The 72,089-nt window shown below is 35.2% G+C and overlaps 1 gene segment (V, D, J or C); it reads left to right on the top strand.

Annotated features, from left to right (window-relative positions):
• The first annotated feature begins 28,345 nt into the window (after nt 1-28,345).
• On the top strand, nt 28,346-63,586 carry LOC127546684 (immunoglobulin heavy variable 3-23-like). The segment is given in 5 exon segments: nt 28,346-28,464; nt 28,549-28,755; nt 51,551-51,664; nt 62,173-62,313; nt 63,390-63,586. Coding segments are annotated over 5 exon segments (705 nt in total).
• The last annotated feature ends 8,503 nt before the right edge of the window (nt 63,587-72,089 follow it).

Genomic DNA, 72,089 nt, shown 5'->3' with positions numbered 1-72,089 from the left:
GAGCCCCAAGTGAAGGAAACAAGAGATTCATTCCATCTCTGCACTGGTTGGAGGCAGAAGAAAGCAGAGGCAGAGGCTGAAGGACCAGACCTTTGGATTTGGTGACATTCGGAGGGAGCTCTTGGAACCAAGCAGAGAGATAGACCTCTAAACTAACTGGGCTATATTGGAGATAATAAAAGATCTGAACTTTTATCCCCTGGCTGAGTTTTGAGAAGAAAAAGCTCACCACATTTTGGCGCCCGAACAGGGACCCCACATTTGAACTCCCACATTTTGGCGCCCAACGTGGGGCCAAAGCTACGATCCTGATTCCAGTGGAAAAGCCTCTGATCCTGATCCAGTGGAAAAGTCTTCTTGACCCAGAAATTAGAGTGAGTACAACAAAGAAATTTTGTTAAAAGAGTTAAAGTAGAATTTCAGCTAAGATGGGACAGATATTTAGAAAACAGCCTGTTTCTCTTCAAGGAAAATGTTTAGGGAGCATTGTCAAAATTATGGAAAGCCAAAGTTTAATTATAAGTTTACAGCAAATCACTGAACTTTTACAAACTGTAAAGGACATATGTCCTTGTTTCTCTCTTGAAAAGGAATTAGATCTAAATGAATGGAAATTGGTTGGAGAGGATCTTTGTCAATTCTATAATAAAAATGGGCCTAACTTAATAATTAATACATATAATGTAATACAATTGGCTATAAGAAGTTATTTAAGTGATAGAATGATGAAAAGGAAAGTACAGGAGGAAGAAGTGCCAACTTTACTAGGTGAAAAGGAGGGCGAATCAGATGAGAATGGAGTTAATTATAATTCTGAGTGTGATACTTCACAGCAGGAGGAATTAGGTGATTCCACATCTCATGACCCTCCCCCCTCAATTAACCCTTCATGGATGGAACAAGGGGGAGGGAGAGAGACAGAAACACAGTCAGCTTCTCATGTAAAGCAGAATTTGACAAGATTAGAAAAAGCATTAATTAAAGCAAAAAATGAAGGAGAAGATATATCTGATTTTATAAACGCATATCCTGTGATTGAAAAGATCGACTCTTCAGGTCAAAAAGAGAGAAGATACACTCCTTTTAATTTGGAAAAAATTAAAGATTTGAAAAAGGGTTGCACTCTTTATGGGGCTACATCATCTTATGTGAAGATGTTACTGGATAATTTGTCTTATGAAATCCTAACCCTGAATGACTGGAAATCCATAGTGAAAACATGTCTAGAACCGGGACAAAATTTATTGTGGCTTTCAGAGTTTCATGAATTATGTAGGTTTGAAGCCCAATACAATAGGCAAACAGGAGCTATTGGACAAATCACTTTTGACCAACTAGCTGGTCAAGGTCAGTATGCAGAGAGTTCAGAACAGATTTATTATCCCATAACAGTGTATGAGCAAATTTCTAAGGCTGCAATAAAAGCTTGGAATTCTCTCCCTGGACAGAAAGATGGAAATAATGCTTTCACAAAAATAGAGCAAGGTCCCAATGAACCTTTTGCAGATTTTGTGGGACGTTTACAAACAGCTGTAATAAGAACCATTGGAGACAATGCAGCAACAGAAATAATGACCAGACATTTGGCTAAGGAAAATGCCAATGAGATTTGCAAAAGAATTATATGGGGACTGGACAAAGATGCTCCTTTGGAGGAGATCATAAGACGCTGTGCCACAGTGGGCACAAATGCTTATTATGCCCAAACTATGATGAACATGGAAAGACAAGGTCCTTCTTGGCAAAGGAATTCTAGAGAAACTCGTCGATGTTTTCATTGTGGAAAAGCTGGACATCTAAGAGCTCAATGTAGATACAGAGATACAATGAGAAGACAGAGAGAAAACCCATAATCCCCCTCTCTCGTATCCAACATATACCTCTTGGTATATATATGTTTACTATTGATATTGCTTCATTGTCTATGCTACCCTTTAGCAAGATATAGTCTCCTTCCTTATCTCTTTTAATTAGATCAAGTTTTGCTTTTGCTTGATCTGAGATCAGGATGGCTACTCTGCTCTTTTTACTTCACCTGAAGCATAATAGATTCTGCTCCAGCCTTTTATCTTTACTCTGTATGTTTCACCCTGCTTTAAATGTGTTTCCTGTTAACAACACATCATAGGATTCTGGCTTTTAATCCAGTCTACTATCCACTTCCACTTTATTGTCTGCCATTCACATTTATGGTTAAAACTACTAATTCTGTATTTCCTGCCATCTTATTATCCTCAGATTATACTTTTCTTTTTCCTATCCCCCTTATCTCCCTCTCTACTATTTAATTTGTGGGCACCACTTGCCTCAAGCAGCCCTCCTGTTTTGGAGTCCCTCCTCCTTTGTTATACCTTTCTCCTACTAGTTCTGTTCCCTTTTATTTAGCCTACCCCTTCCTCTTTCACTTTTCCCCTCCCACTTTTCAAGAGGTGAGAGAAATTTCTCTCTAAACCATATATGTCTAATATTTTATCTTTGAGCCAAATCTGATGAGAGTAAGATCCACAGAATGTTCATCCCTCTATCTTCTTTCCTTCCTTCAGATACAATAAGTTTTTTTTCCCTCTTCATGAAATGTAATTTCTCTCTTTTTACCTTCACTTTTCCCTTTTTCTGGTACAATCTCCTTTTCATCTCTATTTCCTTTTTAATATTATAACAGTAAAATCAAATTATAATACACTCTCGATGTATATCCATAACAGAAATACAGTTCTCAAGAGTTCTTTTTACCTTTTTATGTTTTTCTTGACTCCTATATTTAAAAATCAAATTTTTTGTTTAGCTCTGTTTTTTTTTTTTATTGGAATAAATGGTATTCACTTGTTTCAATGAATGTCCATTTTCTTCCCTGGAATAAAATGCTTAGTTTAGTTGGGCAGTTTATTCTTAGCTGCATTCCAAATTCCTTTGCCTTATGGAATATCAGATTTCAGGCCCTTTGATCCTTTAATGTGGAAGTTGTTAGATCCTGAGTGGCTCCTCTGTATTTGAATTATTTTTTTCTGGCTGCTTGTAATATTTTTTCCTTGGTCTGATAGTTCTGAAATTTAGCCACAATGTTCCTTGGAAGTTTAATTTTGGGGTCTCTTTCAGGAGGTAGATGAATTCTTTCAATGGCTATTTTACCTTCTGATTCTATTACATCTGGGCAGTTCTCTTTAATGTTTTCCTGAAAAATAATGTCTAGGCTCTTTTTTTCATCATGATTTTCAGGGAGTCCAATAATCCTTAGATTATCTCTCCTAGATCTATTTTCCAGTACGTTATTTTCTTATGTAGGTATTTAACTTTTTTTTTTTTTCATTTTTTTTGGTTTTGCTTGACTGATTCTTAATGTCTCATTGAATCATTCACTTCCATTTGTACAGTTCTGATTTTTAATCAATTATTTTATTCATTAACTTTTTAATTTATTTTTGCATTTGTCCAATTAAGGTTTTTATTTTTTTATTTTATTTTTTTATTACAACTTTTTATTGACAGTATATATGCATGGGTAATTTTTTTACAACATTATCCCTTGAACTCACATCTGTTCTGATTTTTGCCTTCCTTCCCTCTAACCCCTCCCCTAGATGGCAGGCAGTCTTATACATATTAAATAAGTTATAGTATATCCTAGATACAATATAGGTGTATAGAACTGAACAGTTCTCTTATTGCACAGGAAGAATTGGATTCATAAGGTAAAAATAACCTGGGAAGAAAAACAAAAATGTGAACAGTTTGCACTCATTTTCCAATATTCCTTCTTTGGGTATAGCTGATTCTGTCCATCATTGATCACCAATTGAGTTTTTAAATGAGTTGTTTTGTTCTAATGGAATTTTTTTTTCATTTCAAAAAAATTTTAATGAGTTATTTTCTTTTTCCAATTCACAAATTTTGTTTGTCTGGGTGTTCTTTACCTTTTCTATTTCACATTTCAGAGAGTTGTTTTCTTTTTCTATTTTATCACATCTTTCTTTTAATGAGTTATGTGCCTTTTCCAAACTCTCTTGCAGAGTTTTCCTTTTCTTTCCTGATTCTTCTTGTAGCACTCTTTTTTAAAATAGTTTTTTTATTTACAAGTTGTATGCATGGGTAATTTTATAGCATTGACAATTACCAAACCTATTGTTCCAATTTTTCCCCTCCTTCCCCCCATCCCCTCCCCTAGATGGCAGGATGACCAATACATGTTAAATATGCTAAAGTACAAATTAAATACAAAAAAATAGTATACATGTCCAAACCGTTATTTTGCGGTACAAAGAGAATCAGACTCTGAAATACTGTACAATTAGCCTGTCAAGGAAATTAACAATGCAGGCGGACAAAACTATAGGGATTGGGAATTCTATGTAAGGGTTCTTAATCATCTCCCAGCGTTCTTTCACTGGGCGTAGCTGGTTCAGTTCATTACTGCTCCACTGGAACTGATTTGGTTCATCTCATTGCTGAAAATAGCCAGGTCCATCAGATTTGATCATCATATAGTATTGTTGTTGAAGTATATAATTGTGGTGATCTTGTTCTTTTAAAATTAGTAGAATAGTTCTCTCTGGGGGAGAGGTGCAGATTTCTTGAGGGAGGTTTTCTAGAAGGTAGCTTTAGTATCAGTTGAAAATAATAATCACCTCAAAACACAGCCAGGTGATAAAAGTTCAGATCTTTTATTATCTCCAATATAGCCCGGTTAGCTTAGAGATCTATCTCTCTGCTTGGTTCCAAGAGCTCTTGCAGTTTTGTCCTTTGCTTCTGCCTCTGCTTTCTTCAGCCTTCAATACAGCTCCAAGTTGAATCTGCCTTGCCTCTGAGAGAGGGCTTCTGGCTCTCAATCTCCCAAAGTGCTCTGTGTCTGAACCAGAGTGCTCCTCTCCAATCCAGCGGAACTCTCTTCTGCCACCAGCCAGCCAAGTGGAAAATATTCTGGAATGAATCATTATTCACTGGCTTATATCTGACTCTTCTGAGAGAGAGGAAGTATGGGTTTCTTCCCAGCGTGCTCTCTGGCCCTAAGAGCTTTAAGGGAGGTGTGAATTCACAAAGTTACAAAGTTTACTTTGTGAAGCTGGCATACTTGTGAACTCCGATGAGTAAAGGTGTAAACACAAGCATTGTACTAATTAGTTCTACTTAGTAACTTGTTTCAGGTTCTGGCCCAAAACATCTTCTTGTAAGATCAGATCAACTCTAATTAGTTAGCAGTTTGTAAAGATTCCAACATCTCCCCCTTTCTTTTGTTTTAGAACATAGGGTGGTCATGACCTCCCTGACTTCTCAAGGAGGTGAGAACCCTTCAAAAAAGGTGATCATGCCTTCCCTGACACCTCAGGAAGGGAGATAAAAACACCAAAGGAAATAGGAAGTCAAATCAGATTAGGGGGTTTCTTAAGGGGCTCACTAGAAACAGGTACACATAAATCCATCAATATGGGCCAGAACTTTGAAAAACATATACATGGTATACGTAAATCCATCAATATGGAATGCATTATACATAATTTACAATAGCACATAGCAATATAACACAGGCTAGTAGTAATGTAACAAATAACAAGAATCAACATGAAAATTTAAGTACTGCAATAGTCTCATCAACAATATTTCATCTCAAGAAATCCAATGATTCTTGCAATTACATAAAATACATAAGCACATAGCAATATAACACAGACTAGTATTAATGTAACAAATAACATGAATCAACTTGAAAATTTACACATGTCCATAAGTCCTAGAAATAGTCCATAAGGAATCCATTGTCCATTAGTTCAGGTGCCAGGAATCTAATAATTCCTGTAAGCTCTGAAGTACTGCAAAAAGTCTCATCAACAATTTTTCATCTTAAGGAATCCAATGATTCTTGCTGGTTTTTTTTTTCCCCAAGAACTAAAACAGTCTCATCTTGTGTTAGGAAATCCAATGATTCCTAAAGTTTTTAAAAGTCCTTTTAATAGTCTCATTGTCAACCATGCTCTTTGTTTTGAAGTTTTTCTCTTTCTGTTTCATCTCAGGGAATCCAATGATTGTTGCTGGTTTTTCAGAAACTGACAGCTGAAGATTTTAAAGTTCTTTTGACAGTCTCATTGTCAGCCATCTGATTCCTTCTCCACCTGTGGAAATATAAACAGATCCTCTTCCCCAAGCAGTTAACCTATCTAATTCCCTTCTATTTGTCACTTTTGGGATTTCTCCTCATCATCTGGTAATTATATTGGAGCTGTTTGTATTGGATATTGTCTTGTTGTCTTAAAAGGCCTGTATCTGTAATTCATGTTCCTTTGCCTTTCAGAATATCAGGTTCCAGTCTGTTTGATCTTTTAAGATGGAAGCTACTATGTCCTGGGTAATTCTAACTGTGGCACCTCATTATTTAAATTGTTTCTTTCTGGTTGCTTGCAATATTTTTTCCTTGGTGAGATAGTTCTGAAATTTAGCACAATGTTTCTTGGGATTTCATTTTTGGGGTTTCTTTCAGGAGGTGATTGGTGAATTCTTTCAATGGCTATTTACTTTCTGATTTTCAATTATCAAGGCAGTTTTCTTTTATGATTTTCTGTAAGATAATATCTAGGTCTTTTTTTTTTCATCATTGCTTACAGGAAGTACAATAATCTTTAGATTGTCTCTCCTAGATCTATTTTCTGGGTTAGTTGTTGTACCAAGTAGATATTTCATATTTTCTTCTATTTATTCATTTTTTTGTTTTTGTTTGATTCTTGAAGTCTTATTAAGTCATTCACTTACATTTGTTCAATTCTTATTTTTAGTGTTTTATTTTCTTCAGTTATCTTTTTTAGCTCCTTTTGTAATTAGCCAATTGAATTTTTTTTGTTCATTGCCTTCTTTATCCATTTCAAAAATTTTGTTTTTCAGTGAATTGGTATCTTTTTCTTATCTTTTTTGTAGGACATTATATGCTTTTTCCATTCCTTCTTGCAATGACCTCATTTCATTTCCCCAGTTTTCTTTAACTCTCTTTTAATATTCTTTATGCAATCTTGCAAGAAAACTTGTGAAATGGGGACCAGCTCATGTCTCCCTTTGGGGCTTCATCTGGAGTTGCTTTGCTTTTAGGGACCTCATGAGTTGAGATCTGTTCTACTCTCTCTCCATAAAAGCTTTCTATGATGAGAGTCTTTTAATTCATTTCTTTTTAAGGCTGTTCAATGCAAAGGAGCTTTAATTTGCCCTGGAGGCAGTTCTACTGATTGATTTTCAGTGCTGGGTAATGGTGGCTAGGTTTGGCATTTCAGTGCTTTACAATTTGCCAAATTTGGCAAATCTGCCAAACCACCTGCTTGCAACTGGGACAGAGTAGCCTAAAAGGCTCACAGAAGAATTCCAGGTGAGTGGAAGATTCAGTGCTCTGACTCCCCACCCTAGCTCCTTGCCCCATCTCTCTGTGCTGTAGTCTGAGCTCAGCAGACTGTCCCTCTACCCATTTGAGACAGATCTGTTCTGATGCTCTTCCAAATTATCTTCTTCTGGGAATGTATTATACTCCAAATATTTGTGGATTCTTTGACTCCAAGACCAGTTTAGAGGCTTAATCTGTTGTTTTGTGAGAAGGTCAGAGGAGGTCACAGAAAGTCATGTCTGTTTTCTGCCATCTTGACTCTGCCCCCCAGTTCACTATTTTTTAAAAATAACTTTTTATTGATAGAACCCATGCCAGGGTAATTTTTTACAGCATTATCTCTTGCATTTACTTCTGTTCCAATTTTCCCCCTCCTTTCCTCCACCCCCTCCCCCAGATGGCAAGCAGTCCTTTACATGTTGAATAGGTTACAGTATATCTTAGATACAATATATGTGTGCAGAACCGAACAGTTTTCTTGTTGCACAGGGAGAATTGGATTCAGAAGGTATAAATAACCCGGGAAGAAAACCAAAAATGTAAGCAGTTTATATTCATTTCCCAGTGTTCTTTCTTTGGGTGTAGTTGCTTCTGTCCATCTTTGATCAATTAAAGCTCTCTTTATCAAAGAGATCCATTTCCATCAGAATACATCCTCAAACAGTATCATTGTTGAGGTATATAATGATCTCCTGGTTCTGCTCATTTCACTTAGCATTAATTCATGTAAGTCTCACCAGTCTTCTCTGTATTCATCCTGCTGGTCATTCCTTACAGAACAACAATATTCCATAACATTCATATACCACAATTTACTCAACCATTCTCCAATTGATGGGCATCCTTTCATTTTCCAGCTTCTAGCCACTACAAACAGGGCTGCCACAATCATTTTGGCACATATAGGTCCCTTTCCTTTCTTTAGTATCTCTTTGGGGTATAAGCCCCCAGCTCACTATTTCTTATAGCACTATATAGTGTGCCAATCTTGGTCTCCACCAAGATAGCAAAGTAAAGGCAGGAACTCACGCAACCTCTCCCCCAACACTCAAAAATACAGAATAAAACTCTTCCCATCTGAAGCCAACTTAGAAAGTCAGCAGAAAAGGTCTGTGACACAAAGCAATTTATTATGCAGTCCTGGCATAGGCCATGCCAGCACAACCCCAGACCCAGTCCCAGTTCCAAAACTGGCCCAGACCCCAGCCCTAGTTTAGGGCCCAGCATCATTGTGCTCTGAATCAGCAGCAGTTCTGGAGGCTTCTGGACTTTTTGACTTGCGGCAATGGGGTGGGAGCTCAGTATGTATTCTCAGTGAAGGATGTGCCAGTGCAGCCCTAACCCCAGAGTCCCCACCCTGGAAACAGAGCTCTACTTTAACAAAGAATTAAAAGGCAAGTAATGTATTACAAAAATGACAGATAACAAACATTTTTCTGATCATTGAAAATTATTATGGTGACAAGTAAGATTAAAATATCCACTCTCAGAAGATGATAGCAAAGTCAAAGCTCTTACATCCAAAACTTCCAAGAAAAATAATTGGGTTCAGGCCAAGGAAAAGCTCAAAAGGGATTTAAAAAGTCAAATAAGAGAGATAGAGGAAAAATTAGGAAAAGAATTGAGAGTGGTGCAAAAGGAAATAAAAAAAGCTAATGAGTAGAAGAATGCTTTCAAAGGAAAATTGGCCAAGTGGAAAGGAAAGTACAAAAGTTCACTGAGAAAAGCAATTCCTTAAAAATGAGAATTGAGGAAATGGAAGCAAATGACTTCATGAAAAGTCAAGATTCAATAAAGCAAATCCCCCAAAAATGAAAAAATAGGAAAAAAATCTGTCATTGGAAAAATTACTAACCTGGAATATAGATCCAAGAAAGATAATCTAAAAATTGTTGTTTTACCTGAGTCATCAGAAAAAAAAAAAAGCAGACAAACCTACACAATATTCTCCAAGCAATTTTCAAGGAAAATTGTCCTGAAATTCTAGCACCAGAGACTAAAACAGAAATTGAAAGAATCCACTGATCACCTCCTGAAAGAGATCCCCAAATGAAAACTTCCAGGAATATTATAGCCAAATTCTGGAATTCTCAGGTCAATGAGAAAATATTGTAAGCATATAGAAAGAAATGATTGAAATATATTGGTGCTACAGTCAGGATAACATAAGATTTAGCAGCTTCCACATTAAAGGACTTGGCGGGGGCGGGGGGAGAGGGGTTGAAAATAATGTCCCAGAGAACAAGAGAGCTGGGATTTCATCCAAGAATTATCTACCAAGCAATACTTAGTATAATCCTTTAGCAAAAAGCTGGCTATTTAATGAAATAGAGGATTTTTAAATCTTTGTGATAAGAAGACCAAAGATGAATGGAAAATTTTATTTTCAAATACAGGATTCTGGAAAAGCTTGAGGAAGTAATCAGAAAAGTGATATCCTAAGAGACTTAATAATAATGTTTATATTTCTACATGGGAGGATAATACTTGTAACTTGTAGAGTTTTTCCATTAGTATGGCAGTTAAAAGGAATATACATAGACAGAGGACACAAGTGTCAATTGAATATGAAGGATCAATATCTTTTTTTAAAAAAATCATGAAATTAAGGGTGAGAGAGGAGTGTCCTGGGAGAAAGGAAAAGGGAGACGAGAAAAGGTGCAAATTATCTACCGTAGGCAAGAAAAAGCTTTTACAATGGAGAAGTAAAGGAGGGGGAGAGTGTGAGTGAGTAAATCTTACTCTCATCAGAACTACTCAAAGAGGAAGTAAAATCCACACTCAATAGGGATAGAGAAATCTATTCCATCCTGCAGGAAAATAGGAGGGGGGTAGAATTTGGGAAAAGTGGGGAGAGGGTGGTAAAAAAAGAGGGCATATTGGAGGAGGGAGTGGTCAATACTAAAACACTTTTTGAAGAGGGACAGGGTGAAAAGAAAGAGAGAAAGAATGGGAGAAATATAGTTAGCAATAGTAATTGCAAAAAGAATTTCAAAGAAAGTTTCTCTGAATAAGGCCTCATTTTTCAAACATAGAGGGAACTAAGTCAGATTTATTAAAAAAAAAAAGATTAAGAGCCATTGATAAATGATCAAAACATATGATCTTTGCCTAAAAGGCCATAAATTCATGAATATTCTTTAAGCTAACAATACCATTACTAGGCATGAATACTAAAAGAGGTTTGAGGGGAAATAAAGAAAATGACCTGTATGTAAAAAAAAAAAATCCATAGCAGCTTTCTTATCGGGGCAAAAAAATTGGAAACTGAGGGATGTCCATCAACTGGGGAATGGCTTATTAATTTGTGATATATATTTGTGATGGAATTTATGGTTCTATGACAAATATACTATCCCTCAGAGCAAGCCCATAATCTGCCGACGAACCTTAATCCCTCTGACTGGCTATTCGTTGCTAGTTCAGGCCCATTTGTTCCTATTTCAGCTCAACCATGCTTTTCGTGGAGGCATTTGTGATGGTAACAGTGCGGTTTGGCCTCATGCACGCAGGACAAAAACTTAGAAGTTTCTCTATGAACTCAAGCAATGTTAAATGTATTGATTACAAGGTAATAGCAATGTTCTGGAATAACCAGCTATAAATATCTTTGCTATTCTCAGCAGTACAATGCAACAATCCATGACTACTTGGAAGGATTTAAAATGAAAAATTCTATCCATACCCAGAGAAGGAACTGATATTGTCTGAATACAGACTGAAGTATTCCCATTTTCTCTTACTATTTCTCTGTCTCTTTTTTAACTTTTTATTTTTTTTTTTTGAGGTTGTCATTTTCCTTAGGGTAGAAAATCTATGTTTTCTTTTACAACTTGACTTTTATGGAAATGTTTTGCATAACTTCACATATGGTTTCTTAACTGTGGATAGAGGTTAGGGAGAGAACATAAAACTCAAAAGTTTAAAAAAAAATAGTGTTATAGGCCAGAACTTGAAACAAGGTGCTACGTCACTGGAATTGATAGAGACAGTGCTTATATACTTAGTTCATACCTTTAGAGTTCACACCTTTAGAGAGCATATATAAGCTAGCAACCTCAACTAGGATGGACTTCCAGAGATACACAATCAGAAGCCCACAAGCCCACACTCTCAGAGGAAGAGGATTAATTCCAACTTCCATCTTTGTGCTGGCTGGAGGCTTTGGATTCAGAGGGAGTTAGAGGCTGAATCTGAAAGAGACAAAGGACTAGCAGCAAGAGCTCTCAGAACCAAGGCGAGAGATAGGCCTCTAGGAAAACTAACCGGGCTATTTTGAAGGAGACAATCAAGGATCTGGACTTTAAGAGCTGGCTGCATTTGAGGTGATTATTACTCTGAACTGAAAGGAAGGCTGCCTCCAGAAACCCCCCAAGAAACCTGCTCCCAGAGAATGATTATATTTTAGAGAAGAGAACATTACTAACAGTATGCCACTATAATTATTTACCACAACTTGTGCAGCCATTCCTCAATTAATGCACATCCCCTCAATTTCCAGTTTTGCCTCCAGAAAGTGAACAGTTATAAGTATTTCAGAACATACAGGTTTTTCTCTTTATTCCCCAATTATCTTTGGAAATAGACCCAGTGATATTGCTCAGTAAAAGGGTATATATGCAGCCTACTAACACTTTGAGCATAATTCCAGATTGCTCTCCCAAATAATTGGATTAGTTCACAATTCTACAACAGTGAATTAATGTTTCACTTTTTTAACACCCTCTTCCCCACCTCCTTTCCCTTCAATTATTTTAACCAATCTAGAAGGTGTAAAATATTATCACAATGATTTTACATCTACTAGGTTGGCTAAAATGATGTTTTAACTTACATTTTGCTAAACAGTAATGATTTAGAGCATTTTTATATGACTGCATATAGTTTTGATTTTTTCATTGGAAACCTATCTGTTCCTGTCTTTGACCATTTATCAATTAGGAAATGCCTAATGTTCTTACAGTTTATTTAATTTTCTGAGAAAACATCTATAAATTTTCTGCTTTTCTTCTGATTGTGGGCACATTTATTTTGTTTGTGCAAAACATTTTAAATTTAGTGTACTTGAAATTTCCCATTTTATAGCTCACTCTGTTCTGTTTTTTTTCTTTATTCATAAATTGTTGAACACTCCATAATTTTGATAGTAATATTTTACTTTTCCTGTAATGTGTCTTTAGATCTAGATATTATATTGATTTTGACCTTAATTTGGCACATGATTTAAGATATTGGTCTATAGGCAATTTCTGCTATACAGCTTTTTGCTTTTCCTTAATGAAATAATTCTTATGCACATATCTTAAGCATTTACATCTGCCAGATACTATGTGACTGTCTTTATTTGCTTCTATAAATTATATATCTACTCTCTTCCATTTATTAACTTTTCTATGTCTTAGGAAGTACCAAATAGTGTTGATTATTACTGCCTCATTCTTTAAGATCTAGTAATGTTCTCTCTACTTTTTTTTTACTCCATTAGTTATTTTACTATGCTTGACTTTTTGTTTTTCCAAATAAATTTTTAAATTATATATTTTTTCTAATACAGTAACTTAAATGGATTGGCCATCAACTATATAAATTAGTTGAGGTAAAAGTGTAACTGTCCACCTGCCTATCCATGAACAATTACTATTTTTTCAATTAATGAAATCTGATTTTATTTGTATAAAGTTTTTAAAAAAATAATTTTGCTTTTTTGGTCAATGTTTTGTTTTGCCAGCACACTCCCAGAAATTTAATACTGCCTCTTACTCTCACTTCTTGCAGGGTTTACCTGTGATATATATAGGAATAATGAAGATTTATGTGGATTTATTTTAGTTTTTAGGATTTTCCAAGTATATTATCTTATCATCTACAAAAATTGATGTTCTTATTACACCATTCTCTACACCTTGTATTACTTTCCCTTTTCTTACTACTTTTACTAAATTGTCCAATACAATACTGAATAGTATAGGTGATAATAAGCATCCTTATTTCACACTTGATCTTGCTGGGAAGGCTTCTAATTTAATTCCATTACAAAGAATGCTTGTTTTTGACCAATTTAAGGAAATTTTTAGATATATTTAGATAAAAGAAAGATTTTAGAAGAATGCTTGTTATCAATTTAAAGAAAATTCCACATGGACTTGTAATGTATGGACTAGCTCCCTGGAGAGCCTCAGGATCAGTCAGAGTCAGGATTATTCAAAGTTCTTGGTCTTTAAGGGGAAAAGTGAAAGAGGCAGGCAAGCTGCCATGTGGCTTGCCCAAGATGTATCCTCAATTCTGAAGTCTGGAGTTTCCAGTTCCTCTCCTCCTCATCCTGCAGCCAAGTGACTCTGACTTTTCTCTCCCAGCCTTCCATTCCTTGCCTAGGATTATCTCATCTCCAAAACATTCAGCAAGCACTTATGGTAAGGAGAGCCATCACATCACCATCTCATCTAAATATGTATATAGAGCCATTATCTCCCATTGAATAGGAAATTAGCCTTAAGTGTTCTGCTGTCTGATTCAAGCATACCTGCATTACTTGTATCATAAAGTTGCTTGGTTTTATTTATCCACTTGCTCATAAAGTTTAATCTGTGTGATATATTGTGCTCTTTTGTCTAACATTTTTATATAGGGTTTTTGAATCTGTATTAATTAATGGAATTGTTCTATTCTTTTCTTTCTCTCTTTTTTATTGTTCCTTGTTTGGATATCAGTATCTCTTTTTGTTAGAGTTCAAATGTTGGAGTTTGTTCTTCTCAAAGCACATCCAGTTTAGAGGCTTGGAGCCCTTTGGATGTCTCCAAATCCAAAGGTTCTGTCCTTCAGCCTCTGCCTCTGCTTTCTTCTGCCTCCAACCAAGACAGAGATGGAAGGTCTCTCTTATCTCCTTCTGGGGAGCCCAGCCACCAACTTGCCGCGGAGAGAGGGCTTCTGGCGTAGCTCCACTGAAATCCGTCAAAAGTGTTCTCTGCACCAGAGTCGTTCCTCTCGAGTCCAGCGCGATCAGCCAGCCAAGAGGAAAAAATGTATTCTGCCATAGATCCCTCATCACTGGCCTTTTATCTGCCTCTTCTGAGAGAATGGGATTATGGGTTTTCTCACATAGTGCTCTCTGGCCCAATGAGCTTTAAGGGAGGTGTAGAAAGTGTACTTTGTGAAGCTAGCATACTTGTGGAGTCCAGTGAGTAAAGGTGTGAACACAAGCCTTGTCTTAATTAGTTCTACTTAGTACCTTGTTTCAGGTTCTGGCCAAAACAACTTCTTGTAAGATTAGATCTACTCTAATTACTTAGCAGTTAGTAAGGATTCCAACATCTTTTTTTTTTTTTTTTTTTTCCACAGAAGGGTTTTGGTAGGATCCCTTCTTTTTCTATAATTTTACATAATCTCTTCAATATTGGAATTAAGTGTTCTTTTAATGCTTAATAAACTTTACTTGTAAATCTACCTGGTCTTGGTAGGTTTTTTTTTTTCTTAGGAAGCTCATTTATGGCCTGGTCAATGTTTTTCATACTATTCCAGACAATTTATGTTTTTTTCAAATATACATAAATTTCTTTTAAATTACTAAATGTATTTACATATAACTGGGGCAAAATAACTTTATAATGGTTTTAATTTCATTTTTATTTTTGTTATAGTCAACCTTTTCATTTTTAATAGTAATAATTTAGTTTCCTTCTCTTCTTTTTAAAAATCAAATTATCCAGTTGTTTATCTACTTTACAAAAAATATAAAACCCACTCTCACTTTATTTTTAACACTTATTTTATAAATCTCATCTTTAATTTTTAGGATTTCCAAGTTAGTATTTAATTGGGAATTATTCAGTGGTTCTTTTCCTAGTTTTTTTTTTTTAAATTACATAATTAATTTTTAATCAACTCATTAGTATGATCTTTGTATAAATTGTTATTGTAAGTATTTAGAGATATCAGTTTTCCTCTGATCACTGCTTTTATTGTATAGCATAGGTTTTGATATGTTTTCTTATTATTGTCATTTTTTCACTGAAATTTTTTATTGTTTCTATTTGTTCTTTAATCCACTAATTCTTTAAGATTAAGTTGTTTGATCTCCAATTTTTAATCGATATTTCTGTAGTCCGTTGCTAAATATAATTTTTCATTTTATTGTGATTTGAGGACATTTTTAATACTTCTGCTTTTCAGTGTAAATTTTTTACATAATAATATATGTTCAATTTTTATGAATGTATCATGAACCTCTGAGGAAAAGGTGCATGCCTCTCTATTTCCATTCACTTCTCTCTAGATCTTTATCATATATAGGTAATCTAAAATTCTGTTCACTTTCCAGACCTCTTTCTTATTTATTTTTTGGTTAGATATCTACTTCTGTCTTGGGGTAAGATTAAAGTACCTCATTAGAATAATACTACTATCTCCACCTATAATTCATTGAATTATATGCACTTTAGATGTGTATAGATTAAATATTGATACTGCTTCAATGTCTATGATACCTTTTATTAAAATGTAGTTATGTAATGTTTGGGCTAGCTTTCTGGAAGTCCTCTGAAAGGCCTTGGTTTCAGCAGGATAGACACCATGAGAATGGACAAAAATAGAGTCCTAAGTCATTATTATCTGTTACACAGTCTATGACTGTCATAGTGTGACCCAGTCTCAGTCTGACCCAGTCTCATCCAGCAGTCTGACAGTCTGCCAGTCTCAACCAGTCCCCCTCTCCCACTGAGTCTGACTTTGTCCCCAGTTTAAATAACCTATTACAATTATATCATTAGAGTATACTGAGTATGTGTGAACTAAAGAATCATTACATCACCATGCTAAGTGATAACTATATGTATACTAGAGAACCATTATCTCATCAATTCCACTGAGTTAACACCTTGTTTCAAGTATACTTCTCCAGAGTTCAGGCTCTCTACATAATTACCCTGTTTTCTCTTTTAATTAAGCCTACTTTACCATAACTTTGTCTAAAATCATATTTCTAGCCTCACCTTTTTTGTATCAGCTGAAGCATAATAAATTTCACTTCAATATTCCATTTGTACTTTATATCTGTCATTTCTAAATGTTTTTTTTCTTGTAAGCAAGAATTGATTCTGATTTTTCTGCTATCAGATTCTGTTTTGGGGTGAATTCATTCCATTCCCATTTAAAATTGTAATTATTATTTGTGATTTTTGCTCATTTTACTTTTTTACTGTTGTTCTTCTCAGTCTCTCTTTATTTTATCCCTATTACCGTATCTTCTTTTAGCTTCTATTCCCTACTCTATTCATCTCTCTGAGTCCCTTTCTTCTTCTCTCTCTCCCTAGCCTCCTAAACTTTACTCTGCATATCCTTATAAAAGCTTCTTCCATACCCTGTCCTGAAGTTCTCTCATCTCTTTAAAAGTTTAGAAGATTTCCCTCCAGATGTACACATTGTTTCCTCTTCAACCCAGATCTGATGAAAGCAAGATTCCAACATTGCCATCCACCCCCCCAACTCCTTCCTCTCTGTCAGCTTTTTATTTCATGAAGTGTACATGTAGTAGATATCTTAAACCCAAAATGTTCAAAATGAAAATTATTAAACCATTTCTCCTTATGCCTATTTTTCTTGTCCATCCTTCTTATTACTGTAGAGGGCACACTCTTATCACTCTAGTGGAGGCCCTCATCTTATGCTTAGGCAATGATAGGTGTGTTTATCTGGCTCAAATATCTTTTCTCACTCCAGTTCAATCTCTATTCAGCCAAAAACTTCCAAAAATACACATTTGACCTTAACACCTCCTCTCTACTCAAAAATCTTCTGTAGTTTCAGAATGAGCAGAACCAATGTCATGAACTATACAATGGCTACAATACTGTAAAGACAAACAATTTTGAAAGACTTAGAAACTGATCAAATTGATGACTAACCCATAATTCCAGAGAGTTTATGACAGCTATAGAATCCACCTGAAATATTATGAAATATTATAGCTGCAGAATATATCTGTTTAGACATAGCTCATGAAGGAATTTGTTTTGCTTAACTATACAAATGTATTATAAGGTTTGTTACAAGACATATTGTCATTAATTGAAAAAATATAATATAGGAAAAAAATGGGTCAAATACAATCTCTCCTGTTTGTCATTTAAAGCTTTTCATAGCATGGTCCATTTCTAACATTCCTGGCTTCTTACATATTACTCAGCTCTATAACCTCTATAGTAAACATACTGCCCTACTTGCTATTTCATACACAAAAAAACTAACTCCTGACGGCCTGTGCATTTCTTATTCCCCATGCCTGGAATGCGTTGTCTCCTAACATTCATTTCTTGTAATTCCTTTAAGAGAAAGTTTCCTTTAAGAAAAAGTTAAAATATTAATTTCTACATAAAGCTTTTCTTAAACTCCCTTGGTACTAGTGCCCACACTCCTCAAAATACTACATACATATACACTCATGGCATATATACACATACATGGTGTCTACCTCATTAAAATGTAACACAAAATCCTTGAAGGTTGAAATTATTTCATTTTTTTCTGTATCTCTACTGCTTTAAAAAGTAACTGACATACTGTAGTAGCTTAATAAATGTTTTATGATGTTAATAAAATTGATGTATTCTCACTTTTTGTCCAGTCGCAAATATAGTTAACCACTTCTTATTGTAGATATTTCTTATGACCCAATTGAGGTCACAAGGGTTAGTCAAATATAAAGAAAGATACTTTCTACTTTATTCTTTATTTTCCCCCTCTATCACTTCACCCCCAAATTCAAATTCTTTATGATCTAGCGATAAATCACTTGCCCTCTGATCCTTCTAATCAATATACAAGCAACATGCCTGTCCCCCTCTCCCCCTGCCCAAGTCCTACAGTTATAGAGAATAATGATGGACTAAAAGAAAGATGGTAGTAGCATTAATTCTTTCAAAAGAAGTGTTATGCACTGGGAAGAGCACTAGAATTTTAACTTTTACTTGGAATGGAAGTAGTGCTCATAGATTCAGTATGAGGTTCTATGAAATAGGCGATATCATCTTAATGTCATTTTCATTTTTGACAGAATTAATAAAGTAGGATATAAAGAATGTTAAGGATATAGACTTTCTACACATTAACAAAGCTTTTGATAAAATATTTCATTGTATTATTGTGAAGAAGTTGGAAAAATATGGATTAGTCAGATAGTTACAAAACTGATTGGTTGACTTGATTCAAAGAGATCAATATCAATGTGGCTAGAAATATCTAGTGAAATGTCTGAAGGATCTTTTCTTTATCCTGTGCTATTTAGCATATTCATCTGTGACTTGATGATGCCAAGCTGGGAGGACTAACTAACAAATTAGATTATAGAGTAAGAACTAGAAGATCTTGATAGGATAGATCACTGGATTATGTGTGATAAGATAAAATTCAAAAAGAATAAACACAATCATATGATTGAAAAAAATAAATTTCACAAGTACAAAAAGAGGAAGCATCATTAAAGAACAGTTTCACTAAGAAACTTGCTAAGAGGGGCACAGGCTGGAGTGGGAACAAGGGGAGGTAGTGAACAGAAAGCTCAATATAAATCAGCAATGTGATTTGGAATCCAAAAAAGTGAATGCAATCTTGGACTACATTAAGAGAAACACAGCTTCTAGAAATAGGAAGGTGATAGTATTCCAAGGTGATCAACAGTGCAGTCAATATCTCTTCTACTGCTTAGAAATCATTTCCCTTGAAAAGTGTCAGTAATAAAGGGTTTTTTTTTTTTAAGTTTTTGCTTTAAAAATCCACTTAATTGGGGCAGCTAAGTGGCACAGTGAATAGAGCACCAGCCTTGAAGTCAGGAGGACCTGAGTTGAAATCTGGCCTCTGACATTTAAGGCTTCCTATCTGTGTGACCCTGGGTAAGTCATTTAACCCCAACTGCCTCAGAGAAAAAAAGTCTACTTAATTTTATTTAATTTTTTTCTAAAAAAGAAAAGAATACCTTCAAGCAACATACATATAGCTTTCAAATGATCATGACAAATAGCAAGAAGAGTTAAGTAATGCTGCATTGGTAGAATTCTGTGAAACATGCAAAATATCCCAATATTTTGCGTCATAAATAATAAAGAAATCCAATAGCAAAAGTTAGGACTCTCCCCATCTGTTTCTGCTCAATAATTGCATAGTAGATTTGGATTATATTTTCCCTCCTGGATATTACCAGGGACTAGCTTTTTCATTAAAGCCACTTTAATATTGATATGTTAATACTTTTTTGAGATTTCAGAAAGATTAATATTCTTTATAGTGGATATGCTCAGGCTGAAATTCCTGCTAACACAGCCTCGTTTCTCCAATTTATTTTATGAATCAATGAGAATATTAATTTCACTCATATTGGTCTTTAAAACCATTCCCTTTGCCATTATTTCTTTCAGAATATTGTGGACTTTGATGACATAAAATAAAATCCATTCACTAATATTTTCTAAGGATGGTCTAATGATTCCATGAATACTTGTGTTAGGTCTAAAAATCCATGTTTGATTTCTGAGGGATCCACAAAGAAAATAAAATACAAAACAACATGATGTCTATAAATCATTTTGTTGTCAGATCCACTTATTAGCATTTCTAGGAAAGATCTCTTTGGTCTGCATCTCACTGGTAAGTCTTATATTGTAAGAAATGAGATTCTAGCAACAACTTTTATTTATCATCTTTTTTCTTTATTTGTAAAAAGTACTAGTCCTTTTTACCTTTGATACATCCCTATTGTTTATAAAATCTTGCAAATTGTTCATAAATACTTTGTATTTCAATAAACCTTATTCTTTTTTCTTGCTTTAAAAAATTGATGAGGTCGGAACTTCCGGTTAAGATGGCGGAGAGGAGGCACACAGCTGCATAAGCTCCACGCTTTCTCTCAATATCCACTTCATTACAAGCCTCTGAATTAATGCTTGACTGAAAAAAAACCCACAAATAGTTACCAAGAGAAGCCATCCTTGAGATTCGTCAAGAAAGGTCTGTCTTTACTGGAGGGCTGGGACGGTTTTAGATCGGGCGCAGGCTGAGGGCAGCGGCAGTGAGAGCACGGGAGCAGACTGGAGAGGGGGTGGGGAGTGATCGCAGCCGTCTCTGCGGGGAGAGCTTCGCTACAGGTTTGGATACTTTGCTCCGGCAGCAAGTCAGTAGCCCAGCAGAGAAGCTAAAAACACCGGGGCTGAAGAATTCAACCCCAAACAGCTGGAGTCTCTCGGGTCCTGGCCGCCCCACCCTTCCTCCCCCCCACAGTGACTCAGCACGCTCTGGGATCTCAGAGCGCATGCGCAACACAGTCCTGCTAGTGCCTCACTGCTACCCCCTGCAGTCTGGAGAGGAAGCTCGATAACATACCCAGCCCCTCCCCCAAAGAAAGACTCCAGTTTTTTCTGTTTTTCTTTGGTAGTTTGTCTCTGATTATTAGACAGAATGAGCAAGAAGCTGAAGAGGACTTTAACCCTTGACAGCTTCTATACAGATAGAGAGCAGACTCTAAATCCTGAGGAGACTAATAACAGACAGTCCCCAGGTGAATCCCCAAAGGAGGAGATCATCTGTTCCTCAGCACAGATGAACCTCATAGAAGTGATTAAAAAGGCTCTCACAAGGGAGCTAGAAGAAAAATGGGGAAAGCAGAGTGAGGCTTGGCAAAAGGAGAGGGAGGCTTGGCAAAAGAGCCTGGAGAAAGTTAAAGAGAGAGTGGATAAAGAAGTAAAATCCTTGAAAAATAGAATTAGTGAACTGGAAACAGAAAACAGCTCTCTAAAAAACAAAATTGGCGAAATGGAAAAAAATTCCACAGAACAAAAGAACTCAATTGGACAATTAGAAAAAGATTTTAAAAAAGTGAGTGAAGAAAATACTTCACTGAAAATCAGAATTGAACAAGTGGAATTGAATGACTCGAGGAGACAAGAAGAATCAGTCAAGCAAATCCAAAAAAATCAAACAATGGAGAAAAATGTGAAATACCTTCTGGGGAAGACAAGAGACCTGGAACACAGATCCAGGAGAGACAATCTGAGAATCATTGGACTTCCAGAAAAACATGATGAAAAAAAGAGCCTGGACACTATTTTCCAGGAAATTATCAAAGAGAACTGCCCAGTAGTCATAGGAACAGAGGAAAAAATAAACATTGAAAGGATTCATCGATCACCCACTGAAAGGGATCCTAAAATCAAAACACCAAGGAATATAGTGGCCAAATGCCAGAACCCTCAGATGAAGGAAAAAATATTGCAAGCGGCCAGAAAAACCCAATTTAAGTATCAAGGAGCCACAATAAGGATCACCCAGGATCTGGCAGCATCCACATTAAAAGATCGAAGGGCCTGGAATATGATATTCCGAAAGGCTAAGGAACTTGGTATGCAACCAAAAATAACTTACCCAGCGAGAATGAGCATCTTTTTCCAGGGAAGAAGATGGACATTCAACGAAGTAAGCGAATTTCATCTATTTCTGATGAAAAAACCAGAACTTAACAAAAAGTTTGATCTACAAATATAGAACTCAAGAGAAATCTAAAAAGGTAAAGATTAATCTTGGGAACTATATTTTGACTATATAGATGTATAAAGATTACATGTATACCTTGTTCTAGAAATTGATGTGGAAAGGACATTGTATCAGAAAAAGGGTAAAGTGGGGGTAGTACATCTCATGAAGAGGCATAGGAAACCTATTATTATATCTGAGAGAAAGAATGGAGGGGGATGAATATAGTGGGCATCTCACTGCCTTCAGAATTGGCTTTAAGTGAAAAATCTTAAGACATATTCAATCTATGGTGAAACTTCTCCCACCTCATTGAAAAGTGAGAAGGGAAAAGTCAAAAGGGAAGGAATAAGCTAAGCGGAAGGGAATACGGGAACTGGGAGGGAAAGGGGTAAGATAGGGGGAGGAACTCTAAGGCGGGGGGAGGGATACTAAAAAGGGAGGGCTGTGAGAAGCAAGTGGTACTCACAAGCTTAATACTGGGAAGGTGGGGGAAGGGGAAAGAAGGGAGAAAAGCATAAACCGGGGTTAACAAGATGGCAAGTAATACAGAATTGGTTATTCTAACCATAAATGTGAATGGGGTAAACTCCCCCATAAAGAGGAAGCGGTTAGCAGAATGGATTAAAAGCCAGAATCCTACAATATGTTGTTTACAGGAAACACACCTGAAGCGGGGAGATACATGCAGGTTAAAGGTAAAAGGTTGGAGCAAAATCTACTATGCTTCAGGTGAAGTCAAAAAAGCAGGGGTAGCCATCCTGATCTCAGATCAAGCTAAAGCAAAAATTGATCTAATTAAAAGAGATAAGGAAGGGCACTATATCTTGCTAAAGGGTAGCATGGATAATGAAGCACTACCTATATTAAACATATATGCACCAAGTGGGGTAGCATCTAAATTCTTAAAAGAGAAACTAAGAGAGCTGCAAGAAGAAATAGACAGTAAAACTATAATAGTGGGAGATCTTAACCTTGCACTCTCAGAATTAGATAAATCAAACCACAAAATAAATAAGAAAGAAGTCAAAGAGGTAAATAGAATACTAGAAAAGTTAGATATGATAGATATCTGGAGAAAATGTAATGGAGACAGAAAGGAATACACTTTCTTTTCAGCAGTTCATGGAACCTATACAAAAATTGACCATATATTAGGACATAAAAACCTCAAACTCAAATGCAGTAAGGCAGAAATCGTAAATGCATCCTTTTCAGACCACGATGCAATGAAAATTACATTCAACAAAAAACCAGGGGGAAGTAGACCAAAAAATAATTGGAAACTAAATAATCTCATACTAAAGAATGATTGGGTGAAACAGCAAATCATAGACATAATTAATAACTTCACCCAAGAAAACAATAATAATGAGACATCATACCAAAATGTATGGGATGCAGCCAAAGCAGTAATAAGAGGAAATTTCATATCTCTAGAGGCCTATTTGTATAAAATAGAGAAAGAGAAGGTCAATGAATTGGGTTTGCAACTAAAAATGCTAGAAAAGGAACAAATTAAAAACCCCCAGTCAAACACTAAACTTGAAATTCTAAAAATAAAAGGTGAGATCAATAAAATTGAAAGTAAAAAAACTATTGAATTGATTAATAAAACTAAGAGTTGGTTCTATGAAAAAACCAACAAAATAGACAAACCCTTAGTAAATCTGATTAAAAAAAGGAAAGAGGAAAATCAAATTGTTAGTCTTAAAAATGAAAAGGGAGAACTCACCACTAACGAAGAGGAAATTAGAGCAATAATTAGGAGTTACTTTGCCCAACTTTATGCCAATAAATTCGACAACTTAAATGAAATAGCAAAATACCTCCAAAAATATAGCTTGCCCAAACTAACAGAGGAAGAAGTAAATATCCTAAACAGTCCCATCTCAGAAAAAGAAATAGAACAAACTATCGATCAACTCCCTAAGAAAAAATCCCCAGGACCAGATGGATTTACATGTGAATTCTACCAAACATTTAAAGAACAATTAACTCCAATGTTATATAAACTATTTGAAAAAATAGGGATTGAAGGAGTCCTACCAAACTCCTTTTATGACACAGACATGGTACTGATACCTAAACCAGGTAGGCTGAAAACAGAGAAAGAAAATTATAGACCAATCTCCCTAATGAATATTGATGCTAAAATCTTAAATAAAATATTAGCAAAAAGATTACAGAAAATTGTCACCAGGATAATACACTATGACCAAGTAGGATTTATACCAGGAATGCAGGGCTGGTTCAATATTAGGAAAACTATTAGCATAATTGACTATATCAATAACCAAACAAACAAAAACCATATGATCATCTCAATAGATGCAGAAAAAGCATTTGATAAAATCCAACATCCATTCCTAATAAAAACACTTGAGAGCATAGGAATAAATGGACTTTTCCTTAAAATAGTCAGGAGCATATATTTAAAACCATCAGTAAGCATCATATGCAATGGGGAAAAACTGGAACCTTTCCCAGTAAGATCTGGAGTGAAGCAAGGTTGCCCACTATCACCATTATTATTTAATATCGTATTAGAAACACTAGCCTCAGCAATAAGAGTCGAGAAAGATATTAAAGGAATTAAAGTAGGCAATGAGGAAACCAAACTATCACTCTTTGCAGATGATATGATGGTATACCTAGAGAACCCCAGAGATTCTGCTTAAAAGCTATTGGAAATAATTCATAATTTTAGCAAAGTAGCTGGATACAAAATAAATCCCCATAAATCCTCAGCATTTTTATACATCACCAACAAAACCCAACAGCAAGAGATACAAAGAGAAATTCCATTCAGAATAACTGTTGATACCATAAAATATTTGGGAATCTATCTACCAAAGGAAAGTCAGGAATTATATGAGCAAAATTATAAAAAAGTCTCCACACAAATAAAGTCAGACTTAAATAATTGGAAAAATATTAAGTGCTCTTGGATTGGCCGAGCGAACATAATAAAGATGACAATACTCCCTAAACTAATCTATTTATTTAGTGCTATACCAAGCAGACTTCCAAGAAAATATTTTATTGATCTAGAAAAAATAACAACAAAATTCATATGGAACAATAAAAAGTCGAGAATCTCAAGGGAATTAATGAAAAAAAAAATCAAATGAAGGTGGCCTGGCTGTACCTGATCTAAAATTATATTATAAAGCAGCAGTCACCAAAACCATTTGGTATTGGCTAAGAAATAGATTAGTGGATCAGTGGAAAAGGCTAGGTTCACAAGACAGAATAGTCAACTATAGCAATCTAGTGTTTGACAAACCCAAAGACCCTAACTTCTGGGAAAAGAATTCATTATTTGATAAAAACTGCTGGGATAATTGGAAATTAGTATGGCAGAAATTAGGCATGGACCCACACTTAACACCATATACCAAGATAAGATCAAAATGGGTTTATGACCTAGGCATAAAGAACGAGATTATAAATAAATTGGAGGAACATAGAATAGTTTATCTCTCAGACTTGTGGAGGAGAAAGAAATTTGTAACCAAAGATGAACTAGAGACCATTACTGATCACAGAATAGAAAATTTCGATTACATCAAATTAAAAAGCCTTTGTACAAATAAAACTAATGCAAACAAGATTAGAAGGGAAGCAACAAACTGGGAAAACATTTTCACAGTTAAAGGTTCTGATAAAGGCCTCATTTCCAAAATATATAGAGAACTGACTCAAATTTATAAGAAATCAAGCCATTCTCCAATTGATAAATGGTCAAAGGATATGAACAGACAATTTTCAGAGGATGAAATTGAAACTATTACCACTCATATGAAAGAGTGTTCCAAATCATTATTGATCAGAGAAATGCAAATTAAGACAACTCTGAGATACCACTACACACCTGTCAGATTGGCTAAGATGACAGGAAAAAATAATGATGAATGTTGGAGGGGATGCGGGAAAACTGGGACACTAATGCATTGTTGGTGGAGTTGTGAATGAATCCAACCATTCTGGAGAGCAATCTGGAATTATGCCCAAAAAATTATCAAATTGTGCATACCCTTTGATCCAGCAGTGTTTCTATTGGGCTTATATCCCAAAGAAATACTAAAGAAGGGAAAGGGACCTGTATATGCCAAAATGTTTGTAGCAGCCCTGTTTGTAGTGGCTAGAAACTGGAAAATGAATGGATGCCCATCAATTGGAGAATGGCTGGGTAAATTGTGGTATATGAATGTTATGGAATATTATTGTTCTGTAAGAAATGACCAGCAGGATGAATACAGAGAGGACTGGCGAGACTTACATGATCTGATGCTAAGTGAAATGAGCAGAACCAGGAGATCATTATACACTTCGACAACGATATTGTATGAGGACGTATTTTGATGGAAGTGGATTTCTTTGACAAAGAGACCTGAGTTTCAATTGATAAATGACGGACAAAAGCAGCTACACCCAAAGAAAGAACACTGGGAAACGAATGTGAACTATCTGCATTTTTGTTTTTCTTCCCGGGTTATTTATACCTTCTGAATCCAATTCTCCCTATGCAACAAGAGAACTGTTCGGTTCTGCAAACATATATTGTATCTAGGATATACTGCAACATATCCAACATATAAAGGACTGCTTGCCATCTAGGGGAGGGGGTGGAGGGAGGGAGGGAAAAAAAATCGGAACAGAAACGAGTGTCAATATAAAGTAATTATTAAATAAAAATTAAATAAAAATAAAAAAATAAAATAAAATGAGGAAAAAAAATTGATGAAGACTTTAGAATTTCATAAAACTTTGAAACTCAGAAAACCATCTTAAGGTAGTTTTGAAGTACTTATGTTTATATATGTATATTAATATGCCCTTTCAAGATTATCAAGATGTCATACATTTGCAATTGTAATTTTAAAATTTGATTTCACTTCAAAAAAGCATCAAATGCTAAGAAAAACAAAACCAAATCAAAACAATGCACAAACACCTATCTGTGACTCATGTCTAGAGAGATTATGTGGACATATCTAATCACATGGACACACATAACTTAAGTAGGTCAGTTACACACACACATACACACACATCTTATACTTATGTTCTTATATTTTCTTACTCTGAATAGTCATATTCTAAATGTCAAAACATTAAAAATTGCAAAATTTGAGTTTAAAAACAGGTAACTGGGGAAATTTGGAATATAATTTGACTTGACATCTTTCAATGAACTGCATTTAAAATAACATGTTTGCAAATTGCTTCAGAACAACTGGGTATAGATAAAAAAATCTTTTTTTTTTTTTAAATTTAGGATGATTAGCCCAAGATAAGGAAAATTTGCCCAAAAAATATTCCAATGTGAGTTGCCATATATTCACAAGCACATATATATATATAAGAACAAATTTAGAAAAATATAACAAAACAATCCCATTTTGCACACATATTCAGGAAAAGAAACATTTACTCAATGTTACAGACATACATGTTAAACAAAAATAAATAATATTTAAACAAAGGGCTTTAATACCAGTTTTTTCACATCATTTAACTTTAGAGAGAATAATAAGTCATAAAAAAGGATAAGGGCCCTAAAATTACAAATCACTCTCCTGGAAGAAGGAGAAAAGAAAGTAGAAGTGAGAAACAATGTACAGCCAGTGCATAAATGTGCATAGCTGGCTAGTCTAGGTAATGAGAAAAGTATATTTCAAATACCTTTCATATTTCAAATATGAAATTCATCACAAAAAAGTCCATAAATCAGGCTATTTAGTCAGTGTCGTTTAGAGTATAAAAGTTTCTCTGTCCCTTCAAATAGGATATGTCCCTCTGAGGATAAGGTGTTTTTTTTTGTTTTTTTTTTTGAGGAGATTTGCAATTTTCTTAATGTGTACTGTGACTTTAGAAGATTAAAATAAGTGATATGAGCTGTTCCTTTCAATGCAGTGAGAGAATGTATCTGGTATTGTGGCTAAATTTTTTAAGTGAAATGTGATCTAATGTAAAGGAAAAGAAAAAGCAGGAAGCAATAGAGTTGCCAAGAATCAGGACAAGAGACTGTGAGAAGAAAGTGATTCATAAAACAGGTTCAATCAGTTGGCCACTGGTAATGGAATATGGTTGAAAAGCTTTGAGAAGTAGCAATGGGAAAAAGGATTGATTAGAAATTTATTAGTACTGTGTGACCATGGGCAAGTCACTTAACCCCAATTGCCTCAGCAAAAAAAGAAAGAAAGAAAGAGAAAAAGAAATTTATTAGTAACACAAAACATATGTGATCCAATTATTGAAATGATATGGAGTGATTACCATTAAATCAAAACCATCAGCTATGTGAGTCTTGGTGTTACTCTTATTGTCCGGGGCTTTAGGACCTGCTCTAGGAGAACTTTCTTGTTGACATTCAAGAAAAAGGATTTCTCACTAGGAGGCAGAAGGTCTTCTTCCCCTTTTTGAATAAAGTAAGACATGCAAATTGGATCCCTCCTCACTGGAATGAAAAGCAACCCCAAACCTGTACTTGCCCAAGGTACAAGCCCAAGTTCTTTGTGTCCTTCTGTGCAAAGGACTAACTTAGAAACTTACCATGAAATTGAAGCTGAACTGGATTTTTCTTTTGACTATTTTCCAAGGTAGTTTGATGGAGAGGGAGGGACAATATGAAGAGGTGACTTAATATGATTATTGATTTTAATGCAATGTCTCTTGTGTTGCAGGTGTCCAGTGTGATGTGCAGCTGGTGGAGTCTGGGGGAGATGTGATTCAGCCTGGGGGTTCTCTGAGACTCTCCTGCAAAGCTTCTGGATTTACCTTCAGTGACTATGGAATGAGCTGGGTCCGCCAGGCTCCAGGGAAAGGACTAGAATGGATTGCAACCATTAGCAGTAGTGGAAGTAGTACATACTATGCAGACTCTGTGAAAGGTCGATTCACAATCTCCAGAGATAACAACAACAATATGTTAAATCTGCAAATGAATTCCCTTAATACTCAGGATACAGCTGTGTATTACTGTGCAAAAGACACAGTGAGGAAAAGAAATGTGAGACTAGACAAAAACTTCCCCTACCAGGAGATGAGATGCCAGTGAGGATAAAAAGGGATTGAGATCTTGATGTACAGAAGAGATTTAGCAACAGATTCAGGAGTGAATCTGAGATATTTCTAATTATGGCCTATGCTTTTTTTTTCTTCTCTCCCGGGAGAAAGCTACTTTTCTAGCAACTAGCTGTCATGTTCAATGCTTCACTCTCATCACCACTCTGACCATAACCCACATTCAACAAGTAGTTATGGCTTGTCAATTCTGCTTTCATTGCATATCTTGTATATTTTCCTTTCTCTCCTTTGGTACGGCAGCCATCCAGAGGTAAGCACATCACACCTACACAATTATCCTCAGTACTCTTTGTACTTCAATTTGTAGTACAAGTTTGTACTAAATTCAGCTATCAAAATTGTCTTCTTATAGACATATCTGACAATTTTCCTAAAATTCCAGAGTGTCTATATTACCTCCAGGATAAAAGATGAAAATATATTAGTCTTTTTTTATCTTATTTCATTGAAACTTCCTTCCTTCCACATTCAGCAATTCACAGACACTAACATCTTTGCAGTTCATTTCACAAAAGATTTCATCTCCCTTCTCTGTGTGCTTTTACTAGCTGGAATTCTTCTCATCCCTCTGTACTGCCCTTTTTGACTTTTTTTTCCCCCAAATCTCACCTAAAATTTTCTGTCATCTGTAGTTTCAATGTCTTTCTGTTGAATATATCCTCTATGTATATTTTTGTACATAATTATTTTCATCTTTTCTCCCTGAATGAGAATGACCTCCTTAAAAACAGGAACTTTTTTTTATCTTTCTTATATATGCAGCGTTTAGCACTATGCCTGCCACATAGCAGGTGTGCTATTGCTTTTTGCTGATTTGATCTTCTGCTCCTTCCTGGAGGAGACTTTCCATTATTGCTAAGATGTGATTTGTTCATGATTTTACAATATGTACTTCATAAGTCATTTTGCTGACATTTTAAAACAGTAAGCATCAATTATTAAGTACTATTGTGGGTTAAATTTAACCAAAAAGTAAACTTAAAACACATTTCTTTAAGCATTTAACTTTCTATTGTCAGGAAATATGAGAGTAAGATGCATCATTATTCTCCGGGATCTCCAGTTAAAGACCCCAAGAAAGAACAACTGCTTTTCTATAGGTTTTTGATGTGTAGAAAACAAAGAACAGAACAGAGTAGGTGATATAATGGGCTTGAGGGAAATTGATTATATAATTGTGGTGTGGGGAACAACATAATTGGTTAGAAGTTGGAAATGGTGGATATTAACAAGTTTTGACATGATTATTGATTGAATCTACTTTCAAAATACAAGAAAATAGTCCAGACTTGCTTGGATACCATCACTGAAAGATAGCTTGGTTGTGTACCTTAAACTATACAAATTCTGTCATCCAGTATACTAACTTTGTATCCTAAATGGATGAAAAAGGGAAAGGGGCAAATGCATAATAATATTTATATCAGCTCTTTTTGTGTCAAAGAATTGAAATTTGAGGTGATGCCCATCAAGTGGAGAATGACTGAACAAGTTGTGGTACATTATTATGATGGAATACTATTGTGCTATGAGAAATGATGAAGAATATGCTTTCATGAAAACAAGAAGCAAACTCCTCTCTACAATATTTAAATCAGTTCGAAACTCTACCAAATGTGCATTAGTGTACCAATTTTCTCATATCCTTGCCAACATTTTTCATTTTCTTTTCTGTAATATTGATCCATGTGATATATGTGAGATGGTACTTCATACAAGCTTTAATTTATATTTCCTTAATCAATAATGATTTAGATCATTTTCAATATGACCATTGATCTTTCTGATTCCAAACTGCCAGTTCATAACTTTGACTTCTTACCAATTGGGGTATTTTATAAATTTGACTCAGTTCAAATGAGAAATGAGGCCTTTACTACAGAGAAACTCCTAAAATTTGGGGACAGTTTTTCTGAGGGGGGCAGGGAAAGAGTGGAGCCAAGATGGCAGAGAGTAGACAGGTCTTTGTCTGAGCTCTTCCTGGCTTTCCTCAAAATCAAGACCATATCAAGCCTTTATACAGATTTTGGAGTGACAGAATCCACAAATATTTGGAGTGTTACAAATTTCCAGCAGAAGAAAAAGGGAAGAAGAAAAGTAAGAACTTCAGGAAATTTTCTGTCTCAATTGGGCAAGGAGGGACACAATACAGGCACAGTGCAGAGTGGACTAGAGCAGAGAGGTCTCCTCATGCCAGGGGAATCTAATGGGACGCTCTTGTATTTTAAAATCAAAAATTTTATTCAGCCTCTCCAATGTCTTAAAAGATTATACTCACTTTTGTTGTGTAAGTGATTCTTGGTTGTAATCCTAGCTTCTTTGCCTCTGAAATATTATATGCTAAGCCCTATTATTCTTCAATGTAAAATATACTAAATCCTGTGTGATCTGGAAGGATACTGCACAATATTTGAATTACTTTTTTTTGGTTGATTGCAATATTGGGGATCTCTCTCTCTCTCATAATAATAGCTCTTTATTTTCAAAATATATACAAAGATAATTTTGAACATTCACCACTGAAAACCTTGTGTTCCAAATTTTTCTCTCTCCTTCTCCCAACCCTTCCCCTAGACATAAAGTAATACAATGTATGTTAAACATATGCAGTTCTTCTATACATATTTCCCCATTTATCATGCTGTACAAGAAAAATCAGATCAAAAGGGAAAAAATGAGAAAGAAAAAAAGTAAGTATACAACAAGAAAGGTGGAAAATAATGTTGTGATCCACATTCAGTCCCCACATTCTTCTTTCTGGATAAAGATGGCTTTCTCCATCACAAGTCTATTGCAACTGGCCTGAATCATCTCATTCTTGAAAAGAACCGTGTCCATCAGAATTCATCATCACATAGTCTTACCATTACTGTGTACATTCTCTTGATTCTACTCACTTTACTTAGCATCACTTCATGTTAGTCTCTCCAGATCTTTCTGAAATCATCCTGCTGATAGTTTCTTATAAAACAATAATATTCCAATACATTCATATACCATAACCTATTTAGTCATTCCCCAACTGATGGGCATCCACTCAGCTTCCAGTTGCTAGCTATTACAAAAAGGGATGCTACCAACATTTTTGCATACATGGATTGAAGAGTGAGTACGTATACTGATGAGTTTTTTTGGGATTAAGGAGCTATGCCCAGCACCAGATTTAGGATAGTCTGACTGTTTCAATTCTGGATTCTAGCATATAGTAGCTGATTAAAGGTACAATCAGCTACTATATAAGGTTTCAAAACAAGGCAGCTTTGAGGATGAGATCCAGGGTTTGCTAAAAACATTTTTATCAGTTTGGAGCAACAGATATCAGAAAGCATCTGGAATATATTTAAAATATAAGCAATATTTCTACATGCTTCTATCATCCAGTATGTAAGACATTTGGGGTAAACACAAAAGTCATGTATTCCTGAGACAACCAAATCATATAATTATATTTATAACCTAAAAATGAAAAGGTTTAAGAATGACATTCTTGACTGTGTCATGGCCCAAAATGCCTCACTGTGAGGTGGGGCACCTTCATCACCAACATTTTGCCTTTCACCACCAGTTTGATTTTGGCAAAGATAACTTCACAGAGGAAGTCATAGATGCAATCTCACATTTGCCCATTGGGGACTTCAATTTTTTATCCCAAACATTTTATCCTGGGATTAACACAAGGAGTATTGTTAGCAAGGCCAGATTTCTTTGACACTATCAAGGGGAAATGACCACTTACCTCCAATAAAAATACCACAAATACCTGTGTGAACTTTGTACTGATTCTAGATAATTAGTATCTACAGGAATTTTGAATATAGTCTAGTATAGTTGCTCAGGCCTTTGTATAAATTCTTCTCCTAATGATATGATTTGAAATGATTCTTTTCTCTGCAGCAGTTCATAAATATTTCCCCCTCTTTTCTCTGAACCTTGTCCATTTCAATTTTTGTGCAATAATAATATTCCATTATTTTAATGTACCATGATTTATTTGGATAACAGGTTTTTACTTTCCTATATAAATGTTAATTAATATACTAATAATTATAATTGCCACTATTATGGTGATGTTCCAATGTACACATAATTTCTTATTGTTCGCTCTATTATGTTCATGTACCACAGTTTGTTAAGCTATGGTTCCATTAATGAACATTCCCTTTGTTTCCAATAATTGTAGCTTTTATTACAAAAGAAACTTCTTTTTATTTTACTTTACTTACCTCATATTTTCCACTTAATGAAACACTGTTTCTCAAATAGAAAGTTTCACAGTTTTTGATTCTCCCTTGTGTAGGTTGTTCCAGCAATCTCTCTATGTTTTTAACAATCAAAAGATTTTTGATGACTGTTTTTTTATCTGAGGTGTGAACGTGCTATTCTTCTTTTATCTATCTTTCTTTTAATGATTTGATATTCTTGATCTTTGGCTTTTCCAGATGAATTTTATTATTATTTTATCAAGGTTTATAGTATATCATCTTGGTAATTTGATTGCATTAAAAGTATATATTAATTTTGAAACTATTACCATTTTTGTTATATTAACAGTTATATTAACAGTCTCATCATGAGAATATTATTTCTTCTATTTATATTAGTATTTATTTCTTTAAAGAGGATTTTGTCTTTGAAATCTATATTTTTTGTGTGGTTTGGTAGGTTGATTCCATGATATTTTATGCATTCTCTAGTTATTTGAAGTAGAAATTTTTTTCCATTATTGCTTTTTTGTTTTTGTTTTTTATTTTACTAGTCAGTATTAGATTTTCTATTTTGGTCCACCTATGTGGAACATGTCCCAAAGTATAGACATGATTACCTTGTCATTTTGTACATCCCATTATACACACACATACACACACACACACACACACACACATTTTTTCCACTTGGAGTAAAAGTAGAACTTGAAAGTAAATTCATTTGTGAATTAGTTGTCGTCAGATTACAAACACTGTTGTTTTGTCTGTTTTTAAGTATAGATTAAATAATTATCAGTCTCTGCTTCTTGTGTGGGAAAATTAGAATTAATTGAAATTCAAGTGGAAAATTAATTGGAATAAATTTCTTAAAGCAAAAAGCTCAGGTGAATGTGTATGTAAAAATGTAAAATTGCTGAGAACAGCTAAGTCATTCACAGTTGACCCATCATGCAATATTGCTGCTACTGTGGACATTTGTCAAAGTTCTGCTTACTTCACTTTGCTACAATTCATGTAAGTCTTCTATTCCCCAAATGGTACTAAATTGTGCATTCCTTTACATCAGCAATACCAGCATTAACTTTGTATCTTAGATTGGTAAAAATAAATAAATAAAAGGTTACTATATGCACAATAATATTTATATTAGCTCTTTTTGTGCTTTTAAAGAATTGGAAATCGAGGTGATATCCATTAAGTGGAAAATGATTTAACACATTGTTGTATATGGATTACCATGCATTACTGTTGTGAGAAATGTATTGTGAGAAATGATGAGGAAGATGCTTGCTGAAAACCTGGAACAAATTTCTTTTTGGATTGTTTTAATCAATTCAAAAGTCTATGACAAGTGTTTTAGTGTGCCAATTTCTCTCATCCTTTCCAATATTTTTTATTTTCCTTTTTGGTAATATTAGCCAATCTTATAAATGTGAGGTTGTATGTTAGAGCAGTTGCTTGTCAATATCTTTGACCTTTTACCAACTGGGGAAAACTTATATTCTTATAAATTTGATTCAGTTCTCTTATATTTGAGAAATGAAGCATTTGTTACAAAAATTTATATAATTTTTGACTCGTTTTCCCTCATCAATAATGATAAAGTTCAGAATTCCAAGCATCATTTTCCTATGTAGAAATGTAGATGGTTCAATAAGGTTATTGAATCCCTTATGATTTTTTTTTCACTTTCACCTTTTTATTATTCTCTTGATCTTTGAAATTGAAAGTCAATTTTTTTTCATCTCTGGTCTTTTGATTGAGAATGCTCAAAAATATTCTAATTCATTAAATATCCATTTCCCCTCTGAAGGTTTATACTCACTTTCCTGAGTAGATGATTCTTGGTTGTAATTTTAGCCTTCTGGAATACCATATTCCAAGTCCTTTAATAATATAGACTCTGCCAAATATAGTGTGATTTGTACTGAGGCTCAATAATCTTTGAATTGCTCTTTTGAATGTTTATAATATTTTTCTTGATCTGCAAGCTCTAGAATTTGTTAATAACATTTTTTGGAGTTTCCATTTTAGTATCTCTTGAAGATGATGGTTGGTGGGTCCTTTCAATTTCTATTTTGCCCTGGCTCTAAGATATCCGAGCAGTCTTCTTTAATAATTTCTAGAAATGATTCTTGGTTTTAAGCCCTTGCTTTTGCCTCTTATAAAATATACATTTCACTATGTGCTCATTTTTATTATAAGGGTTCTCAAATCTTCTATGGACTTGCGATGATTCCTTAGTAATGAAAGCTTATTTTCTGACTATAATTGCATTTTTGTTTTGATTAACCTCCAAAGTTGTCATAATTTTCATTTTGACAGTATCTTTCAGAAATGGCCCAGTGACTTATTTCAATTTTAGCTTTGCCCTCTTCTTCTAATAGGTCTAACAAGTTAGTATACAATGTCTAGAAATATGATGTCCATTAATCAGTTTTAACATGGATTTGGAAAGTCACATACAATTAATATGGAGTAGGGAATAAAGGAGAAATATAAGATTATAAGTTCTCTTAAAATTATAAAATCTACCAGTATTTATTATATGAAAAAAAGGAGACCTAAATATATATTAAGAGCAGGGAAGGAAATAGCAAATGAGCAGAGAATAAAAAATAAGAATTGAAGAAAAAAACAATGGTGGGAGCAATTCAGGAGCAAACAAGTCAGTATATTTGGCAACCTGTACCTAGAGAAGGTGGGCAATGTTAAAAAGTGAAAGATAGAATGAGCATATAATATCAAAGCATTTTAAAATACACAGAAAGAAGATGTGAGTTCATAGTGAATGGCCATACATCCTGAATGTTTAATGTCTCAACCTGGCCAGAGTTTATAGACTTCCTCACATTGAGATAACTTAAGTTCTAACAACTTTTTAAGATGGGTAAACATGATGCCCTTAATTTAAAAAAAAAATAACAATTCAAGGATCCATGGCAAAAACTTGTCAGACATGAAAATCAAAAAGTTAAGTTTGACAAGCTTTTTCGTTGAGCCAATTCTGATAAGACTAAGGTTCAGTAGCTCCCATATCCATTCTCCTTTTCCTCTTCACTGCAAAAGCTTTTCCTTTCCTCTTTTATGGTAGATAATTTATGCCATTCTACGTTTCTTTTCTCCTGTTTCCTAGTACATTCCTCTCTAACCCCTTGTTTTTTTAAGACATTATCCTTACAGGTCCAACTTATACCTGTTCCTTATGTCTAGAAATGTATTGTCTGAATGCAATAATAATGAGAAAGTGTTAATGAATTACAAGTATCATCCTCCCATGTAGGAATGTAAATAAAGCTTATTAAGTCCCTTATGATATATATCCCTTTCCTGATTACCTCTTAATGCTTATCCTGAGTCCTGTATTTGAAAACCAGATTTTTCTAATAAGCTCTGGTCTTTTCCTCAGGAATCCTTGAAAGTTCTTTATTAAGATCCACCTTTCCTCTGAAAAATCATGCTCAGTTTTGCTGTATAAGCTAGTGTAATCCTAGCTTCTTTGTTTTCTGGAATAACATATTTCAAGCTCTCCAGTAATTTAATGTAGAAGTTGTTAAATTTTGTGTTATCCTGACTATGGTCCACTATACTAGAATTGTTTCTTTCTGGTGGCTTGAAATATTTTCTCCTTGAACTTGTAGTTCTGAAATTTGGCTACAGTATTTCTGGGAGTTTTTATCTCAAGCTCTCATTCAGATGGAGAATGGCAGATTTTTTCAATTTCTATCTTACACTCTGTTCTAGAACATCAGGAATATGATAATATCTTGAAAGATGATGTCTAGGCTCTTTTTTTGGTTGTGGCTTTTTGATAATTTAATAATTCTCTCTCCTGGGTCTATTTTCCAGGTCAGTTGTTTTTCCAGTGAGGTATTTCATACTGTCCTCTTTTTTCCATTCTTTTGGTTTTGTTTTATCATTTCTTGATTTATCATTAAGCCATCGGCTTCCATTTGTTCCACACTAATTTTGAAGAAATTATTTTTTTCACTGAGCTTTTATACCTCCTTTTCATTTGGCCAATTCCAATTTTTAAGTAATTTTTTAATTTTTCCATTCAGGGAATTTTTGTGCCTGGTTTGGCAAAATTTGCTTTGTTTTGGTAATGGGCTGACACTCAAGTTGATGCACTGAGGTCCCAAGCACGTGAGGCTAAATAGTAATTGGACCATTCTCTGTTAATATATATGTTTGGAGAAAGAATGGCCCCCGCCCACTCTTTGTGCAAGTCCTGATGTGTTGTATAGGAAATGACAATTTTGGTGGGTGGAGGCAGAGGGGCAGGGAGAGAGGCAGAAAGAGACTGCTGGCTGGTTCCTATTTCAGCTTCTCACATTGTTAGCGCGATCCCCTTTCACCTCTGCTGCCTGGCTTCTTGTTGCAGCTGCTTACATTGTGATCGCGATCCCTCTTCACCTCCACAAAGAATAAAGATAGAAGATTTCCCCTAACCTGAATTCCTGACTCAAGCTGATTTTAAATACGCGGTTATCATATTTTTTTAAGGCATTCTTCTCATTTGCTTTTTGTTCCTCCTTTTACCATTTGGCTTAGTCTATCTTTTTTGTCTTTTTTTTTTTTTTTTTCAGTATTTTTGTGTAATTTACCAAGCTTTACCAAGCTGCTTATTCATTTTTTCCCAACAATTTTTATACCACTCTTATTTCTCTTACCATTTTCCCCTCTGACACTCTTGCTTGCTTTTCAAAATCTTTTTTGATTCTTTCATGGCCTAAGACCAATTCATACTTTTTTCCTTCGAGGCTTTGGATATATGATTTATGACTTTATTTTCTTCTGAATGTGTGTTTTGATATTTTTCATCACCACAGTAACTTTTTATAATCAGAATTAATTTTTTTTGTCTGTTCATTTCTCCAGCTTATTACTTGACTTTTAACTCTGTTTAATTAGGGCTCTGTTTCCAGGGTAGAGGGTGCAGTCATTTCAGGGATTTTGTTTCATAAATATTGGAAGGGGCCTTTAAGTTTTCAATTCTTCCAAGGTATCACATCTCTCCAGACCTCTATTCTGTTCTGTGAGTGCTCTTTTTTCTGCCCAGGCACTGTGAGCCAAATCCCCAATCCACTAATTTGTAAGTACTGGTTTACTAGTGCTCCTCCTCACCCTGGAAACAAGAACCAGCAATCTTGGATCTAAGTATGGGAAAGCAACATAATCCTGCTTCAATGCTAACAAAGAGACTCCTGTAATCTCCTGATCAGCTTTTGTCTGTGGCAGAGACCTCTCTAAGCTATTACCAACCACTGCTACCACCGCAGGTGATTCAATGGCCCCCAAAGCCCAGTCCTAGTTTTCTTTGGCTTCCCTCTTACCCTACTGCAACAAACCTTTCTCGCTGTCCTTCCAACTCTTCTTTGGTATCTGTGGGCTGGGATCATGAAGAAATCATGAATGCTGCCACTGATTCAGTGGCCCCAAGTCCCTAGTTCGGTGCTATGGTTATGCTGGCACAACCTATGCTGTACTGAGCTGCATTCCACCCCTGTTGCAACAGACCTTTCCTGCTGATCTTCTATGGTGTCTTCAGCTGGAAATTTTTTTCACTATATCTTTTTTTGGGTTGGGGTTGTGAGGGGTTTTTGTATTTTGAAATTTGTTTAAAATCATTATTTAATATTATTTAGAGGGGTTTGGTGGAGAGTTCAGATGAGTCCCCTGCCTTTACTCTATCATCTTGGCTCTGCCTCTATAACACTTTTGAAATGCTAGAAATTTTCTTAACTATGGGAGCCATGGAGGGTGGATGGGTCACCCCAGATATCCAAAAGAGAAACTGAGAAAGAGCTTTAAGGCAGAAATACTTTATGTGAAGGATCTGGTCGCCTTTGCAATGAAGTAGACCCCAGACCTTCTTCACAACCAGAGGTGTCACCTCCTTCCAGGACTCTTCTATAAGGCTAAATATCTAGAATTTCAAGAATAGTTATGCTGTTTTCAGTGGCTGACATGCATAGGCTAAAATAAGAAGACCAGCCAGATTATAAGGTGTTAGGATGGGAAAGACAGGAAATATTTCTACTGAAGAGATGGTCACAAGGTGGAGAGTTACTCCTTATGTTGGGCAAATGGAGATGACACATGTTCCAAGATCATTTCAGGGAGAACATGGGGATTTGACACCACGTCACTTTTATGATTGATAGAATCATGGAATTTGAAGAAAATAGTTTAGAAATATTCCATCTCAGTGTTCTTGTGGTCTTGTGATTGCACCTATAAGTTCCACAGCTGCTAAAAAGTAATATCTGCTCTATTAAAGCAGAGTCTATTATAAGACCCTTTCTATTAAAATCTATGTATTTTTATGTATCATGTAATTATGAATTACTCATTCTTATAGTTACTATTAGATGGTTGACATGCTATATATTACTAGATGATAGTTATAATCAATAAAATCATAATGAATTGACTAATACTGATTAGAGTTTAAGCAGGATCCTCAAGGGATCAACTTAGGGCATAAAATGATTATTATTGAACCCATAAATTTTTACATAAAATAAAACTTTCTAACCTTGGATCTTAGGGACCAATATATTGCATTGATTCATTTTTAGAGCACTAAATTTTTATATACAATATCACCAATATTTACCCTATCATTTTTTGAAACTTGAAAAGTTTGAGGGAAACAACATGAGGGAAACAACTGGGAGCTAAAATTCACAGACATTGGTGATGGATTTTAGAAGAACTGAAGTAAACATTCTTTTCACTGATATAAATTATTTTAAAACCTATTAAAACATGTAGTCACAGAATATCTTTCATATAATTTTTAATTATTGATTTATCAATTTTCATAGCCATCTTTAACTTACATCTTTAAAAGAGTTTCTTTTAATTTTTAATTTATGGAGTAAAAAAATCATTTTTATAAATAATACAAAGATGATTGGAACTGCAAATCTATTAGTACAACTTTTTATTGTTTCAAATGCATAATAAAGTTATCATGTATTTTTTTTCCTTTCCTTCCCTTCTCTCCAATCTCAATATGGCTATCATTACACACACACACACACACACACACACACACACACACACACAAACACACACACCACATATATATGCATGTGTGGGAGTATATCCGTGTGTGTATGTATAAAACCACTGTATATATGTTTCTATTTATCAGATTTTTTTTCTCTGAATGCAGTTGGCATCTTCCTTCATATGTCCTTTGAAATCAGTTTAGATACTTTTAATAGTAAAAATTACTTATTTGCTTAAAGTTGTTTTTAAAACAATATTTCTGTTACTATATACAATATTTTCTTGATTATTCATTATGTCATGCAAAGCTATTCATGTTCTAAGATCATTGAATTCATCATTTCTTATTGCATAATAATTTTCCATCATAATCACATGCCACAATTTGCTCAATGGTTTACCAATTGATGGGCATCCTCAAAATGTTCAGTTCTTTGCTATCACAAAGAGAGCCTTTAGAAATATTTTAGAACATATAGGTTCTTTTCCTTTCCCCTAATCATCTTTGGAAATAGACCAAATAGTGCAAGATCAATTTATAGACATGGTGATAATTAAATAATTATAAATAAATAAATAAATAAATAAATAAATAAATAAATAAATAAAAAGCAATTAAATATTGCTTTCCAAAATGGTGGGATCAGTTCACAGTTCCAACTAACTAGGAATTAAAATCCTAGTTTTTGTATTTCCCCTCCCACATTTGTTATTTTCCCCTTTAATCATTTGAGCAATCTGATAAGTGTAACATAATCAAGATTTTTAGTTTGAGTCTCTCAAATCAATGATGCAGAGAATTTCTTCATATGACCAAAATTATTTTGATTTTCAATTCGAAAATTGCCTGTTCATATTCTTTGACTATTTATCAATTGGAGAATGACTCAGACATTATAGATTTTGTGTAGTTTCACTATGTATGTGTGTATATATATATATATATATATATATATATATATATATATATACACATATATGTATGTATGTATATATATATATGTATGTATGTATGTATCCATATCTATCTATCTATATTTAAGATATGAGACCTTTGTCTGAGAAACTGTTTATAATCTCCTTCCCCAGTTTTCTGTTTTCCTTTTGATCTTGGCTACATTTTATTTAAAAAAAAACTTTAAACCTAAATATTATCAATTTTACAACTCACTTTCTAGTGTATCTCATGTTTACTTATAAGTTATCCATCTATCTTTGTTTAATAATAATATGTTTCATGTTCTTAAAATTCACTTGTAAAATCTCTCTTTATATCTAGATCATCTACCATTTTTATCTTATTTTGGTAAAAGGTGTAAGATGTTGTTCTATGGCCAATTTCTGCCAAACTGCTTTCCTAACTCCCTCACAATTTTTACAAAATAGTGAATTTTTATCCTGAAATCTTAAGTCTTTACACTTATCAAATACAGAAACTATATTTATATGACACTGTAAATCATATGTATATCCTGTTCCATTGATCTACTTTTCTATTTCTTAACTAGACCAGGAAGTTTTTTTCTCTTTTAATGTAATAGTATTTTACTCAGATATACAACAAGAACACTTTTCGTATTCATTTTGATATTTTAGTTATATAACACTTTATTATAAATATTTTTGCATAAGTAGGTCCCTTTTGGCAGATATTTTTGGGATACAGACTTATTAGTGATATTGCTGATTCAGGATGTCTGAATACACAGAGATAAAGATGTCAGTGAGGTATCTTGGAATATTTTAGAGGGATATTGTAAATTCTTGAGGACAGAAAAGAGTCAGGAAGTCTACTCTCTTGTTTGTCTTGCTAACAATTTATAATCTTAGAGCAAATGGTCCTCAATCTTAATGGACCAGAAGAGGAGTTTTGCAACTTAGGGGAATAGTTAGGGAGACTGAGATAAGGGAAACTCATACAAGGAAACTGGGTCAGGACAGTTAAAGAGAACTGTGACATAACAAACTGCCCTTCAGCCAGGAGAACTGGGGACGGCTGATGGGGACAAACACCCTGCTGCCATTTTCGGATCTCACACCTCACACCTTACCTCTTGGCATGAACCCCCCAAAATCTCTATGACACTTGCCAGCTCGAAGCAGTTACATGAAGAAGAGATCTTTGCCCCTTTATCCCAAATGAATTTGGAGGTGAGTGCTTAAGGGGGGGAATGAAGAAGGGACCCCAAAATTCTATAAAACTCCTTGAAGAAGAAAATCTTCAACTCTGCTTCAGTGAGGGACCCCACCCAAGAGAAATAAGAGAAACAGTTTCATTCTGTTATCTAAGTGGGGTTTGTTCAGTCCTGAGTAAAAGAATTCCAACTCTATTGAATTAAAGGTACTCATTCAATTCTATTCAAATTCCAGCTCAAGCTCAATTTCAGCTTGTAGATGAGCCAACTTGGTCTGTCTCAGCCCCCACTAAGACCCAATATTATAGTATCCTTCAACTAAGGTCTTTTGCAGATGGACCTTGGTATCTCCCTTCGCTGCCAGGACCTTCTGTCCATTGACAATTGCATTCTTTCAGTGCAAAACCTCATTTTCCATAGATCTGCCACTAGAAAACTCAGTCTCTTAGTAAACTGATTTCTATCTAACAATAAACTTTCATTTTGTAACTAATAATTCGGGAATGAGTGAATTCTTTCATTCCTAAAACCTGTGGCCAATTTAAAGGGGATTCTTAACAACTCTCTTATAGCCACTAATCCAGACCATGCAAACAAGCATCAATATCATTACTTATAAATGTTCTTTAAAACAGTTTTTTCCTCTTTGGCACCTCTGAGTCCTCCCAAAATATCTTAGGATTTACTGGCTATGTTTTTTTTTTTTCCTTAAGGATCATGTCTTAAATCAAACCAATCTGATTCTCATTAACTATAAATAGGTTTTAAAGCCAAGCCCCCATGTAGTCATTATTTGAGTTCTGATTGACTCAGACCTGGAATGTTAATAGCAATCATTTCTGCTTTGGCCAGAAACCCTGAGGGTCTTCCCCTCCCAGAATTATTTATTTATTTAGGGAGTTTTGTTTGCTTGTTTGTTTTTATTTGGTTTGTTTTTGTTTTGTTGTTTCATTTTGTTTTACTGGATGAAAGAAAAGATTCTTTGCTGCAATTGATACCCAGCCCTAATGGGTGTGGCCTCAGTCAAACTGAGACCTGTTGAAGACCTTAGTTTAAAAAAGGTCATGGTCTCCCATTTCATGCAGGGCCATCTGTAGTCCTCTTGATCTGTATCTTGTCACTGTACCCAGATGGCTCTAAAAAGGAACATGAGACTGGTAACTTTCCATAGCCTTCCCTCACTGAAGTCCAGTTCATTTGCATGTCATGGCATCACCTCTCTGATCTAGGTCCTTTTCAAGAATGAAGAGCAAGCAATATTTAAAAAATAATAAATTCTCTGAAGCCTAGAAATAACTCATCAAAGGAGTTTAAAAATCGTATAAGAGAAGTAGAAGAAAAATTGGGGAAAATAATGAATGAGAGTGATGGAAAACAATTATGAAAAAGAGTAAACAGCTTGGAAAACTGCTTAAAAAGCAGAACTGTCCAAATGAGAAAGGAGATACAAAAATCCACTGAAGAAAACAATTTCTTTAAAAGTAGGATTTGCCAAATGGAAAAGAAAATACAAAACATATTGAGGAAAACAATTACTTAAAAGTTAGAATTGGAAAAGTGGAAGTTAATGACATGAGACATCAAGAACTATCAAATAAAATTTAAAAATTAAAAAATGGTTGAAAATGTAAAATATTTTATGACAAAAACAATTGACCTAGAAAATAGACAATATCAGAATCATTGGTCTGCTTGAAAGCCATAATTAAAAGGAAAACCTGGACAGCATCTTCTTAGCAATTATGAAGGAAAACTGTCTGGATTTCTTGGAAGCAGAGGGCAAAGTTGGCATTGAAAGAATTCACAGACCACTCAGAAAAGAGATTCCAACAGAAAACATCCAAGGAACATTGTATCTGCATTTCAGAATTATCAGATCAAAGAGAAAATATTTCAAGCAGACAGCCAGAAAGAAACAATTCAAATATAGAGGAGCCACAATCAAGATTACCCAGGACCTAGCAGCTTCTACATTTCATCAGATGTGGCTTGACGAAAGATTATCAGATATATTTAGCTTCACAGAGAAACTTGTCTCACCCTATAGGAAAGTAGGAAGGTAAAAAGAAGAGGAAAGGGGGAGATTAATATAAGGGAGAACAGAAGTAGAAGGAAAAAAGTATAAGAAAGAAAAAAAAGTATAAGAAAGGGGGAAGGTCTACAAAAGGGGAGGGCTGTTTGACAGAGCTAGTTGTCAGAATCAATTACAGGGGAAAAGGAAAAGGGGGAAAAGGAAAAAGTATAACCTGGGGAAAAGAAGATGGCAGGAAATACAGAGTTATTCATTTTAACTGTGAATATGAATGGGATGAACTCATCCTTAAAATGGACGTAGATAGCTGACTAGATTAAAAGCCAGAATCCTATAATTTGTTATTTACAAGAAATACATTTAAAGCAGAGTGATACATTTAGAGGAATGGTAAAAGGCTGGAGCAGAATCTCTTATGTTTTAGCTAAAGTTTAAAAAAAAAAAAGCAGCGCTAATTAATGATCCTCATCTCAGATCAAGCAAAAGCAAAAATAGATCTAATTAAAAGAAATAAGGAAGAAAACTACATCTTGCTAAAGGGTACCATAGAGAATGAAGTAATATCAATATTAAACATATATGTACCAAGTGGTATAGCATCCAAATCCCTAGAGGAGAAGTTAAGAGAGCTGCAAGAAGAATTAGACAGCAAAACTATATTAGAAATAGATAAATCAAACTACAAAATAATCAAGAAAGAAGTTAAGGAGATAAATTGAATTTGAGAAAAGTTACGTATAATAGACTTTTGAAGAAAATTGAATGGAGACAGAAAGCAATATACATTTTTCTCAGCAGTGCATGAAACATAATTAAGATGAGTTCAAATGATTTTATGATGAAGATAACCATTTACACCCAGAGAGGAGACTGTGGGAACTAAGAGTAGATCACAACATAGCATTTTCACTCTTTTTGTTATTGTTTGCTTGTATTTTGTTTTCTTTCTCACTTTTTTCCTTTTTGATCTGATTTTTCTTATGCAGCATGATAATTGTACAAATATATATGCTGTATTTAACATATATATTTTAACATGTTTAACATATATTGATTACTTGCCATCTAAAGAAGGGGGTGAGAGCAATGGAGAAAATTTGGAGCACAAGGTTTGCAAGGATCGATGTTGAAAAATTATCCCTGCATATGCTTTGGGAATAAAAAGCTTTAAAAAATAATATAAAAAAATACCTCAGAACAACTAGGTATAGATAAGATTTTTTTAAAAATTAGAATTAGATTTGGATAAAAAATTTGCCCTGAAATTCCAATGTAATTTGTCATATATACAAAAGTACAGATAAAATAGAAAAAAGTGCTCCAATTTTGTCACATATTCATAAAATGAAAATAAATATATTCTCAAAATCATAGACATACGTATTCCAAAACAACAAAATCATATTAAAGTCTAGGAGCTTTCCCCCTTAATATAAGTTTTCTTTCAAACTACTTGTGTCTACAGAAAGTCGTATAGATATTGGAATTCCTTAACTTGTTAAACACATACACACTTACAAAGAGAAACACATAAGAGAACTTATGGTCACATTATTGGTTAATTCAGTCCCTTTGCAGTTATGAAAGTGCAGCTCTTCTGGAGCAGATAAAAACATAGATTAAAAAGACAGAGACACAGTGAGGGAAATAATCATACAATTGGCAAATATATGCTTGTTGTTAAGTGTGATACAATTTCTGAAGACAGACTAATACAATACATACCTGGGTAAAATCTTATGCTTACTCAAACAGAAAAACCATTCCATTACTTTTAATGACAGTAATAAAAAATCAGTTTTCTAAGAATCCAGATACTTGTCAAAAAATAAACCATTGCACTTTAGTCAGACAGAGCAAAAGCAACAAAAACAGGATTAAGGTCTTTATTGATCCCAAAACAAGGTAAGTCAAGTCTCTGAATGATATATAATCCACTGATAGAAACTTTCTCCAGTGCCTTAAGAGAATGCATAAGAATAATTTTTGTCTCATCTAACACAAGGAAGAGATCTTGGGGGAGTAAATGACCAAATTTTTTCTCTTTCTCTTTTTTAAAGAAAATAAACTTAAATTACTATGTTTATCTTCAAAATTTCTTCCAATATTTCTTTTTTTCCAACTTATGAAATCACCAGACATAATAAGTAATATATTAAAGAAAATTAAAAGAAACAATATTCATCAACCTTTTACTTCTTCAAAGCTTTGGTGTGAGGAAGTCTTCCTTGGGAAAATGCCTGTTTTTGATACTTTTTTTCTGATTGTTTTATGTTTATTGTTCTTTCTTTTACATTATTACATAGCATGTGTTTTTCTTGATCCTGCTTATTTCACTCTATATTATATCATGTAAACTTTTTATGTTTTTCTGTATTCATCATGTATATTGTTTCTTATGTTTTTCTCTAATATTTAAGTGGCATAACTTATTTACCCTTCCACCTCTTCCTGATTTGAAAGATTATCTGTGTTTCCCCTCAGCCACCTAGCTACCCCAATGGTAATTCCAGTCATTTTATTTGATAATTCCACATATTCTTTCCCCACCAACTATAATGATCATGCTAGCACCCAAGACACCCCAGAATCAGCCAGAGTCAATATAAGCAAAAGTTGGTCTTTATTCTTGATCTTTAGGGGTAGAAGTGAAGGGGATGGAAGAGAATCTCTGCAAGCATCTTATCCCTCATCTACCACCAAGAGTCTGTCCCTTGCTCCTCTTACTCAACCCCCTAGTCCCTCCTACAATCCTCTATACACCAATCATTGAGCCAGTATAGATAGTGGAAAGGACCATTTTCCAAGCATATGCCCCTAGAGTATTGTGCAATCAGTAGTTAGCCTCAAGTGCTCAGCAGTCCTGACCTCAGTGCATTGACCCAATAGTTTCAGCCCTCTCCAACCAACAATGCACATATGCTCATCTTTCCATAGGCCCTGAAGCAGAAACTATTTTCAATTTGTCATCTCTGCTAAACTTCAGAGATTTTTTTTTACTGGTGTTTCTCATATATATTCCATCCAAAATCTACTGGACCAATATTGACTATTTTTTAAAAGAATCAATATAATAGCATTTGATGGAGCAAAAGATAATTAATGATTATCACCTTGGATATTAATGGCTTAAACTCATCCATGATATGGTCTTCATAGGAGAAGTTTGTTTTATTGTGTAGACTTCTCTTATTTATTTCATTTTGACTTGTTAAGGTTTTCTGGTGAATTAGAATCCTTAAGGTCATCTTTTTGCATCTGGACTGAGAAAAACATCTAACTTCTATAGTGATCATGTTTCTTTAATGTTATTGATTTTGTTCTTTTTTCACACAGTTCTTCACTTTTGTATATTGAGATTCCCCAAGACTTATTCTTTCTTTTAATCATTGACCTGATTTGCCCCATTAGATCTGAGTTTTTCTATGATGCCAATTTTGTCTGTTAGGCAAAAAATAAATTGAACTTTCACAACTCTTATTTCTTTCATGCCCTATTAAGAAACATTCTGCTGTGGTGATGTTGGAATCTTTACAAACTGCTAAGTTGTTGATGTTTTGGGCCAAAACCTGAAACACATATATACGTGGTATACATAAATCCATCAACATGGGAGGCATTACACATAATTTACATAAGCACATTGCAATATAACACAGGGTAGTAATAATGTAACAAATAACATGAATCAACATGAAAATTTAGATACTGCAATAGTCTCATCAACAATTTTTCATCTCAAGAAATCCAATGATTCTTGGAATTACATAAAACACATAAGCACAAAGCAGTATGACACAGGCTAGTAGTAATGTAACAAATAACATGAATCAACCTAAAAATTTATACATGTCCATAAGTCCTAGAAATAGTCCAAAAGAAATCCCATTGTCCATTAGTTCATGTGCCAGGAATACAATAGTTCCTATAAGCTCTGAAGTGCTGCAATAGTCTCGTCAACAGTTTTTCATCTCAAGGAATCCAATGATTCTTGCTGGTTTTTCAAGAACTAAAACAGTCTCATCTTGTGTTAGGAAATCCAATGATTCCTGAAGATTTTTAAAAGTTCTTTTAACAGTCTCATTGTTAGCCATGCTCTTTCGGTGTCAGATGTTTCTTAAATCTCCTTTGTTTTTGAAGTTTTTCTGCTTTTCTGTTTCTCTCTGATGGACATGGTGAATACAACTCTTTGGCACCCATCTGATTCATTCTCCATCTGTATCCATCTCTGTCTGTAAAAATACAAGCAAACCTTTTCTCCCAAGCAGTTAACGTACCCATGCTTTCACTTCTCAAGAGAGCTTGGGAATCTATGGAGTCTTCTGTTACATCATGAATTATGAATTTTCCTTTGTCTTATTTTAAGTGTTTAATGTGTAAAATTGTTGAGCTATTATAAGGGTTATCTTTTCTTATTTACCTTGTTGGTTTATTTGCTTATCAAGGTCTTTGAGTTTTCTTCTTATTGAGATCCTTGAAAGTTTCAATCTTTCCTCCTCCCATTGTATTCACATACCCTTTACCTTCCAATTCCTTCCACATTGAGGGTAGATTCTGTAATGACTCAATGTCAAAGCTCAGCCACTTCAGGTTTCAGTGACGTTAGGCTCAGCCTATGCAAAATCTAAAGAGAGAAAATGGCTTCAGGTGGATGCCAGGACCTTTTCTTTCAGACCTGGTGGAGCCATATGCATTCTGGCTTTCTACAACATTTTGCTCTATTCCTTAGTTTTCTAGATAAGTACTGTTGTAGGACACTCTGCTGCCATATTGCAAAGAGCAAAAATCTGATTTTCTTGATCTCTACTACACAGTCTGGAGTGGGAAGAAGTGAGTTTTGTTGTAAGATTTGTTATGAGAGAGAGTCTTGAGTGAGCATATTAAGGATTAGCATAGTAAGCATTCTCTCCTATTAGGTCATCAGTTTGCTGCCTTGTTAGAGTCCTTAGTGTTTAGATGTTGTTGATAAATGAAATCAATTACTTTTCATGTATTGTGCTTTATATGAAAATCTAAGCACTACTGGAATAGTGGAGAGAACTAGAGATGATAGAATTTCCTCTTGTCTTCTTCTCTTTCTGATCACATGACTAAGAATGTCTGATCAGATTTTGATATAAATTTTTCTTGATAGAAATTCCGTATTGAAAGAATAATTGAAGGTATAGGAATAAATTCCTATTGAAGGAAATTGAAACAATTTTTCTGGGGTATCATTTCCAATGTAGCACTTCTCTCTTAGCCTGCTCCTTCCAGTCATTTTTACAGCTAGGATAGGTTCAACAAATCTAGGTAGTTTCTGAGTTCATGTCATGGGTCCAAACCAGTTGACACAAGTATTTCAAAGCAAAACTAAAAAGTTATCAAGTGAATGTTTCACTAATAAACATGAGGCACAGTTTTCCAAAATACAATTAGTTCATGCAAGTAGGCCTTTCTAAAATGATCCTGCAGATCATTTTTTACAGAACAATCATATTCCACTATATTCATATACATTGACTTATTCAGACATTCACCAACTGATGGGGATCTATATTCAGGTTCCAGTTCCTTGCCAGTACAAAAAAAGGCTGCTATCAACATTTTTGCACATATGGGTCCTTTTCCTACTTTTATGATTTCTTTGGCATACAGACCCAATAGAGATACTGCTGGATCAAAAAGTATGCTCGTCCTTTAGGCATAATTCCAAATTGTTCTCTGGAAAGATTAGATCAATTCACAATGATATATTAGGGTCCCAGTTTTCCTTCATTCCCTCAAACATTTATCATTGTTTTTCCCAACCATCTTAGCCAATCTGTGAGGTGTGTAGTGGTACCTCAGAAACTCCTTCCTTTATGATGAAGATTCCATAGTTATTAAGGTGGTCAAAAGAGGAATTGATGAATTTTTTACCCCCAATTATTTGAGGCCCTGAAAATAATAATGATCTACAAAACACCTCTACATCTAGATCTCTAAATGCAGAAAGTCCAGAAATTAGAAATCCTTCTTCAGGAATAAAAAAAGAGAAAGAAAAAGAAAAAAAAGTTCTACTTTCTTGAGAATGGAAAAAAAGTTCCTGAGTATACAATTAAATGTGCAGCAGGTTAATGAGAATAATATTTGAATTATGAGATTCATGTCATAGAGATCTAAGTCATACTTGCTTCATAAATTAGACTATCAGATTAGTGTCAGAGAGTTTAAAGTTTCTCTATCCCATCAAATAGGATATGTCCCTCTGAGGACAAGGTATTTATTGGAGGAGACTTGCAATATTTTTAAACATGTGCTGTGACTTTAGAAGAGTGGAATAAAGAATATGAGCTGCTATGATCATTGCAGTGAGGGAGTATACCTGAGACTGTGGCTACATTATTTAGATGAAATGTTATTCAATGTAAAATGAAACATAAAGCAGACTCAAAAAGCAAAAGAGATGCAAAGATCAGGACAATAGACCACAAGAAAAAAGTGATTCATAAAACAGATTGAATCTGTTGATCATTGGAAATAGAGGATGGTTGAGGAGCTTTGACAAATAGAAATGTGACTAAGATTGATTAGAAATTTATTAGTAACAGAACACATGTGATCTGATTGTTGAAATAATGTGGGCTGATTAACATTAAGTCATAACCTTCTGCTCCGGTGTGTCAGTGTCACCAATGTTTCCCAGAGTTTTAGGACCAGATCTAGGAGACTTTTGGCTCTGAAGTTCAGGAAACAGACTTCTTACTGGGAGGAAGACTTTCCCCATTTTGAATAGAATAAGACATGCAAATTGGGTCCCTCCCTACTGGAATGAAAAGCAGTGCCCTGTATCTCTGGAGCACAAGATCAAGCTGTTTGTGTCCTATGCAGAGGACTAACCTAGAAACACACCATGAAATTGAGGTTGAACTGGATTTTCCTTCTGACTTTTTTCCAAGGTAGTTTGATGGAGAGGGAGGGACAATATGAAGTAGTGACTTAATGTGACTATTGACTTTAATGCAATGTCTCTGTGTTTCAGGTGTCCAGTGTGATGTGCAGCTGGTAGAATCTGGGGGAGATGTGGTTCAGCCTGGAGGATCTCTGCGTCTCTCCTGCAAGGCTTCTGGATCAAGTAGCTACTGGATGGCTTGGGTCCGCCAGGCTCCAGGGAAGGGACTAGAATGGGTTGCAAGCATTGACAATGGTGGAAGTAATACATACTATGCAGACTCTGTGAAAGGTCGATTCACCATCTCCAGAGATGATGGCAACAGCATGTTACATCTACAGATGAATTCCCTTAGTACTCATGACACAGCTGTATATTACTGTGCAAGAAACACAGTGAGGAAAGGTAATATGAGATTAGAAAGAAATTTCCCCTGCCAGGAAGTAACATGCCAGCAAGGCCAGTAAAAGTTATCCTCATGAGAGTTCATGATGCACAGAATACAGAATTTCTACATCCAGAAACTGGTGTGAAGTGAAACTGAGCCATTTCTATTTATGGCATATGTTGTTTTTTCCTCTATCCCCGGAGAAAGCAACTTTTCCCACTAACTAGTTGTCATTTTCAGTGCCTCACTCTCACACCCACCTTCTCCCCACATTTAATCAGTAGCTATATCCTATGTTTCTGCTTTCATCACCTATTTTTAAAACTCTCCTTCTCTGCTCAACTGCTGCAACTACACTGAAGTAGGCATCATCAGGATTATTATTCGTCTGATGGTTGTCCCTCTCTCAGTACTCTCTTCACTATAGTCTGTTCTAAATTCAATTATCAGAATTATCTTTCAAAAGCACAAGTCTAACCATCTCCATCAAAGTCCACATTATTCCATAAATTATCTCCAGGATAAAATATAAAATCCTATTTGTCTTTTAAATCTTTCATAGCCATGGCCACGTCTTGGAAAAGATTTTTTATTTCATCCTATGTTCCTTTCTTCCACATATTCAGCAATACAGTGACACCACCCTCCTTTTTGCTCCTTTTACAAGAGATTCCATCTCCGTGTGTTTTGACTAGCTGGAATTTTGTATATCTGTGCCATTTGTTCCTCTTGGATTTTTTCAGCTCTCACCTAAAATTATCCCAAAATAAACCTTTTGTCTTATTTGACTTACTCTCTGATTTTAGAAGGTACTAGAATTCTTCTCTGTAATGTTCTTCTTTTCTAAAATATAATCGTTCTCCATGAGCAGATTTCTTGGGGAGCTTCAGGAGGCAGCCTTAGTTTCAGTTCAGAGATATAATCACCTCAAATGCAGCTAGAGAGTTAAAATCCAAATCCTTTATTGTCTCCTTCAAAATAGCCCCGTTAGTTTTCTTAGAAGTTTATTTCTCTCCTTGGTTCCAAGAGCTCCTATTGCTAGTCCTTTTGCCTCTTCCAGCTTCAGCCTCTCTTCTTCCGAATCCCCAGTATCTGCTTTCTCGATCTCCTCCACTGACTCTCGGCTGAGGCTTGTCCTTTTATATGCTTTTTAGAGGTGTGAATTCAAAGATTGACTCCTCCTCTGAGAATGGGATTGTGGGAGCTGTGACTTGTGAATCTCCTGACTGAATACTGACTTGTGAATCTCTAACACTAATGTGTGAACTAATGTTTGAACTCTTAAAGGTGTGAAAGATATGAACTCTGAACTAGAGAACTGCTAAGCACAATGCTAAAATTAGACAACTGATTTATCACTTTGTGAGAATCCTAACACTTCTCTACATATTAGAATATATTTATTTAATATCACAAAGTACCTTCAGTATTACACATGCTTATCTTTTCAGTTCAATCTTGCTGTCAATATCAGTAGTTCAAAATTTCTACTAGTATTGGTCTTTTCATTAGCCATACTTGAGTCTTTTCTGTTAAAAATCCATTTTTCCTCTGTATGATTATAATATTTTGCTGAGTAACTTAGTTTTGGTTGTGAACCTTTGATTTTGCCTCATATATATTCCACAATGTACTGATTTTTATAATAATATTTACCAAATCTTCTATGGACATGTGGTGACTCCTTAATAGCTGAACCTTATTTTCCTACTTCTAACTACATTTTTTTGTTTTGATCAGACATTTTGAAGTTATGTCATAATTTTCATTTTGGCAGTGTTTTTAAAAAATTGTACAGTGAATTACTGCTATTTTTATTTTGCTCTCTTGTTCTAATAGTTTTGACAAGTTTGTATGTGATATCTAGAAATATGATGTCCATTAATTATTTTTAACATGGATTTGGAAATTTATGTACAATTAATATGGAATAGGGAATGGAAGAGAAATGTAAGATTATAGGTTCTCTTAGAATCATAAAATCTACCAGTATTTATTATATGGAAGGAAGAGACGTAAGCATTTTAGGAGTAGGGAAGGAAATAGCAAATGGGGAGAGAAAAAGAACAACAATTGAAGAAAATGACAATGATGGGAGTAATTTAGAAGTAAGGAAACCAACACATTTGCCCCTCTGTGCCTACAGAAGGTGGGCAGTGTTAGAAAGGAAAAAAAGGGAATGATCAGTCAAATCATTTTAAAATCCACAGAAAGAAATCATGAGTTCATGGTGAATGACCATACATCCTGAATGTTTAATGTCTCAATCTAGCCACAATTTGTAGATTTCCTCATATTGAGATAACATAAGCTCTAATAGTCTCTTAAACTGGCTAAGTGTGATGTCTTTACTTAAAAAAAAATTAAATGGGTCTATGGCAAAAATTGTCAGACAAAAATCAAAGTTTGACAAGCTGTGAATTTAAAGAAAACAAACAAATTCATGTCCAGAAAAAAATTGGAAGTAGAGTGGAAAGATTTTTTATTTAGTATTTTTATTTTTACCAGTTAGAGCTAAAATAATTTTTTTGACATTTGTTTTAAAAACTTTGAGCTCCACATTCTCTCCCTTCATTCTCAACTTGCCTCCATTGAGAAGGTCCATCTGACATTATGGAAAACATTTCCATAAAAGTCATGTTGCAAAAAAAAAAAAAAACAAAAAAACCATAGATCTGCTCCTTCCCCTCAAAAAAACCCTCAAGAAAAATCAAGAAAAACAAAAATGTATGCTTCAGTCTCTATTCAGACACAATCAATTCTTTCTCTGCATATGGATAACATTTTTCATCTTAAGTCCTTCAGTGTAGTCATGGATCATTGTATTGCTGAGAATAGCAAAGTCATTCACACCAGATTATCCTACAACATTGCTATTACTTTGGGCATGATACATTTTGCTTTGCTTGAGTTTTTGGAGGACTTCAAATTTTTTCTAAAAGCATTCTCCTCATCATTTCATATAACAATAATATTTCTGTGTTATATGAATAATATGGGATATTATTGTTCGGTAAGAAATGACCAACAGGATGATTTCAGAAAGTCCTGGAGAGACTTACACGAACTGATGCTGAGTGAAATGAGCAGGACCAGTAGATTATTATATACTTCAACAACAATTACTATATGATGATCAATTCTGATGGATCTGGCCATCTTCAGCAATGAGATGAACCAAATTAGTTCTAATGGAGCAGTGATGAATTGTACCAGCTACTCCCAGCGAAAGAACTCTGGGAGATGACTAAGAACCATTACATCAAATTCCCAATCCCTATATTTTTGCCCATCTGCATTCTTTGATTTCCTTCACAGGCAAATTGTACAATATTTTGGAGTCCAATTCTTTTTGTACAGCAAAATAATGGTTTGGACACGTATACTTAATTTTGTATTTAATTTATACTCTAATATATTTAACATGTATTGGTCATCCTGTCATCTAGGGGAAGGGGGGAGGGGGAAAGAGGAGAAAAATTGGAACAAAAGGTTTGGCAATTGTCAATGCTGTAAAATTACCCATGCATATAATTTGTAAATAAAAAGCTATTAAAATTTTTAAAAAAAGAAAAAAATTTACATGGATAGCTAAAAACACAACCCTGAAAGCAATATTATTCCTATTTCTTTTGGATATATTGTATTGCAATACATATCACAATACGTGAAAGAACTTTTCTACTGATTTAAAACCCTTTGTATTTTTCTTGACAACTTTTCTTTTAAATTTTCTCAGTATTTTTACTTTTGTAATTTCTTGTAGTACCTAATAATGTTCATGGTATTAAAATAATAATAATAATAATATTTCATCATAATCACATATAATTTATCAAGCACTTCTCAACTGATGGGACAACTCCTCAATTTCCAATTCTTTGCCTTGAGAAAAGAGCTACTATTAATATTTCTGTACACAAAGATCCTTTCCTTTTTACAAAAAATTTTTTTTGGGATTCATGTCCAGTAGTGTTACAGTAAAGTCAAAGAATATGCATGATTTTATAGGGCTTTGGGCAGTTTATATATTTTTATCATTTATCAATTGAGAAATGTCTCTTATTTTTAATAAATTTGACTCAGCTCCTTATACATTTGAGAAATGAGGTTTTAGAGAAACTTGCTTCAAAATTTTATTTCCACAATTACTATTTCTGTGCATTCTATTCTCTCTCTTCTTTCATCCTGTCCCTATCAAAAGTGTTTTGCTTCTGATAATCCTTTCCCTAATATGCCTTCTCTTCTATCACCCTCCCCCCTTCTCATATACCTTCTCTTCCTTCTTTCATGCAGGGTATAAGATAGAATTCTACATTCATATTGAGCGTGAGTAATTTTTTCTTTGAGCCAATTATGATAAGAGTAAGGTTCAGTCACTTCCCTATCCATTCCCCTTTTCCTCTTCAATGCAAAAGCTTTTCCTTGCCTCTTTTATGGCAGATAATATATGCCATTCCACATTTTTCCTTTCCCTGTTTCCTAGTACATTCCTCTCCACCTTAAATCTATTTTTTTGACTTTATCCTTTTATATGCAACTCACACCTGAGCTGTTTGTCTATATGCCCTCTGTTCCTTCTAACTGTCGTAATAATGAGAGAGTTCTAATGAGTTAGAAGTATCATGCTTATTAAGTTCCTTATGCTATATAACCCTTTCTTGATTACCTCCTTAAGTTTTTCCCCATGCCTGTATTTGAAAATCAGATTTTTCTATTCAGTTTTGCTATGTAGGTAATTCTTGATTGTAACCCTAGCTTCTTTGCTCATTTAAATATTTCAAACCCTCGAATAATTTAATGTAGAAGTTGTTAAATTTTGGGTTGTGTAGAGGGCTGAAATTCCAAAAAGATATGTTTGAATCAGACAATCGATCACTTAAAGCTCATTATCTATTCTATGTGAGACAATGGCTCTATTAGCATATGTTTGGTTAAATGGCTCTTCTCACTGTTGGGTGCTTGCAAAATGTTTGGTGTTAAGATGATCATAGGCAAGGATTGGAGGGGAGAAAAAGAGGGGCCAGAGAGTCACTTGGCAGCAGGATGAGGAGGAGAGAGGCTAGACTCAGGACTCCAGGATCCAGGAGAGATCTTTGGCAAGCCTCCTGGCAGTTTGTCTGCCTCCTTCACTTTTCCCCCTAAAGACAAAGGACTTTAATTTATCCTTATTCTGGCTGACCCTGAGGCCCTCCAGGAAGCTAGCTTGTACTTTTCAACTGGCACCCAATCCTAATTTAACTGAAAAAGTCCCTATGACCAGGAAATAGGGTAAGTATTTTAATAGATAAACAGGGAACTTTGTTAAGAGCTACATTAGTAACTCTCATTTTCTAGCTGAAATGGGGCAGATATTAGGAAAAGATTCTCCCCCACCCCCACTCCCAACCTCAACACCACTCTGAAGGAGATCTACAGGAAGCATACTCAGACTGATAAAGAGACAGGGCTTAATTGTAACTTGGGAACAGATTGATGGACTCTTGGATACATTAGAATGTACATCCCTGTGGCTCTTCAAGGAAGAAGAAATAGAGGCAGATAATTTAGAAACTAGTAGCAGATAAACTGTGTGAATATTACAATGATATAAGTCCTGATTCAATTTCTCAGGAAACATTCAATATGTACAACTTAATACAATTGGCCTTAAAAAAATCCCGCAAGTCCAGAAAAAAGAAAACTTTTAAGAACAGCCAGATGAGGAAGTGTAAGGAGAAAGAGGAAGAGAAGGGAGAGGATAATGGATATCTCACCAGAGGACATAGGGAGTTATTGGATTTGGATTCTCTGAGACATGATAAGATTGTTGCAAAATTCAAAACCTGCAGGAATCATTGGATTCTCTAACACATAAAAAGACTGTTGCAGGACTTCAAAAACGTGTGGGAATCATTGGACATGTGAAGTCAATGGACAATAGATTGGTTTTGGACTATCTCTTGACTGCTGAAGAAGGCGTATCTGTGACTGTTGTTTGCATACCCTCCTTCTAGGACTTCTGGAAATCTTTTACAACACCATGTTGATTTATATTGTTTATTATATCACTACTTGCATGTACAATTCATATTTGTTATACCACATTGAGCCTGTACTGGCTGTGAGGAGAGTCATCACTAATAGCCTGTGCTATTGAAGCACAGGCTTCATTGCTATGTGCTTGTGTAATATCTCCCATGCTGATGGGTTTGTGCATACCTGTTTCTAGCAAGACCCTTCAGCCCAGAAACCTGGTAATGATATCTGGATTGACTCCCCACTTCCCTTTGGTGTTTTTCATCTCTTTTCTTGAGAAGTCAGGTAGGGAGTGATCAACTCCTTTTTAATGCTTTCACCTCCTTTCCTGAGAAGTCAGGGAGGAGTGTGATCATCTCCTTTTTGGTGCTTTCACCTCCTTTCCTGAGAAGTCAGAAAGGGTGTGATTACCTCCTTTTTGGAGTTCTCACCTCCCTGGGAAGTCAGGGATGGTGTGACCACCTGTGTTCTAAAACAAAAGAAAGCGGGAGATGTAAAGGGCTGAAACTATGAACACTTGAATCAGACAACCAAGCACTTAAGGCTAATTACCTATTGGACAATAACTCTATTAGCATGTTTGGAATTTCTCTTCTCATAGTTAATGCTAGCTCAATGCTTGGGGTTAGGAGAATTGTAGGAGGGATTAGGGGGTAGAGTGAGACAAACCAGAGTGATTTTGGAGGAGGACAATGAGAAGGGAGGTTGGTGGAATGTTTGTGGTAGTTTTGTCTGTCCCCTTCACTTCTCACCCTAAAGACCACGGACTTCTGCTTATCCTGACTCTGTCAGTTGATTCTGAGGCCTCCACTGAGCTAGTCCAGAACTTACAATTTAGCAGCTTCTATGTCAAGAAAAAATTGAGCTTGGAATATGATATTCCAGTGGTTCGAAGAGCTAGGATTACAACCAAGAATCACTTATGCAGCAAAATTGCATATTCATTCCCCTTTGGGGGAAAATGGAATGAAATAAACGATTTTTCAGGAATTCTTAATGAAAGGAGCTGAATAGAAAATTTGACTTGACAAGTTTTGGGAGAAGTGTTAAAAAATTAACCTGGAAAGGGAAATCATAAGGTTGGACTATTTATATTCCTACATGGCAAGGTGATACTTGTAATTCTTAAGAATTTTCTGATCATTACAGCAGTTAGAAAAAGTATACATAGACAGAGGGCATGGGTTTTATTTGAATATGAGGGTGCAATATCTAAAAAAATAAAATTAAGCGGAGAGAAAGGAATGTACTGAGAAAAGGACAAAGAAAGAAGTAGAATGGGGTAAATTATCATACATGAAGGAGATTTTCCAGGGGAGGGAGAAAAAAGAGAGATAAAGGGAAATGATTGAACCTTACTCTCATCTGAAATGACTTAAAGGGTGAGTAACATACACACTCAATTGGGTATAGAAATCTATCTTACCTAATAGGTTAGTAGAAGGGGAAAGGGATGGGTGAGTTGACATATTGAAGGAGAGAGTGTTCAAAAGAAAATACTTTTGAGGGACTAAATGAAATAAGAGAGAGCTGAATAAATGGGGGAAATAATGAGTAATCCTGGGAAAAAAGAATTTTCTCAGATAAAGGTCTCCTTTATGAAACTTATAGAGCATTGAATCACATTTATAAAAAATAAGTGCCATTTCCCAACTGATAAATGATAAAAAGTTAATAAAAGTTTATAATTGACATAATCATAGATATCTATATTCTATGGAAATGAATTCTTACTCACTCTTGATTGGAGTAATGCAACTGAAAAACAGTTTTGAAGTTCTATTATGTACCAAATTAGATTGACAGAAAAAATAAATCACAAATGTTGGAAATGTGAAAAAATGACAAATGTTGGTGGAATTGTGAACTGATTTAACCATTTTAAAGAGCAATTTGAAACTATGCCCAAAGGCTTACTTATCCTTTGACTTAGCAATACCACTGCTAGGTCTGTATTCCAAAAGAGATTCTTAAAAAAAAGAAAGAAAGAAAAGAGAACTATATGTAAAAAAAAGGATTTATAGCCACTCTTTCCTGAGGGTAATTAACTGGAAATTGAGGGAATGCTCAATTGGGCAAGTAAATTGTTGCATGTAATTATGATAGAATACTATTGTGCAATTAGAAATGATGAGCAGGATGGTCTCAGAAACACACAGAGACTTCCCTGAGCTGATAGAAAGTAAAATATATTGAGTACAAAGTAACTGAATGATATAACTATTCTCAGCAATACAACTCGTAAGAACTTTGAAGAAAAATGCTATCCATACCCAGAGAAGGAACTGATGGTATCTGAATGCAGATTAGAACATTTTTTTTTGTTCTTACTTTATTTGCTGAGTGCTTTTTTGTTGTTATTAGTCTATATTTTCTTTCACCACTGTTAGAGAAATGTTTTGCATGATTACATATGTATTACTTATATTTAATTACCTGCATTTTCAATGGAGGAGAGTGTAGGGAGGAAGGAAGGGAAAGAATCTGGAACTCAAAAGTTTTAAAACACAAATGTTTAAAAAATTTTTATGTAGGAAAAATACTAGGGAAAAATAAAATTCTAAATAAAAAGAATTTTCTTAAATGAAGGTATCAAATATATACTTTAACTAAAATTTATAGAAAATTTTAATAGAAAAAATAGAAAAATTACAAGGTAGTTTTGTTTTTTGACTGAGAAAATACTCCGAAGTGATGCATCTATGTGATTATTATCTTTAATGATTCTTTGTAGATGTCCATTGTAATGTTCAGCTTGCAGAGTCTATGATTAATGTTGATGTAATAAGATTCTGTGTCCCCCTGATCTTTGTGTAAGGTAGGCTGCCTGCCTGGGGAAATTCCTAAAAATGATCCTCACTTAAATCTTAATCCATCTCCACCTTCCTATCTGACTCCCATGGGAAATTCCCACCTCCAATTCATCTGGGAACCACTTTGGTCTGGGAAACAATCATTACCCGTATTGATTTGGAAATTAGCCCTTAATCCCTAAGCCCCAAACCATAGAAACTTAAATATAATCAAGGCTGTATATCCCATCCTTTGCCTTCTTCCTAATTTGGAAGTGGCCCACTGAGGGAAATAGTTTCTCAGTGAAATAAACCTATTTTTGCCCAAAAGCCTCACTTGCAGAGGTTTTTGCAGCAAAATCTGCAACATCAGCCTAGGGACTCCTATTGGGAGGATGGTATCTTCAGCCCTCAACATTTGGTGGTCCTCTCCAGGGATCCCCAAAAATTTACATCCTCCTGGTCTCCCGGAAAGCCACCTTTTGTCTCTGTCATCTCTGTTCCATAGCAAAGGACAACTCAAACACCCGGGAAGATTTGGGGCTGTTGGGAGCTCTAGGCTCAGCAGACTTCCTTGACTAGGGACTAGAGACTCAGAATTCCTGCATCTTTTAGCAGAAGTACCCTTAACCATGGGACTTCTGTCACTCTCTCTCTCTCAAGGATGCTTGAGAGGTTGGGATGCTATAAAATTCGAAAATCTAAGACTTGTGGCAAAAGTGGAACAATCCACCTCTTTCTCTATTCCTAAGCATTCTCCTTTAGACTGTCTTTTTAAAAACAGAGACAAATTTGGCCTGAAAGACGTCAAAACTAAGAAACTCATTTTCTTTTGCTACACTGCCTGGCCTCAATATATTTTGGGGAAGCAGGAAAACTGGCCCATTGATGGCTCAATTAACTACAGCACTATCTAGCAGCTTGATTTGTTTTGCTGAAGACAAGTGGACTGAGGTTCTCTATGTCCAAGCCTTCATGGTCTTGTCTCAAGATCCTAAATTAAGATAACACTACAAACTGCTGCTGGTAAAATTTACTGGAGGGAAATTGAAAATAGATACTGATCTTTTGGATGACCCTCTCCTTTCCACTCCTCTAGGGATACAGGATCCCTCCTCTGCACTCCAATGCAGTTCTTATCAGGGGTCTATGAATCCCTTCCAGAACCACTTCCCTTATCAAAGACCAACAATATTTCTTCAACTCATTCCCCTCACCTCCTGAACCAGATTCTGAAGTTGCCCAGCTCCCACTCCCCAGTCCTTCTCATACAAGGAGTGGGACCTCTTTTTCTCCTCAGGATCCTGATTTCAGCCACTCCTTCAAACCTCTGCCTTCTGAGAGAAGCAGCAGACTCTTAGGGAGGGATACTCAGGGTACAAATGTCTTTTTCAATGTCAAATCTCTTCCAGATTAAGGATCTTTCCTGGGGAGATGTCGATATTAAACAATCTGCCCCAGATATATAGAGGAAGTTGCAGAAAGCAGCACTGGACTCTTAAACTTCTCAGATGCTAGAAACAGCTTTTAAAATCTTTAATAATAGGGACCAAACAGCAGCAGAGGAGGAAGACCACAGAGTTAAAACAATAGAGAACAGTCCCAAATTTTAGCTGCGGCCATATCTATAAACCATAGGAGTTTGTGCATCAGGTGTAATAGACAGGGTTATTGGGCTCACAACTGTAAACCAACCTCCTGGCCCTTGTCCCAAGTGCAACCAGGAGGGGCACTGGAAGAGAGACTGCTCACAGAGGACAAGCTGCCCTGCCAATGGCCTGGCCTTCGGCTGGAGTTTGGGGCTTGGTCAGGCTCCCCTTTGCTCCACTACAACGTCGGAACCAGGGATGTGACTAGTAAGACCATTAAATTTCTTTTTGATATGGAGGCCTTTCTTTCTGTCTCATGTCAACACTGTGGTCTCACTAGTCCTTTCCCCCATAGGATAATGGAATTTGAAGGGAAACTTAAGAGTTGTTTGGAGACCTTCCCTCTGCCTTGCCAGTTTGGTGACCTTTTATTTAAACCCTCCTTTCTTATTATTTCTTCCTATCTTGCTCACTTATTGGGGTGTGATTTAATAGTGAAATTGGGGACCTAGTTTTCTCTTCACAGACCTCCAGGTGATCTTTTTTTGTGCTTCTTTCAAAGCCCTCCCATATTCCCTCTGAAATCTGGGAGAAAATAGTCCCTCTGTTTGGGACTAAGGACTCCCTGGGCAAGCTACTCATGCCACCCCAGTCTTAGGCTACAAGACACCAGTGTATTACCCCATAAATGGCAATATCTAATAAAGGCAGAGTCTAGGCGGGACTGCAACCCCTGATTGAGAAATTTCTTAAGCACAAACTTTTAGCATTGGTTAAAAATTTAAGGGATTTGAAGCTGCTTCACAGCAATCCCATCCAGTATGTGGATGATATTTTGATTTGCAGTCCTACCTGAGAGTCTTCACTAGATGCAACCATAAAAACTTAATTTTCTGGCCTCTTAGGGTTATTGGGTTTCCTTATCCAAATCCCACATTGCCTGCCAGGCTGTCAAATATTTGGTCCATAACCTAACCCCCATTCAGGGCCCTGACAACTTTCCCCTTGACTGGGATTCTGATCAGGTCAAGGCTTTTAAGACCCTGAAAGCCAAACTGGCTTTCCCTGGCTCTTCCCAATTTGGAAAAGCTTTTCACTCTGTAAAGGGGGCCAGGCTCTGGGGGTCTTAACTCAGGCTACTGGACCTGATCCCAGACCTACTTCTCAAAGAAACTGAACTCAGTTTCCCTAGGATGGCCCAATGCCTTAGAGCAGTGGCTACTACTGCCTTCTCATTGAAGAAGCCTCAGAACCCATCCCAATATTAGAAGTGCCTGACTATAAATGCACAGATATCAAGGTGTCAGGCCTCATAGCTAACATCCACTTTGCCTTATCATTAGGAACTACCACCATTGGCAAGATCCTGGCACCAGTCCTCCTAGACCCTGAAATTGCCATTCAGGAGACAGTATCCTTTGCCACTCCCTCTAAAGCACATTCAATGTCTCCAGTTCAAGCCCATCCCTTTGCAGACACTGTTTCACTGCTGCCTGGGAAGCTGCTAGTGTCCCTGACAGTGCCTAGCATGGCAGTATGAAATGGGATTCGAGCCAACCTCTGACTTCAATGAATCCATCCTTCTCTGTTCTGGTTGCAAAAATTTATTAGGCAAGTTATCTTATCACTGTTTGCCCCAGTTTTCTGATCTGTAAAGAGAAAAATAATAATGGTACCCACCTCCCAGGGTTCTTGAAACAGCTGAAGCATTATGATAATTAAAAAGTGCTTAACACAGTGCCTGGCATAATCTAAGTACCGTATTATTTTTATTTCTTTAATTGAATCTACTTGTAATTTTTAAATTGGATTTAATTATAAAACTAATAAAGTAGTTTTAAAATTTCAAAGATAATAAAATCAATGATTTTATTATGGAATAATTTCGAATGGTTGTTGATGTTATCTAAAGTTTATTGTTTATGTTATTGTTACTGTATTTCTAAATCTTATTATATTGTAAAAATTGTAAAACCATTTTAACAGTAATACTGTTAGATAAAACAACTTTTAAATTTGGATGCTATTACCCATGAATTGGGCTTTTAAAAGAATGTGATTAAAAATACATATTTTAAAACTAGCAAATATTTAATGAGGTCTATTTTGTTATAAAGCAGATTAAAAAGTTTATCAGACTGGCAAATTTTCATTTAAGAATTCTTGGTTATTATAAAAGTATATAAAATGGTTGTAGCCTCAACATTTTAATGATGAGTCAAATACCAGATATTTGCTAAATGCCTGAAACCCCAGAATATGGGTAGTTTTCATTTTTAAGTAAAGGATAAATGAAATGTTAACTGGCAGGAAAATATCAGGAAAGATATTCAAGCCTTAAGCTGTGATTAAGAAAATTTTGTTATTTAAGGTAAAAATTCCTGGGGCTCTGATTTAGTATTCATATGAGCTTTGGTTAGAGGGATAATTGTGTGAACTGTCAAAAAATCAAGAGCAAACAATGATATGTGCTACAGCCTGGGAACTGCAGAAGGAGAATGTCTCTGCCTAGGAAAAGTTTTGGGGATGATTTAGGCATGATTTAGGTAGGTTTTACCCAACTATATTTCCCCATTGTATTATTTCCTTTCTGAAAGAAAAAAATTCTATACCTGGTTAACCCTGAGTTTTTCTTTAAATACACTATTGACCACATGTCACTATATCTGATAGCCACATGTTTGGTTATCAGATGTATCAGATAATGTTTGGAATTGAACAGAACTAAGGAAGTTTTTTTTTCCCCATTGTGATATATGGTATTGCTATCACTATGTCTTTCTTTTTCCTTTCATATTCCTATAATCAAAAATTTTATAAATGGAATACTAAATTTATAGAATAATTGATATTAATATATCTCTAAGCTGAACAAAGTAGCATAAAGGCAGAAGTTTCAGAAATCAAACGAATTTAATCTCAGTGAATATCATTTATTCACATATTTGTACTCACACACACATAAGCAAACATATACACACACAGCATATGTGGGTACATGTCTCCTAATTTTCTCTAGTATGACTGAGAGAATGATTTGAAACAACTAATTATTAATATTGAGAAGCTCCAGGACTTCTTCATTGTGAGATTAGATCAAAGTTTATCTTTCTGAAGGGCAGTGGGAATGATGAGATAAAAAAACTAACTAGAAAACTTAACACAGAGTTTAATCTAGGATGAATTCCAGCTTGTGCTCTTCTCACTTTGAGTAGGTTTGTACCCTCTTTTTGTCTAGATAGCCCTAAACTAGAGTAGTTTGGATTGCCAGATCGGTCTCTTTGTCCTAGACTGAATGACCATAGTCATGTTCTCCAACTACTCATTGCACCTATTCTTCCAAAGACATTTAGATGTTGAGTGGCTTACATGAGAGGCTTTTGACAATTGAGAGTTCTCTTGATCCCTTTTATTATTTAGTAGCATGATGAGTAAGATGATTAATTATCCAGAAACAATATCTCTTAAACTATTTAAATGTCCCATAAAAGATCCAAATTGCTCCTATCCATCTAAGTTTTCATTTTTCATTTTTCCCCCAATATTTGTCCAGTTGAGATTTTCTTGGCAAAGATATGAGAGTGGTTTACAATTTCCTTCTCTAGCTCATTTTACAGAGGAGATAACTAAACCTAACAGGCTAACATTGCTAGGAAGTGGCTGAAGCCTCATTTGAACTTAGGAAGATGTGCCTTATTGATTCTAGGCCAGATGTTTCATTCATTGTGCTACTTGGCCATTTTATCTGGGTTTTTTTTTAAATTTAATTTTTATTTAATAATTACTTTATATTGACACTCGTTTCTGTTCTGATTTTTTTTCCCTCCCTCCCTCTCTCCACCCCCTCCCCTAGATGGCAAGCAGTCCTTTATATGTTGGATATGTTGCAGTATATCCTAGATACAATATATGTTTGCAGAACTGAACAGTTCTCTTGTTGCATAGGGAGAATTGGATTCAGAAGGTATAAATAACCCGGGAAGAAAAACAAAAATGCAGATAGTTCACATTCGTTTCCCAGTGTTCTTTCTTTGGGTGTAGCTGCTTTTGTCTGTCATTTATCAATTGAAACTCAGGTCTCTTTGTCAAAGAAATCCACTTCCATCAAAATATGTCCTCATACAATATCGTTGTCGAAGTGTATAATGATCTCCTGGTTCTGCTCATTTCACTTAGCATCAGTTCATGTAAGTCTCGCCAGTCCTCTCTGTATTCATCCTGCTGGTCATTTCTTACAGAACAATAATATTCCATATCATTCATATACCACAATTTACCCAGCCATTCTCCAATTGATGGGCATCCATTCATTTTCCAGTTTCTAGCCACTACAAACAGGGCTGCTACAAACATTTTGGCACATACAGGTCCCTTTCCCTTCTTTAGTATTTCTTTGGGATATAAGCCCAATAGAAACACTGCTGGATCAAAGGGTATGCACAATTTGATAATTTTTTGGGCATAATTCCAGATTGCTCTCCAGAATGGTTGGATTCGTTCACAATTCCACCAACAATGCATTAGTGTCCCAGTTTTCCCGCATCCCCTCCAACATTCATCATTATTTTTTCCTGTCATCTTAGCCAATCTGACAGGTGTGTAGTGGTATCTCAGAGTTATCTTAATTTGCATTTCTCTGATCAATAATGATTTGGAACACTCTTTCATATGAGTGGTAATAGTTTCAATTTCATCCTCTGAAAATTGTCTGTTCATATCCTTTGACCATTTATCAATTGGAGAATGGCTTGATTTCTTATAAATTTGAGTCAGTTCTCTATATATTTTGGAAATGAGGCCTTTATCAGAACCTTTAACTGTGAAAATGTTTTCCCAGTTTGTTGCTTCCCTTCTAATCTTGTTTGCATTAGTTTTATTTGTACAAAGGCTTTTTAATTTGATGTAATCAAAATTTTCTATTTTGTGATCAGTAATGGTCTCTCGTTCATCTTTGGTCACAAATTTCTTTCTCCTCCACAAGTCTGAGAGATAAACTATTCTATGTTCCTCTAATTTATTTATAATCTCGTTCTTTATGCCTAGGTCATAGACCCATTTTGATCTTATCTTGGTATATGGTGTTAAGTGTGGGTCCATGCCTAATTTCTGCCATACTAATTTCCAATTATCCCAGCAGTTTTTATCAAATAATGAATTCTTATCCCAGACGTTAGGGGCTTTGGGTTTGTCAAACACTAGATTGCTATAGTTGACTATTCTGTCTTGTGAACCTAGCCTTTTCCACTGATCCACTAATCTATTTCTTAGCCAATACCAAATGGTTTTGGTGACTGCTGCTTTATAATATAATTTTAGATCAGGTACAGCTAGGCCACCTTCATTTGATTTTTTTTTTCATTAATTTCCTTGAGATTCTCAACTTTTTATTGTTCCATATGAATTTTGTTGTTATTTTTTCTAGATCAATAAAATATTTTCTTGGAAGTCTGATTGGTATAGCACTAAATAAATAGATTAGTTTAGGGAGTATTGTCATCTTTATTATGTTCGCTCGGCCGATCCAAGAGCACTTAATATTTTTCCAATTATTTAAGTCTGACTTTATTTGTGTGGAGACTTTTTTATAATTTTGCTCATATAATTCCTGACTTTCCTTTGGTAGATAGATTCCCAAATATTTTATGGTATCAACAGTTATTCTGAATGGAATTTCTCTTTGTATCTCTTGCTGTTGGGTTTTGTTGGTGATGTATAAAAATGCTGAGGATTTATGGGGATTTATTTTGTAGCCAGCTACTTTGCTAAAATTATGAATTATTTCCAATAGCTTTTTAGTAGAATCTCTGGGGTTCTCTAGGTATACCATCATATCATCTGCAAAGAGTGATAGTTTGGTTTCCTCATTGCCTACTCTAATTCCTTTAATATCTTTCTCGACTCTTATTGCTGAGGCTAGTGTTTCTAATACGATATTAAATAATAATGGTGATAGTGGGCAACCTTGCTTCACTCCAGATCTTACTGGGAAAGGTTCCAGTTTTTCCCCATTGCATATGATGCTTACTGATGGTTTTAAATATATGCTCCTGACTATTTTAAGGAAAAGTCCATTTATTCCTATGCTCTCAAGTGTTTTTATTAGGAATGGATGTTGGATTTTATCAAATGCTTTTTCTGCATCTATTGAGATGATCATATGGTTTTTGTTTGTTTGGTTATTGATATAGTCAATTATGCTAATAGTTTTCCTAATATTGAACCAGCCCTGCATTCCTGGTATAAATCCTACTTGGTCATAGTGTATTATCCTGGTGACAATTTTCTGTAATCTTTTTGCTAATATTTTATTTAAGATTTTAGCATCAATATTCATTAGGGAGATTGGTCTATAATTTTCTTTCTCTGTTTTCAGCCTACCTGGTTTAGGTATCAGTACCATGTCTGTGTCATAAAAGGAGTTTGGTAGGACTCCTTCAATCCCTATTTTTTCAAATAGTTTATATAACATTGGAATTAATTGTTCTTTAAATGTTTGGTAGAATTCACATGTAAATCCATCTGGTCCTGGGGATTTTTTCTTAGGGAGTTGATTGATAGTTTGTTCTATTTCTTTTTCTGAGATGGGACTGTTTAGGATATTTACTTCTTCCTCTGTTAGTTTGGGCAAGCTATATTTTTGGAGGTATTTTTCTATTTCATTTAAGTTGTCGAATTTATAGGCATAAAGTTGGGCAAAGTAACTCCTAATTATTGCTCTAATTTCCTCTTCGTTAGTGGCGAGTTCTCCCTTTTCATTTTTAAGACTAACAATTTGATTTTCCTCTTTCCTTTTTTTAATCAGATTTACTAAGGGTTTGTCTATTTTGTTGGTTTTTTCATAGAACCAACTCTTAGTTTTATTAATCAATTCAATAGTTTTTTTACTTTCAATTTTATTGATCTCACCTTTTATTTTTAGAATTTCAACTTTAGTGTTTGACTGGGGGTTTTTAATTTGTTCCTTTTCTAGCATTTTTAGTTGCAAACCCAATTCATTGACCTTCTCTTTCTCTATTTTATACAAATAGGCCTCTAGAGATATGAAATTTCCCCTTATTACCGCTTTGGCTGCATCCCATACATTTTGGTATGATGTCTCATTATTATCGTTTTCTTGGGTGAAGTTATTAATTATGTCTATGATTTGCTGTTTCACCCAATCATTCTTTAGTATGAGATTATTTAGTTTCCAATTATTTTTTGGTCTACTTCCCCCTGGTTTTTTGTTGAATGTAATTTTCATTGCATCGTGGTCTGAAAAGGATGCATTTACTATTTCTGCCTTACTGCATTTGAGTTTGAGGTTTTTATGTCCTAATATATGGTCAATTTTTGTATAGGTTCCATGAACTGCTGAAAAGAAAGTGTATTCCTTTCTGTCTCCATTACATTTTCTCCAGAGATCTATCATATTTAACTTTTCTAGTATTCTATTTACCTCTTTGACTTCTTTCTTATTTATTTTGTGGTTTGATTTATCTAATTCTGAGAGTGCAAGGTTAAGATCTCCCACTATTATAGTTTTACTGTCTATTTCTTCTTGCAGCTCTCTTAGTTTCTCTTTTAAGAATTTAGATGCTACCCCACTTGGTGCATATATGTTTAATATAGGTAGTGCTTCATTATCCATGCTACCCTTTAGCAAGATATAGTGCCCTTCCTTATCTCTTTTAATTAGATCAATTTTTGCTTTAGCTTGATCTGAGATCAGGATGGCTACCCCTGCTTTTTTGACTTCACCTGAAGCATAGTAGATTTTGCTCCAACCTTTTACCTTTAACCTGCATGTATCTCCCCGCTTCAGGTGTGTTTCCTGTAAACAACATATTGTAGGATTCTGGCTTTTAATCCATTCTGCTAACCGCTTCCTCTTTATGGGGGAGTTTACCCCATTCACATTTATGGTTAGAATAACCAATTCTGTATTACTTGTCATCTTGTTAACCCCGGTTTATGCTTTTCTCCCTTCTTTCCCCTTCCCCCCCCTTCCCAGTATTAAGCTTGTGAGCACCACTTGCTTCTCACAGCCCTCCCTTTTTAGTATCCCTCCCCCTGCCTTAGAGTTCCTCCCCCTATCTTACCCCTTTCCCTCCCAGTTCCCGTATTCCCTTCCACTTAGCTTATTCCTTCCCTTTTCACTTTTCCCTTCTCACTTTTCAATGAGGTGGGAGAAGTTTCACCATAGATTGAATATGTCTTAAGATTTTTCACTTAAAGCCAATTCTGAAGGCAGTAAGATACCCACTATATTCATCCCCCTCCATTCTTTCTCTCAGATATAATAGGTTTCCTATGCCTCTTCATGAGATGTACTACCCCCACTTTATCCTTTTTCTGATACAATGTCCTTTCCACATCAATTTCTAGAACAAGGTATACATGTATTCTTTATACATCTATATAGTCAAAATATAGTTCCCAAGATTAATCTTTACCTTTTTAGATTTCTCTTGAGTTCTATATTTGTAGATCAAACTTTTTGTTAAGTTCTGGTTTTTTCATCAGAAATAGATGAAATTCGCTTACTTCGTTGAATGTCCATCTTCTTCGCTGGGTAAGTTATTTTTGGTTGCATACCAAGTTCCTTAGCCTTTCGGAATATCATATTCCACCCCTTCGATCTTTTAATGTGGATGCTGCCAGATCCTGGGTGATCCTTATTGTGGTTCCTTGATACTTGAATTGGGTTTTTCTAGCCGCTTGCAATATTTTTTCCTTCATCTGAGGGTTCTGGCATTTGGCCACTATATTCCTTGGTGTTTTGATTTTAGGATCCCTTTCAGTGGGTGATCGATGAATCCTTTCAATGTTTATTTTTTCCTCTGTTCCTATGACTTCTGGGCAGTTCTCTTTGATAATTTCCTGGAACATAGTGTCCAGGCTCTTTTTTTCATCATGTTTTTCTGGAAGTCCAATGATTCTCAGATTGTCTCTCCTGGATCTGTTTTCCAGGTCTGTTGTCTTCCCCAGAAGGTATTTCACATTTTTCTCCATTGTTTGATTTTTTTGGATTTTCTTGACTGATTCTTCTTGTCTCCTCGAGTCATTCAATTCCACTTGTTCAATTCTGATTTTCAGTGAAGTATTTTCTTCACTCACTTTTTTAAAATCTTTTTCTAATTGTCCAATTGAGTTCTTTTGTTCTGTGGAATTTTTTTCCATTTTGCTAATTTTGTTTTTTAGAGGGCTGTTTTCTGTTTCCAGTTCACTAATCCTATTTTTCAAGGATTTTACTTCTTTATCCACTCTCTCTTTAACTTTCTCCAGGCTCTTTTGCCAAGCCTCCCTCTCCTTTTGCCAAGCCTCACTCTGCTTTCCCCATTTTTCTTCTAGCTCCCTTGTGAGAGCCTTTTAAATCACTTCTATGAGGTTCATCTGTGCTGAGGAACAAATGATCTCCTCCTTTGGGGATTCACCTGGGGACTGTCTGTTTTTAGTCTCCTCAGGATTTAGAGTCTGCTCTCTATCTGTATAGAAGCTGTCAAGGGTTAAAGTCCTCTTCAGCTTCTTGCTCATTCTGTCTAGTAATCAGAGACAAACTACCAAAGAAAAACAGAAAAAACTGGAGTCTTTCTTTGGGGGAGGGGCTGGGTATGTTATCGAGCTTCCTCTACAGACTGCAGGAGGCAGCAGTGAGGCACTAGCAGGACTGTGTTGCACGTGCGCTCTGAGATCCCAGAGCGTGCTGAGTCACTGTGGGGGGGAAAGGGGGGGAGGCCAGGTCCTGAGAGACTCCAGCTGTTTGGGGTTGTATTCTTCAGCCCCGGTGTTTTTAGCTTCTCTGCTGGGCTGCTGACTTGCTGCCGGAGCAAAGTATCCAAACCTGTAGCGAAGCTCTCCCCGCAGAGACGGCTGCGATCACTCCCCACCCCTTCTCCAGTCTGCTCCCATGCTCTCACTGCCGCTGCCCTCAGCCTGCGCCCATCTAAAACCGTCCCAGCCCTCCAGTAAAGACAAACCTTTCTTGGCGGATCTCAAGGATGGCTTCTCTTGGTAACTATATGTGGGTTTTTTTCAGTCAAGCATTAATTCAGAGGCTTGTA

The sequence above is a fragment of the Antechinus flavipes genome, chromosome 2 (assembly GCF_016432865.1).
Source record: "Antechinus flavipes isolate AdamAnt ecotype Samford, QLD, Australia chromosome 2, AdamAnt_v2, whole genome shotgun sequence".
NCBI classification, from domain to species: Eukaryota; Metazoa; Chordata; class Mammalia; order Dasyuromorphia; family Dasyuridae; genus Antechinus; species Antechinus flavipes.
This window is presented reverse-complemented; position numbering and strand designations above follow the sequence as displayed.